Source organism: Chenopodium quinoa, unplaced genomic scaffold (assembly GCF_001683475.1).
Source record: "Chenopodium quinoa cultivar QQ74 unplaced genomic scaffold, ASM168347v1, whole genome shotgun sequence".
Lineage (NCBI taxonomy): Eukaryota > Viridiplantae > Streptophyta > Magnoliopsida > Caryophyllales > Amaranthaceae > Chenopodium > Chenopodium quinoa.
Window position 1 is genome coordinate 1,670,427 of NW_018744702.1, and position 72,089 is coordinate 1,742,515.

Below are 72,089 nucleotides of genomic sequence, written 5' to 3' on the forward strand. Positions count from 1 at the left end.
TTGCAACTGTTAAGCTTAGAGGGAAATTTGGTCTTGCTGTAGCTAGCTCAGGTATTGCTGCCACGTTATTACATCGAGGTAAAACAACTCATAAAACTTTGGGGATTCCTGTAACATTACATGCTTCATCAATGTGGATATTTAGCAAACAAGATGTTGAAGCACAATTGGTAAAGCATGCAGCTGTATTATATGGGATGAAGCTACTATGACTCACCGACATGCATATGAGGCTGTAGATCGCAGCTTGAGAGATCTAATGGAGGTTGACTTTCCGTTTGGTGGCAAGGTTGTAGTATTTGGTGGAAATTTTAGGCAAATTCTTCCAGTTGTGACTAAAGGAACAAAAGCTCAAACCATTGATGCATGTTTAGTTAAATCAACACTTTGGAGGCATGTTCAGCAACTTCACCTCACTCAAAATATGGGATCCAGACATGATGAAGAATTTGCAGCATTTCTTTTAAGAGTTGGTGACAAATGGGAGCCTGTATTTAATGAAGACATGATTAAATTACTGTATTCATTATGCATCCCAAATGGCAACCAGAGAACTCGATTGATAACTTAATCCATCAGGTATTCCCAAACTTACCTAAACATGAAGGGGATGTGACATATATGGTAGAGAGGGCTATAATAACTCTGACAAATGATGAGGTTGATATGCTAAATGAGAAGATACTAAATGATTTTGCCGGAGATGAAAAAATATATTATTCCTTTGACTCCGTGCCAGAAGACCGTCAAAATCTTTACCAACAAGAGTTCTTAAATTCATTGTCATTTACTGGTTTGCCACCACATCTTTTGAGGTTGAAAGTTGGATCACCCATAATGCTTTTGCGAAATATTGATACAAGTAGCGGCCTATGCAACGGGACAAGGTTAATATGTTGTCAATTAATGAATCATGTTATAGAGGCTGAAATCATGACTGGACATTGCAAAGGTACACGGGTATTCATTCCACCATTCCTTTAAAAAAAGCTGAAGATGCAAAGTTACCATTTGAAATGATTCGAAAACAATTTCTAGTGAAATTGTGCTTTGCCTTGACCATTAACAAATCTCAAGGTCAAACCATTCCTCATGTTGGTATTTATCTTCCCAAACATGTTTTTAGTCATGGCCAGTTTTATGTTGCACTATCAAGAGGGACTTCCCAACAAACGACCAAGATCTTGGTTACTAATGGCAGCATTCAAGGAAAAGATGGTGTGTTCACTAAAAACGTTGTTTATAAAGAAGTTCTCCTGCCTCATTTTACTTAGCAGTTTAGAAACACGGTAATTAATATTATGCTTCACACTATTTTTTTTCCAAGTATTATCTTTTGCAATTGTTATATACATCTTATAACTAGATTCTAATATATTTTTTTTTTAACATGGTGCAGGATAGACAAATTGTGACGAGCATAATGTATGAACAAAATTATTGCGCCCGGTGTTTCTAATGACTAATGTTTGTAAAGTTAATTTCATGTAGTAATTTCTGTTTTTCCAATCATGTATTTATTGCAACTACTAATTGTAATAATTTCAACCTTTTATTTTATAACTTTCACTACTATAATATTACATACATATTTCTTATATTGTGCACGCATGGCGTGCACTATCTTAGCTTGTGCATTTAAATTTAAAAGGTTAATACATTCATGTGTCTGCCTAAAGTATATTTTTAAGAATGATTTATTTCTTAAAGTGAGCTTAAAGACCTAATGAATTAAGAATTTATGTAAAGGATGTTCAAGAGTAAAGAATTACTTACTACGTCCCAAAGATGGCCTATGAAACAACCCTTACGACCAGAAGCAGTTCCATTTCTTTAGCTCAAGTGATAAAACTTTTCCTCTTCAAAAAAAAAAAAGTGACAGAACTTTTCAAGAGCTTTCCAACCGTATCTCACAATAAATTTTTTCGATTTATGATTTTTAATGATTTTTTTTTTTATTTCAAGCTATCAAAGAGATGAAATATGCACGTTTTTCTCTTAATTGCTTTTTAAAATTGTATTAATTTATTTTTAAGAAACTAATGGTGGTATGAAACCTATATTGCACTATATTTTACATATACTTCCTAACTTATGGAGTTTTAATTAAGATGTCTTAATTTTATCTAGAGATGACTTTAGAAATAAGAGTTTTTAACAAACTTTAATTCTAAATGTTGTTATTTTAAAATCTTTAATCTTATTTTAAATATGACTTTAGAAATAAGAGTTTCTAACAAGTTTTAATTCTAAGTGTTATTTTAAGAAACTTTAATCTTATTTTAAAGATGACTTTAGAAATAAGAGTCTTTAATTCTAAATGTCGTTGTTTTAAAAATCTTTAATCTTATATTAAGATGACTTTTGAAATAAATGATCATGTCTTAAGGACTTTAATTTTATTTTAATATGACTTCAGAAATAAAAGTTTTAACAAACTTTATTTTCTTTTATAATTTTGTGAACCTTCTTATTTTAAACCCTTTTGTAACACAAGAATGAATTATAACTTTGCTTGTTTGTTTTTAATAATTAATGATAGTTGATATGAGGTTATGGCCTCATTTCCAAACATGAGGCTAAGATTAATTATTTAGTTGTATAAGGTTGTAACAATTGTCCATCTCCATAAAAATAAGCTTATATCCCGTTATAATTACCCGATGGATTAATTGACAATCGTATATGATTAAATAGTTTATTGTTCCCATTTATTTGGAAGTAAGGCCTTGACAAGTGTCGTTTTTTACTTGGTCAATTCTATTAAGCCTAAACACATAACCCTTAAAACCTTACAAAAATTACTCTTGAATGATTTTAAACTGAAAGTGAGATTATATAGTGAACCCTTACATTTTCACTCCAAAAAATACCTTGATCCACTAAAAGTCGTCAATTGGGACGCATTTGTTGAATTGTCTTGTTCAAAAGACATTTTGGGTAATCACTAATCGGGGTGATTTTCCTCAACCAAGGTGGTTCATTTTACTTTTATGAGTGAATCCATCAAAGATCACTAAAATCCACTTACAAAAAATGAAGTTTATGTCAACTACCCAAATTAAAACCCAATGGAATTGGTTATTTAAAACATGGCATCAGTCCGAACTACGAAGGTTTTTGATCCGTGAGTGAATTTAAAATCTCACTATGATCGGTACATAGTGCAACTTTGGTGCTCAAACCTACCTTATATAAATTATTATATCATTTTTTTTGTGACTATCATGTCTTAAAACTTGAATTTTAACAACGCAATAGTAAGAGCTCTTTCCTTAGAACGGAAGGGAAGACGAGTTCCAGACGTTCGATTCTCTTAACTTAAACCCTGAACCCTGTGCCTTATTTATCTTTATGCAGTTAAAAATTGATTTTTTTTTTTTAGTTTTATTTCTTAAAATTGATTTTTTTTTTAAAATCCGTCCTTATTCGTATAAAAATAAGGTGGCGACTCTAAATTTTGTTTATAAGTCTTATTAGACACTTAAGTGGAATCTTTATAGACTAATCTTTGTCCACTAAAAATCAGGTACCACAATTTGAAGCTGGAGCAACCTGTTTACAAAAATTACTAGCGAAAAAGCTACTTAAAGAAAATAATTTATATAAAAATTGATTATCACTACTGTCATAACCATATAAAAAGATAAAATTTATATGATAAAGTTTAGTGGCACGACCATGTATAGCGTCATCTACTCAAAATTTTGGGTTAATTACAAATACTATCAACAACTAGATTTAAAATTAAAAAAAATGGAAAAAACTCTCTTTGCAAAAAACCCTTCAGGTATGAAAAATGGTGCTCATTCCATTGAGGAAAGAGACCAATTGGATCGATCTAACAAGAAACCTAAAAGAAAAATTACACAATTCATATTTGGTTCACCCTCACATAATGATGAGGATATGCTCGAGGCTGATGCATAGGTGCAAAGGGATTCTAGGGATAACAATTTGGTAGAACAACCAGTTGTTAATCAAAATGGTGGGACAGTTTCATTCCGAGATCTGCTAAGGGGTGAACCAGTCAAATCCATAGTCAATCATGTGGATGAACCAGCTAAATCCATAGTCAATTCTATGGAGGATATGAATATGGATGATGAAATTGACAAAGACTCTGATGAGGAAGAGGTTCCTAATGAGATTCTGAAGGATGGAAGATGTCCTGTCATTAGGCTGACCAAGGAGTAAAAATCCAGGCTTCGACAACCATGGAAAACATCCTTGATTATCAAGCTATTTAGTGGCAAGATTGGCTATATGGGACTAATGAGGCGCTTAAAGAAAAAAGGAACATTAAGGGAGAATTGGCTTTAACTGATATAGGATGCAATTACTATATTGCAAGCTTCTCAAACAAGGCTGATTACAACTATGTTCTAACTTAGGGTCCATGGTTGTTAGATGACAACTGCCTTACAATTCGTAAGTGGATTCCTAATTTCATCCCCGATGAGGTTCTAGTAAGGTACCTTACGGCTTGGGTGCGCATTCCTAATATCTCTGTTAAGTATTTTGACATCAACTTCCTCAACAAAATTGGTTCCAAGATTGGGAAAGTTCTAAGAGTAGACAAGACTACTGCTCAAGTAGAGAGGGTACAATTCACTAGAATCAGTGTGGAGATAGACCTTTCGAAGCCATTATTGTCAAAGTTTTGGTTGAAAGGTAGAATTTGAAGGGTGCAATATGAAGGTGTCTGCATGATTTGCTTCAAGTGTGGGAAGTTACGGCATGTTGAGGATGCCTGCCCATCTATTCAGCCTGATGAGATTGATAGTGATATGGTTGTCCATGAAAATCCTTTGCACAAGCACGATCCTAAACCAAAAGAAGCTAAAGACTTTGGTTCTTGGATGATGGTGAAGAAACCGACCCAAAAGAAAAATCCAAGATCGGGAAAAAAAAAACCCGAATGGAGGAGGTCAAACTAATCCGGGTGGAGGGCAGAATATGGAAAGAAATAAAAATTCTATTCTGGAAAAGGGCAAGATGAATGCTGGAGTAGCTGGAAATCAGAGATTGGGGTCTAGATTTTATACACTGATGAACCAAGAGGGAGTAGTAGTTGAGAATATAGAGGGGGAAAATATTGAAGATAATGATTTGAATGATATTTCTCAAGATAAAGATGGAAACATTTTTTAGACTATCAATCTTAGTGATAAGTCTCAAAATAAGTTGGTTGGGGAAGATTATATTCCTACTTTTAAGCATAATAATATTTCCTCAAATTCGGCTCAGTCAAAGGCAAAGAAAAATCCCACCAAAGTCTATCAAGAGAAAGAGAAAAGTCTATCTTCCGAGAATATTAGTTATCCACTTAAGGAAATTAATGATAATTCAGAATATCAACAAGACCCAAAGTGCTAGGACAATCCTTGAAGGAAAAGAGAATGCAGCTAAAGTTCTTGAAGTTAGGACAGTGGATTTAAATTGTGCAAATACCCAGGAAACAATAAGCAACACCACAGCTAACCAAAAGCAATCTGAAGCAGTAATTGAACCAGAGCAAGTTATCACTCATGTCTCAAGTACTTTCCCCGATAATCCTCATGATACCCACAGACAAGATTATGTGTGTAGGGCATCAGATGAAAGTGCCTTACATGGTAATCTTAAACCCTCTAATGCATGTGTTAGAGGTGAACTTGAATTCGATATTCCCACCAATAACGACCCCTCAGGAGTTGGTGGCAACAATGCAAATTCCCAATGAATTTAAGCGGTTGCTTACATTCATTAATCAAGCCTATATGTCTTCATTAACCTCGACTCTAGTTTCTATGGAAGATACAATCCCGAATTTAGCTCCGGACTCTCTACCTATTACTTGTATGATTTAGATTGTACAAGGTGCGGGTAGCAGACACTTCATATCAAATTTGAAGGATTTGGTTAGAGTTGTTAATAAACCTAATGTTCTTGCCCCTGTTGAAACACATGGGATGAGAACAAGCTGTGAAGATTGGGACGATTCTTGGATATGATGGCCATGTTCGAACTGATGCAGTTGGTTTTAGAGGAGGGATATGGGTTTATTGGAAGACAGATATTGTTACAGTGAGTCGTATCATTCAACATAACCAACACATTTAATTTCCATGGAAATAACTCGAGTTAGAGCTATTCCTTGGTACTTTTCTGTAGTTTACGCAAGTCCGAACCCCTCAAAGAGAATAGAATTATGGAGGGAATTAGAACAATTTGCTCAATCTCATGGGAAACCGTTGCTTTTGGCAGGGGACTTTAATGATACTCGATTTCCATCAGAGAGGAATTCTTCTTGCAGTGAAACTAATAGAAGATCTGCAATGTGTAGACACCAAATTTTGATCCTACCTTTGTAATTGTCACTATTAATTATCTTTTATTATTATAGTTATCGTTTTTTGTGAATAATTATTATTATTTTGCTAAATATTTTTATAAACTTAATGACGTTTGCTTTATTATTTAAAACGAAGAAAACAAGTAATAATGATTTTTATTTATAATTTTCAAAATACATGTTACAATTTGTACTTCTAAACTACTAAATTACAAAATATTGAAGTACAACTAACACTACATGTATTTTTACCCTGCTTTACCGAAGTTATTTTCGGGCTTTACTTGTGGATTAACAAAAAAATTAATACGGCCATTAGGAGGACCACTAGCCCCACAATGTACATGAAGTACACCCTTATCATCTTCATGTCTTCCTCAAAGATGAAGACAGGCCGATCATCCTGGTTTTCTTGAAACATGGTGGCCGAGTTTAATGGTGGTTTTTTTCGTTTGGTTTTTTCGGGTAAGGAGGAAGATGGAAGAAGATAAGAATTAAGTGGTGAGTGGAGATTTTGGATAAGGGTAATTTCTTTTTATAGTAAAAAGTGAGTATTTTAGACCATATTTTTATACGTATATGTATAATAATCGTATAGTTTAAAGTACAATATTTTTTGTCTCGCCAGGGGAATATGTCATTTTCTTTATAAACAAGCGTTGTTTACTCCTTTAGAATATAATAAGTATATTCGTATGTTCACTTAGACTGCTAGAGTAAGTTTTATTCTTTTTAATTTATCTAGTGATTTTTGCGATTTGTGCACTACTCTATGACCAGTTTACCTAAGGTATAAAGTCCACTACTCTAAAGACTCATGCCCAACCAGTATAGGAAAATGACAAATATCCCCACACCTAAATGGGTACTATATGTTGTAGTGCTAAATGGACCTCCTTTTATGTACGCTTGTTATAATGTCTTTGTCTTTTTGTCCCGCAGTTAATAGTTGATCCGATAAATATAAGTTCGGATCAAACCCATCGATATTTATCTAAGGATAATTGAGTATTGTATGGATGTGAGTAAACGGAAAATACTTGTGAATACAATGCGTAGAAATGAAGTATGTATGAATAGTAAAGACAGCTGAAAATTCGGATCGTGTATTGAGTTTCTGTGAATGATGTTGCATGATTTTCTTCACTTTTGTTATCTTACTTCTGTTCGTTCTCCACAATTTAATGGGTTCTTACATTCCTTTCACCAAAACTAAATGAGTTTTGAGCTTCTGAGATTCACATTTTGATAAATGAGTTTTGAGCTTCTGACATTCACTTTTTGTTTTGTTTTCTTTTCGTTTTTTTTTTCTTTTTCTCTTTTTTTTTTCCTTTCCTTTTCTTTTTGTTTTGTTCTTTATCTTTTTTTTTACTCAGTCTAGTGTGTGTATTCTTTCGTTAGTTTTGATAAGAAATTGTCAATAGTGAAATAACGTCACCTTTTTTCCCCCGCGATTAATATTGTATCCAATAAATTTCAATTTGGACCAATTGCATTAATATTTATCTAATGCTAATTGGGACAGCTGGATTTCATACGTGTCATATATTGCATTTCACTATTCAAAATACTATTTGACACTATTCAAACACTATTTGACACTATTCCAAATAGTAATTTCCGTTACATTGATTTGCTTCGCCGACGTGAATTTGGTCTTCTGTTTTATTTGTTTTCCTGTTGTTTTGATCTGGTTTTGTATCTTTTATTTTTTTTTACGACTATGATAAGTATAAATTTGTGTTTTGGTAGAGTGAGGCAAGATAAGAGTTCACCTTTTTCTTAAGGTCATTCGGTCAAGGGAATTATTTTATTTTTGACCACCTTAAATTTATGTCGTATGACTTAACATTGTATGGTGTATTTTCACTTTGACCAAGTCAATCTTATATGATTTACCTTACTTTATACTTTTCGTAAGGGTTATTATTTGTAATGCTCGTATTTATAAGGTTTTGTCGTATGTTTAGATGTTCTTGGATAAATTTATATGTACTGTCTAATAAAGGCAGATTTTTTTTTTACTTTTAATATAAATTCTGAAATATTTTGTCCAACCCTATTAGTATTATAATCTTATGACTTTGTGTAACTTTCGGAGCTGACATCTCAGAGCTGATATTTATTTTATAAGTTTTGTTTTAGTACCATGGTAAGTATAATAGTCACTAAATAAATTTAGGCACTCTGTTATTATATACCATGCGAGTTTTTTTTTTTTTTTTTTTTTTTTTTTTTTTTTTTTTGTGATATAACTTGCTCATATATTTTTTTTTTGTAGTACTATGGCATTTTAGAACCTTTTTATTATATGAGTTTTAGAGCTGATTTTATTACGGTTTTCTTGATTTTTATCAATTTAAGTATTACAAAACAGATTAAGCAAGTTTGTTACATATAAAATGAAAGAATTTAATATCAAGATTCTCATTATTACCAAAATCTTGATATTTACCAAAATAATCCTTGATTTTAATTTATTTACTTTTTTATTTACAAATTAATCCCTTTATTTTTCTATATATACCCTCTTAATTCTCAAGTTTTAAACACACCAAAAATTCCTACAAATTCTCTCTCTAAAATTCTCTCTAAAAAATTTTCTCCTCTAATCTTTGCTTTAGCTAAAATCTCTCTAATTTAGCTTTATTCTTAAATTATTAGCTTATTAAAAGCATCTTATAATTAAGTTGATATTGTTATCATCTTTAATTCCTATTAAAAAAAAACACACAAAAATATTTCAAGTTCAAGCATTATTTTTCTTTATTATCCTTGTTAAAAAATATTAGTTTAATTGCTTAAGTATTCCTAGTCTATATTAAAAAAAAGGGTTTGTTCCTAAAGATTTAGCTTTATTTTTCAAGTTTATTTCCTCTAATAAAAAATCAAAAAAAAAAAAGTTCTTTAACTTTATTTTTGCATTAATTTCCTTTAATATCTCAAAACTCCAACAAAAAATCACTTAGTCTCTTTTATTGCACTTTAATTAAGGAGTGATCATCTTTTCATCCTTGATAAGTAATAAGGATTATCCAAAAAATTGCTACATCTAGTTCGAGGTATTATCTTTATTCCTTTCTTAATTTTCTTAATTATTAATATTATGCTAACTAATGTGTTTGTTTTCATGTGATGTTACCAATAGGAGTAATGACAATATTAGGTGCTAAATTAGCCCTAAATCTTTCATTACTCCACATTAGAAAGCCAAGCCTATTGGTGAGGTGATGGGTTACAAAGAGGGGGGTTAATTGTATTTTGCATTGCATCTCTTTATAATGCATTTTAAATAGAAAGGTTAATACATTCTTGTGAATGCCTAATATATATTTCAAAGAATGATTTATTTCTTAAAGTGAGCTTAAAGACCTAAGGAATTAAGAGTTTAAGCAAAGGTTGTTCAAGAGTAAAGAATTACTTACCACGACCCAAAGATGGCCTGTGAAACAACCCTTACAACCAGAATCCGTTCCATTTCTTTAGCTCAAGTGCTAGAAATTTTCAAGAGTTTTCCAACCATATCTCACAATAATTTTTTCGATTTTTCTATGATTTTTAATGATTTTTTTAGTTCAAGCTATCAAAGAGATTAAATGTGCACGTTTTTCTCTTAATTGCTTTTTTAAAAATTATATTAATGGTGGTATGAAACCTATATTACACTATATTATATATATATATATATACTTCTTAACTTATGGAGTTTTAATTAAAATGTCTTTAATCTTATCTTAAAAAAATGACTTTAGAAATAAGAGTTTTAACTAGGCTTAGTTCTAAGTGTTATTTTAAGAATCTTTTTTCATTTTAAGATGACTTCAAAAATAAAGTTTTAACAAACATTATTTTCTTTTATAATTTCGTGAACCTTTTTATTTCAAACCCTTTTGTGACACAAGGATGAATCATAACCTTGCTTGTTTATTTCTAATAATTAATGATAGCTAAAATAAGGTTATGACCTCTTTCCAAACATGAGGTTAAGGTTAATTATTTAGTTTTATAAGGTTGTAACAATTATCCATCATCCATAAAAATAAGCTTGTATCCCATCATAATTACCCAATGGATTAATTGACAATCAGATATGATTAAATAGTTTATTGTTCCCTTTTATTTGGAAGTAAGGCCTTGACAGGTGTCGTGTTTTATTTGGTCGATCAATTCCAGTAAGCCTAAACACATAACCCTTAAAACCTTACAAAAATTAACCTTGGGTGATTTTAAACCCAAAGTGAGATTATATAGTTAACCCTTACGGTTTCACTCCAAAAAATACCTTGACCCACTTAAAATTCGTCAATCGGGACGCATTTATTGAATTGTCTTGTTCAAAAGACATTTTTGGTAATCACTAATCGGGGTGATTTTCCCCAACCAAGGTGGTTCATTTTACTTTTATAAGTGAATTTGTCAAAGATCACTAAAATCCCACTTACAAAATGACATTTATGTCAACAACCCAAATTAAAAACCCAATGGAATTGGTTATTTTAAACATGGCATCTGTCCGAACTACGAAGGTTTTGATCCGTGAGTGAATTCAAAATCTCACTATGATTGGTACGTAGTGCAACTTTGGTGCTCAAGCCTACCTTATATTAATTTTTTTTAATGTGGTTTACATGTCTTTAAACTTGATTATTAACAACGCAATAGTAAGAGCCCGTTCCTTAGAACGGAAGGGAAAGCGAGTTCCAGACGTTTGATTCTCTTAACCTAAACCCCGAACCCTGTGCCTCATTTCTTTTTATGGAGTTAGCAGATGATTATTTTTTTTACTGTTTTAAAATCTGTCCTTATTCGGATAAAAATAAGGTGGCGACTCTAAGTCTTTAATTATAAGTCTTATTAGACACTTAAGTGGAACCTTTAGTAGACTAATCTTTGTCCACTAAAAACCAGGTGCCACACAATGTTTAATGACTAGATTAAAGGAATAAAATTGCTTGAGGTTGAGTTCTCGGATGCTGCTTATACATGGGCCAGAGGGAAAACTCCAGAAACTAGACAAAGTGGGCGTCTAGACAGAGCATTGTGCAATGATCAATGGGCTATGCGATTTGACAAAGACTCGATGAGACACCTTGCGGTAGCAACTTCAGATCATTGCCCTCTTTTTATATCTGCGAATGGCTTTATTCCTATGGAAGTTATTCACAAACCCTTTCATTTCCAGGCAGCCTGGGTACAACATGAAAACTTCACTGAATTTTTCGAGTAACACTGGTGCAAATATAGTCCCTTTGTTCTTGCTCTTGCAAAGCCGTCAATTGAGCTACAACAATGGAATCGTGACACTTCTTCAAGCAAAAACGCATTCTGCTAGCGCGGCTTGGAGGTATCCAAAAATCTTTGCAAAAAGGGTAGATAGAGGTCTCCTAAAACTGGAAGCCAAACTAAGAAAGGAACTAGAATAAATATTTGATAGAGAGGAGACTTTGTGGTATCAAAAGTCCCGTGTTACTTGGTTGCAAGATGGAGATAAAAACACAACCTTTTTCCACTTAAGCACGATTGTGAGACGGTGGAAGAATAAGGTTACGACTTTGAAAAATAAGGAATGGAATTGGACTCAAGACAAAGTCGAAATTCAAAACACTATTGTGGAATATTTTTCCACTTTGTTTACAGAGGAAGGCGAACAGAGTTTAAGGGACGTACCACAGGATATATTTTCCTGAGCTATCAAACTCGGACTGGGGTCTATTAACTACATACTACTCAAGACATGATATTGATGAAGCAATAAAGGATATGGTAGCTCTCAAAGCGCCAGGGCCAGATGGCTTTTAAGTCTTGTTTTATCAAAAAATATTGGGAATTGGTTTCACGAAATGTGTATGAAATAATTTTTCCAATTTTAGAAGGAAAGAAATCTGCCAAATAACTTAATAATACATACATTGCGTTAATCCCAAAGGTTGAGCATCCTGAATTGGCTTCTCAGTTCCGTCCAATAGCCTTATGCAACGTTGCATACAAAATTATCACAAAAGTCATCATCAACCGAATTAAGATAGTGCTTCCTCACCTCATCTCAAATACTCAATTGAGTTTTGTTCCCGGAAGGCAAATCACAGACAACATAGTGATTATGCAAGAAGTTTTGCACACTATGAGAATGAAACAAGGAGGGATACATGGTGATTAAAATTGATTTCAAGAAAGCCTATGATAGGCTTAGATGGGAATTTATTCGTGACACATTGTTACAAATTGTAGACACCCATTTGTGTCTCCCCAAAATCAAACCCGGTGATGAGTACCTTTCGCGTCGAATCATAATCGAATGAAGTGAAAGTGTGGAAAGTCTAGTGTTGCGGATAGTTTTAATTTCTTTTCTCTTCTCTCTGTTTTTGAAAACTTATTTTAATAAAACAGACAATACAGTTTGGTTGGTCCATGATATGGGTCCAATAGTAGTGTAGTTGGATGGGGCTTGACAAGAGCTTTCCAACGATATATTATAAGCCTAATTCCGATGAATATTGAGGAAGTTATGGCCAATTTACTAAACTGGGCCCGGTTTGAGCCTTATATGCGGCCCAATGATCTAGGGGAGGGCCTAATATGATTTATCATTCCTAATGTAATTAAGAATGGTTTTAGTCTTCTAGATTCTTCTAGAAGGTTCTTTTCATTCCTAATTCAATTAGCATTGATAAATTGACTTTTGTTGACTTTTTAGAGTTTTAATTAAAATCAAAAAGCATTTTGAGGAAAATATACGATTTTATCCTCCTGTACGGAAAAACTTATCTGATTTTCAAAAATGCGTCAAAAACAGGCCTGTCGCCTGACTCCAGGCATTGGCGCCTGGAGCTAGGCTTGGCGCCAGCCATTGGCGCCTGGCGTTAGTGTTAGCGCCTGACGCCAGTTAGCCACGGTTGGCGCCAGCTCTGTTTTAGGTGCGCCAGATGCTCTGTTTTGATATTTTATCTTTTTGGCTGATTTCTCTATAAATAACGTATTAAAAACTGCGTTTTCATTCACCAATTCTCATCAACAATCAGTTTTCAATTATATTCACCTACAATCAGTTAATCATTCATCTCTCTTTCTCTTTCTCTTTAAACTTGCTTTTACATACAAAACTCCGCATTCACAAGATCTAGAAACACCTAGCCATATTCGAAGTTGCCTTCGCCCTAGCCGTGAAAGTTTTAATTTCTGAGGGTTTGGTCCCAAATCTCTATTTCAATTATTTAATTTGATTGTTAATTATTATTTTCCTTGAAGTTACTAACGTGTGTATTTTGTTATTAGAAAGAGGTACGAGGCATCAAAGTAAGTACTTTAATGGTTTTTATTGATGTTATGATGTAGACATCATGTTTGCATTGTTATTATGATATTCCTAGTATCATGTCTAGGGTAAATTTAATTTTAAATATGATTGTTACGATGCTTCCTATGTTCATCCTAATATTTATGATTGTTAGTATCATGTTAGGGTTAAAGATTTGATTTTTATTGCTTAGTGACATGCTAGGGTTTGTTATTAATCTTGTTAGTATCATGCCTAGGATCTTGCTATTTTTATTATGCTTTAACATGATTTATGATTATTTTTATAATTGTTTTGATTATGATTATAATTTTATAATTATTATTATTATGATTAACATGATTATTATTATGGTTATTATGATTATTATTATTATTATGTTGCTTGATGATATTTATTGTTATTGCTTGATCACGCCTTTATGCATGTTTAAAGGGAATTGGTATTTGTAATCACGTTTAATAAGATAATTAATAATCTTGTTAGGGTTAATTTGATTTCAAGTGATCTCCAATAATAGTTTATTTGTGCATTAGATTCAACCAACATAGATAAACAGGTTTAGGGTAAATCTATTGATTGCATGTTAATTAGAAAGCGCACATGAATACGATCAGAATAAAGTAGAGGCCTATTATTAGGGCGGGTTCAATCTTTTTTAGGTTAAATTTGTACCTTCATCCCCGAACCCTTATTTGGTTCTAGACCTTATGGAGTTGACGATCTCATGGATCGTTAAGGGGTGTAACCTTTTCCCTGTGAACGGTTTACAAGTTCCTAAAACTTGTTGACTACTCTTTTGCTCTATCTTCTTCCTTTTTGGACGCCACCGTACTTAAGTGTATGATCACAGTGGGGTTCAAGCATGGGGTTAACGCTTGAAATTTATTCCCTACACAAATGAATATCCCAATTATTATGGTAGAGGTTATCATGGATTGCATTACTACTGCCTCTTTGCAAGTCCTTTGGAAGGGTGAAGCTTCCAAGCCTTTTACTCCAAGCCGTGGGATTCGCAAGGGGACCCGCTCTCTCCTTACTTGTTCGTGATGTGCATGGAACATTTCTACCTAGTGATTGAAGAAGCAATTATTAATGGAAGTTGGAAAGCAATTCGTGCAAGTAAAAGCTGGTCCAGAGCTCTCAAACCTTTTCTTTGCGGATGATATTGTTCTTTTCGCAGAAGTAAGTGTTAAACAAGCTTCTGTAACTTGATTATGCTTAAACCGCTTCTGCAATGCCTTGGGTCAGAAGGTTGGCCTTCCAAAATCTAGAGTTTATTTCTCGAATAATGTTGAGTTGGATAAACAAGTGGATATGAGTGTAGAACTTGGCATGGAGAGTACCTCAGATTTGGTATGTACTTGGGGATGCATACCTTAACAAGCAGAATCACCAAGGAGACCTTTAGCCACTTGTGTGAAAAAATAGATAGGCGGCTAGCAGGGTGGAAAACGAAATATCTTTCGTTAGCAGGGCGCATCACATTAGCAAGGGAAACACTGTCAACTATGTCATATTACTTGATGTAGACCGCCAAAATTCCAAGGTCAATTTGTGATGATATTGACCAAAAAACAAGGAGGTTTTTTTGGGGACGCAGTGAAGATAAAAAGAAAATACATTTGCTCTCCTGGGAATGCTTGCAACGGCCTGAAGAATTAGGTGGGATTGGAATTACCTCGGCTAGACAATCTAACTCAGTTTTTCTTACCAAATTGGGGTGGAGAATGCTTAGAAAACCTAACTCTCTTGGGCTAGAGTTTTGCGTGCAAAATATTGCAAAAGGCATTGCAATGTGGATATGTTCACTCCAAAACTTGGTATGTCTAACATTTGGAGTGACATTACTTAAAATGCCAAGGTAATTGGAGAAGGAGTACGAGTTGCAATTGGCAATGATAATCGAACTCTTTTCTGGTATCACAAATGGGTGACTGACAAGCCTTTGAGTGATTTAGCAACTCAGCCAATCCCGATGGAAATAGAAGGTGCTACGGTTAAGGAGATGTGGGAAGATGGTCAAGGGTGGAGGTGGAATATATTTTCTCCTTATCTGCCACAAGATATCCTTAAGCTCATTCAAAACCATGAAGTTTGTGCTGACCTATAACACCCCAATAATTCTCCCTTTTCCAAACAACTTAATTTAAATAACATAGAGGAGAACCATTGGCATGTTACCTCCACGTGTTAAAACGTTAAGGCTTTATCAAAGTATTGCAACAGAAATCCAACTTAAATCTTAAAATAATATAATTTAGAAAACTAGAAAGGAAATTCATAGGGGAAATTTACTATGTGATTACATGACCCATCACTATGTAATTTAGATAATATGGGGGATTACATTACCCATCACTATGTGATCTTGTTTACTGGAAAGGAAATTCACAAGGGAAATTTATTAATAAAGTCTGTGATGAGCATTATGCGACATGAAACAAATGTGCTTGATGAAACAATGCTGGAAATTGGTTTGGAAAGCTCCCACACGGAGAGAATAAGAGCATTTCTCTGGCTTGACTGTCATGACCGAATCTTAGGCAACTTGAACATGTTTAAGCGAAAGCTAACTCACAACCCATCTTGCCATATATGTGGTAATGGGGATGAGAATGCCTTGCACATACTCAGGGACTGTCCCAATGCAAGATTAGTCTAGAATAAAATCCTGCATCCAAGATTTCATAATCAACTTTTTCACTTACCATTGAAAGATTGGTTTAGCTACAACCCGGGAGAAGCAAGCAGCATTAATATTGAAGGGTGGGACACCATGTTCTGCATCTCAGTATGATGGATATGGAGATGGAGAAACTATTGAGTATTCAATATAAGGGATGAGATTCCAATTGATCTTGGAGCATTCTTAAGGTTTCGTTTTAGAGAAGCAAGAGATAGCATGAAAAAACCAATTGCTGGAACTGAGAACATTTGCATTCATAAGGTGGAAAAGAACATCCCTTAGCATTCTCCTTCAATTGGATGGTTCGTCCTTAATTGTGATGGTGTAGCCAAAGGTTGGGAGGAGGAGCTCTTATTCGTGATTATACAGGGCAATTTATTACTGGGTTTTCAGCTAATTTTAGCTACTGCACCACTTTTAGAGCTAAGGTAATGTCTCTTTTGAGGGGTCTTAAACTTGCTCAGAACTTGCGTATCAAAAAACTGGAAGTGCACTTGGACAATCAAGCTTGTGTAAAGATAATGCAAAACAAGACAAGAGGAAGTGGAGAATGTGTCAATGACATTAACCATTGTCATAAGCTACTGTGTGACAGTCAATGGGAAGTTAGAGTAGTGCACATCGATAGGGAAGGAAACCAAGCGGCTGATTGGTTGGCCAACTACGACGTCTCTCAAGACTCACAACTTAACATGATAAATTCTATTCCGGAAGAGCTTGGGAGGATATAGCAGGAGAATGCTAGAGGGGTTTAAGTTCTTCGTTTAGTTCCTCCTTAGTAGTACTGGTAGTTTCTTTAGGAATGCTACTATAGTTGTTTGTTTTTTGTTCTGTTTTCTTTTTACTTTTGCTTGTTATTCTTGTTTACTTTGGAATTATCTTCGTCCTTTGAATAAAAAAAAAACTAAATTTAAAATAAAAGGTTTCCCTTGACGTAGCTAAATATGGCGCGCATCGCAAGCGTTAACCTCGCTAAATTAATTTACGCGTTTTTATTTGACAATTCTCACCCAACCCATGACCCAAAAATACTAACCCAAAATTGACCCAAACACAAAACTGACTAGACTTGGCCCATACTCGACCTGGAGTGGAGTTGATCTGAACTTGACCCAATACTTGAATTAACCCCATCCAAAGTTGACTCTGAAGGAGTTATGTCTTCGTCGTGTGCAATTACTAGATATATAAATGGTTCAAATTATGGAGATAATTAAGTTCGTACTTTTGGGTCGTCGTTTTTCCATAGCTAGAGGTACTAACGATCTTTGGACTAGTAAAATAGGCCAAAGACCAATTGGATGGATCCTATAAGGTCACACAAAGGGGCTAGATCGAGCATTAGAGGACGAGGTTCATCATGGGCCTCATCACTCTAGGTGGCCGGGCATATGGGGATTAGATGTGGTTTTGGGCTTCGTGCCCTAGTCTAATTATAATGAGATTATAAATAGACTAGGTGCCTAGGTTTGCAATGAGTGGAAGCAATTAACTGATAAGTGTGATCAAACCCTAATTAGTAAACACGAAACCCAACCCCTCTCAAAGTCCTCTCTCTCACGGCTCTCTCCTCCTCCTCACGCCAGTGGTGGTTCGTGGTGGTGGTGGTGGATCGTGCGGTGGCCGGTTGTCCATAAAGGTGGTGATCGCGGTTTTCCTCAATCACTCGACCAATCTAGTATTGGTGGACGGCTCGTTCGAATCTCGTGGACTAAGTAGAGGAGCAACGCTTGGGGCTCTATTCTCTCCCTGATTTGCCTATCGAATAGCTACGTGTAATTCACGCGTCAAAGGTATGATTATGTGTCTTGTGTATTATGCATGCGATTCTGGATTGATACTTGATTGAATATGATTCATGTTTTTCCGCTGCGTAGTACCTATAAACTCCTACAGTGGTATCAATTAGCCTCTTGCATAAACGCGCTAGATCATAATAATACGATTATTTGATGTCCATGTTAGTTTTATAATCAATTAGGAGGGAGAAATTAATTTAATTATGGTTCAATTATTATATTTAATGTGATTAAACTTTTTGAATCGATTAAATGTGATTTAATTATGCTAAAAATAGCCATGAAGAGACCGAATTTTAGCCCTAATATGTTCGAAAATTTTGAACCCCATAACCCCATTTTTCGAATTTTTTCGAAAATACTAGCCCTAAAATATGATTTTTATGCTTGATTTTTATTTAATTCGATTTATTTTACTATTCATAATTTTTCGGATTGATTTATGCATAAAAGTATTTTTGTATGATCATCAATTTAATTTTAAAAGTTAGAATTAAATTGAGATTAATTTTATGATAAACCCTAATTTTAAAGTTGAATGTGATTTAATTTTAATCTTATGGACTGATTTAATTTAATTATGATAAGTGTATTTTAATTAAATTAAAACACACACAAAAAAAGGGAAATTAGAGGCGGCAACCACGGCTGGTTGGCGTAGCCACAGTGGCTGCCGCCGCTGCTGGTCCAAGAGGGAGGGAAGGGGAGGGCGGAGGTCGGGGGTGGCTGTGGGCAGCAGCGTGCAAGCGTTGCACGACTGCTGCCACGACCGCCAAAGCTGCTGCCACGCTGCTGCCCTTGCGGCAGTGGTTGTCGTCAAGGCAGCCAGCCACCGTGGCTAGCTTTGGCTAGCCAACCATGGTGGCCGGCGGTGGTAGCTTGCGGTTTTTTTTTAAAAAAAATTTGTTTTGAAAAATTATTTCAAGATAATTATAAATTATTTTGGGATAAAATCAGTTTCATTTTGGATAAGTTAAAATATGATCTTTTATTTTAAAAGATAAAATTGGTTTTATTTGGATAAAATCTTTTATTTTTGGATAAAATCAAATATTCAAAAGTTGTTATATTTGATATTATCCATATTTAAAATGTTTAAATTGGTAATTATCCTAATTAAAGTGGTTAATTTTGGATAAGATTGATTAGGATATTCTGAGCATATTCCAAAAGGATAATAATTGATTTAAATAATGTGATTGTCCCATAATTAGATTAGGATATAATTGATTTTAAAATTATTTGATTAACTAGTAATTAGGATAGAATCTCCTAAATTTGTTAGGATAATCATGGAAGATTAAATATGATTTATCTTTCTAGATTAAAATATGATTTGATTCTATCTCATGACTAAATTAAATATATGATATTTTATAAACGGTCATGAATAATATATGATATTATCTAATTATGATTAAAATATAAGATATTTTAGGAAATGCGTTGACTTTATTATGAACATTCGATGTTGTAGTTTAGACAAGCATGTTGAGTGATTTATTATATGGCACTTTTATAATATATGATATTATGTTGCTATATATAGACTAGTATGACCCATAGATTCTTAAATACGATCTGCGCATCGTGACGTATTTTTTTAATCTAAATACGGTCTGCATACCGTTGAGTATTTTTGTAACTTTTATTTAAAGTAAATAGAATAGTTATTTAAATAGTGTTAGTCCAAAGAAGCCCATGAAGTGAAGGCCCAAAGGAGCAAGGTGGATGGAGATCCATGATGATTCAAGTGGGAGCTTTTTCATTTCTAGTTTTCTTAGGACTAAGGGGCCATACTATGTCATGCTTTATTTTATTGCATTAGTAGATTATGTATGTTTGATTTTATCTATGTTGATTGATGATGCGCTAGAGTTTACTAAATAATCACAACATAATAAATCTAGGTCCCGGTAATATTGAGGTAGCTTTTCCAATTAAAAACCCGATGAAACCTTTGATATTTTATGATGGGTCATGCCTCAGCTGGGTGTCATATTATATCTTAGGGGAGTGGGGGTAAATCACGTTTTACACTTTTAATTGGTTATACTCAACAAGGTTACCTAAAGGGGGGTTTAGAACCTAAAGCTAAGGGTAATAATTAAGCATGTGATGATTAATTATTCAACCAAGAGTTACAAGAGTTGTAATCAGTAAAGTGTTTACTCACGTTGAAAATGTAATGGTTGATGGTAAGGCCTCAGTTCGGTCAATTATTGCACAAATAAAGGATCTTGGAATCACTTAAATTCAATTGGGATCAATTAATTATTGAATAAAGTGTTTTAAAGTTACAAAATGAATGCGTTTATGTTACTTTAATTTAAATTAAACATAACTATTAGACTTTGCCTTATTTGACTTCTCAAGGAATGGAGCATCAACCTCAGGTATTATGTTATAAACATTTTAACTTTCACTTAGGTATGTGATATCAAGTTGCAGTGCTTAACATAGTGATGTTGCGCAAGAACTGCAAACAAGTGAAACTAGCAAGGAAATGGAGCTTGAAGGTGCACTAGAAGTATTTGAGTGGCCAGAGATAGCTTCATAGTTTTAAATTTTGATTAGTTTATCATGATTTTAGAACAATTTCCAGTTTTGATGAGACAATATTTCGGTTTTCTTGTTTTGAATACTGAATTTGGTTTACTTGGCTTGGACAAGTGTTGATCCATGACCTAGGTAATAATTTTTTTTTTTTCATTTTGCTAGATATGAGTTAATTTTGTTTTATGACATTGATATAAGTAGATCACAAAAGTAAATTTTAGATGATTCAAAGTACACTTACTTATAACAAGTAAGGTTAGGTCACATTAACCATTTGCACATCCAAAGTAGTGGATGGACTCTTATTCTTATATGATTATGAATCATTTGAGAATTAGAAGTCATGCTTAATAAGTTGGGATGACCAAGTTGCCTTTTAGTAGAAAGGGTAAAAGAAGCTAAAATGACCTTTTGGAACTTATACATATGATGTATGTGAACCAATAAGTTCAAAATTAGCAAAGAGATTTAACTACTTCATTGCTTTTACTAACGATTTAAGTAAATATATCGATAATTACTTAATGAAGTAAAGCTTGGAAACATTTAAATGTTCAAAGTTCCAAAAAGAAATGTAAATTCAGTTTGAGATAAATAATTAACACCACAATATGATTGTTGTGATAAATATTTAACTCAAAAAGGAATGATCATCTAAATGGAATTGTTGAATTAAATTCGCAATCCAGAAACATTACAATTAAAGTGTATGTTTATGAATAAGGAATCAAACTTTGCTTGCCATTGTTCGATCCAAGATTTCATGATTTATAAATATCGTTTTGAGGATATACATTACAACAACAATTGCGAATATACTAAACAGGAAACTTAACCAAAGCAATAGAAAAAGATGTCATAAGAGTTATGATTTGGAAATGTTCCAAAAGTTATCTTTTCTAAACAAGATTAAGGGTTATGAAATCAATGTAAAATGTTTACAAAGATGACATAATGCACCCTAAATCAGAAAAATAGTTCTTCATGGATTTTCTCATGGAAACTAAGAGGTATTATTCCTTCACTCACGTAGAAACAAAGTGTTTGATGCTCGCGATAATGTCTTTATAGAAAGAATGTCTTCCTACAAAGCCAAGTGGGAGTAAAGTTAGATCTCAATGAGATTTGAGACGAGCAACAAATGGATGTGGATAACACTACATCAGAGACGAATGCACATGAAATCAGCTAATTTGATAAAACATGTGTCGAAGCAAGCTAATTCAAATAGCGAGGCTTCTATCATCCCACTAGAATGAAAGGCTTCAAAGAGTTGAAGAGAATAATTCTATTGTCGCTCATACCTATCGTAGGTTACTTAGGATCAAAACAAACAATTTGTTGAAATTCTGAGAAAAGGTGGATTCTAGAATCCATGGCCTACAAGCAAGCTTTGGATAAGTACCAACTCAGGAAATGGCTTAAAGCCATGAAATCCAGTATGGACTCCATGTTTATAAAAATGTGTTAGTCCATAATAGTCTTACAAATAGGGTCAAACCTATTAGTTGGGTAAGCCTATTCGGATTATTCTAGTTATGGATATCAAAATCACCTTCATGAAATGTTCTTGATGGTGAATATGTATATGATACAACCTAAGAGTTTTGAAATCCAGAAATCTTAAAAAGTTTTGCAAACTTCAGAAATTCATTTACTGGATTGAAGTAAGCATCAGGGAGTTGGAACATTTGTTTCGATTAGGCGATCAAACAGTTTGATTTCCTTAAAGAGCGAAAAGGGAATCTTGTAGAGACAAGAAGTTTAGTGGGAGCAATTGACCTTCTTAGTCTAGTATGTAGTTGACATACAGTTCATATGAAATGATATATCAATGCTTGAATAAGTCAAGCAGTGGTTAGAAAGATTGTTTCAATATGATAGACTTAAGAGATGTTGAGTACATATTGGGAATTAAGATCCATGAAGTGAATCTTGAAGAATTATTAGAATGAATTGAGAGACTTATGCTGATAAAGATCTTGACAAGTTCATGAAGCAAGACTCTAAGAGAGGATATCTTTCCATGTTTCATGGTATTACACTCAGTAAAAACTCAGTGCCTTCAAAAGCTAATAGAGTTGAGTTGTATGGATAATGTACCTCATGCTTCTGCAAAAGGGTCCATTACTTGTGCCATGAAATATACAAAACAAGATGTTGCATATGACTTGTGCGTGTGTAGCAAGTTTCAAGCAAATTCAGAATAAGCATACGGAGAATTACCAAGAACAGATCCTTGAGTACTTGAGAAGCACTAAAAGGAATTCTTCTAGCTATTATGTTAAATGGTAGTTTAAGCAAGTTGTCAAAAGGTTACACGAATGCAAGTTTTCCAAATAGGCAAGGTGATTCTAGATGGTGATCTAAATGCATATTTGTGTTTGGATGGAAAAGGACAGTGAGCTTGAAGAGTTCAAAGCAGAGCACTGTTGCATACTCAATGTCAGAATATGTGTTTTAAACTATAGTCAGATAGTTATAGAGGAAGTTTGGATTAAAATGTCATGTGACTAGCAGGTCACCTTTTCCCAAAAACAAAGGAGCCAAAGTCACATCACAAATCCAAACAAAAAGATATGAGATATCACCTCAATTATGAGATCATTGACCAACGGAAGGTCAAGTTCTACAAAGTTTTATTATGAGTGAGAAATCACTAAACCCCTTCCATGGACTAAGTTATGAGAGTCATATTAAAGTCTTAGGATTGAAGCAAGTTATGTAATTTAAGTTGTATATGTTTTGAGAAAACATATTACATGAGAAATGCATCAATTTGCAGAATTATGTTTAAAATAGAAATTATTATTTCTTTTATTTAATTATGGTTTTGGAAATTAAATAAAATGTCCAAAATAATTATGAATTGATGGGCTCATCAGGTTGATGACCTGGTGAATTGAAACCCCACAGGTGAACAAAATTCATATATTATTTAAGTTCCTAGTTCGAGATCATTAAAGTGGACATAAATGATTTCAATAAATGAACTAGCATGTAAGATTGATTGGATAGCGCAGTTTCATAGGCTATAGGGGCATGGTGATTGTAGACACCCATTTGTGTCTTCCCAAAACCAAACCCGGTGATGAGTACCTTTTGCGTTGAATCATAATCGAATGAAGCGAAAGTGTGGAAAGTCTAGTGTTGAGGATAGTTTTAATTTTTTTTCTCTTCTTTTTGTTTTTGAAAACTTATTTTAAGAAAACAGCCAATCCAGTTTGGTTGGTCCATGATATGGGTCCAATAGTAGTGTAGTTGGATGGGGCTTGACAAGAGTTTTCCAACGATATATTATAAGCCCAATTCCGATGAATATTGAGGAAGTTATGGCCAATTTACTAAACTAGGCCTGGTTTGAGCCTTATGTACGACCCAATGATCTAGGGGAGGGCCTAATATGATTTATCATTCCTAATGAAATTAGGATTGGTTTTAGTATTCTAGAAGGTTCTTTTCATTCCTAATTCAATTAGCATTAATAAATTGACTTTTGTTGACTTTTTAGAGTTTTAATTAAAATCAAATAGCATTTTCAAGGAAATATACGGTTTTATCCTCCTGTACGGGAAACTTATCTGATTTTCGAAAACGCGTTAAAAACAGGCTTGGCGCCTGGAACCAGGCCTGGCGCCAGCCATTGGCGCTTGGTGCTAGCCATTGGTGCCTAACGCCAATCTGGTGCTGGCGCCAGCTCTGTTTTGCGTACGCCAATGCTCTGTTTTGTTAATTTATCTTTTTAGCTGATTTTCTCTATAAATAACGTATTAAAAACTCCGTTTTCATTCACCAATTCTCATCAACAATCAACTTTCATTCGCAATCTTTAATTATCTAATTCTCTCTTGATTCATTCATCTCTCTCTTTCTTTCTCAAACCTTGTTTTTACAAACAAAATTCCGCATTCGCAAGATCTAGAAACACCTAGCCATATTCGAAGTTGCCTTCGCCCTAGACGTGAAAGGTTTTAATTTCTGAGGGTTTGGTCCCAAATCTCTCTTTCAATTATTTAATTTAATTGTTTTGTTTTATTATTTTCCTTGAAGTTACTAACGTATGTATTTTGTTATTAGAAAGAGGTACGAGGCATCAAAGTAAGTACTTTAATGGTTTTAATTGATGTTATGATGTAGAAATCATGTTTAAATTGTTATTATGATATTCCTAGTATCATGTCTAGGGTAATTTTAATATTAAATATGATTGTTACGATGCTTCCTATGTTCTTCCTAATATTTATGATTGTTAGAACCATGTTAGGGTTAAAGATTTGATTTTTATTGCTTAGTGACATGCTAGGGTTTGTTATTAATCTTGTTAGTATCATGCCTAGGATCTTGCTATTATTATGCTTTAATATTAACATGAACATGATTATGATTATAATTGTTATAATTGGTGATGATTATGAATATTATTATTTTGATGATGATTATTTTATTTATGACAATTATTTTATTATTATAATTATTATTCATGATATTGATTATTATTATGTTGCTTGATATACATTATTTATTGTTATTGCTTGATCACACCTTTTACGCATGTTTAAAGGGAATTTGGTACTTGTAATCACGCTTAATAAGATAATTAATAATCTTGTTAGGGTTAGCTCGATTATAATTTCAAGTGATCGCCAATAATAGTTTTATTTGTGCATTATATTCAACCAACATAGATAAACAGGTTTAGGGTAATCCTATTGATTGCATGTTAATAAAAAAGCGCACATGAATACGATCAGAATAAAGTAGAGGCCTATTATTAGGGCAGGTTCAATCTCTTTTAGGTTGGATTTGTACCTTCATCCCCGAACCCTTTTTTGATTCTAGACCTTATGGAGTTGACGATCTCTTGGATCGTTAAGGGGTGTAACCTTCACCCTGTGAACGGTTTACAAGTTCCTAAAACTTGTTGGCGACTCTTTTGCTCTATCTTCTTCCCTTTTGGACGCCACCGTACTTTAGTGTATGATCACAGTGGGGTTCAATATAGGGGATTAACGCTTGTAATTTATTCCCTACAGTTTTTGGCGATTCCACTGGGGAGGATTTCTATTTTATTTCCTTAATTTGTTTCGACAATGATTTAGAATGAGTGGATGAGACTCGAAACGTTCTAAGTATTTCATGTGCGTAATTTTGATTAACATTATTGTCATATGCATAAAAAAGATCTCATTGGAAAGACCATCCGTAATGAGTGAAAAACATAGGATTTTACATGTAGGAAATTTGAGAAATATCTTTCACAACTAGGACCGAAATAACACCGCGCGAAACTGGAAAATTTTATCGAGCACAGAAAGCTGCTGAGGCATGTGGGAAGTAGCGTCAGGGGCCAGAGCTTGGCGCCAGCATTTTAGTCGTAGCGCCAGGCCAGTATTGGCGCCAGGCGCTACAATTAAAAGCTGGCGCCAGTCTCTGATTGCTGGCGCCAATCTCCCCAATACCGAGCCAGAAATATACGTTCTAATTTCGACCAATTTTTCGTATTGTTTGCTCGATTCTACTTCCTGATTGAATTTTTTCTCACTTTTCTGAAACCCATATGTGTTCTACATATGGACATAACCCTCTGGGAATTCATGCTCCATCTACCCGAGTGAACGCTCTGTGCAACAAAGGGTACATCCGAGATTGTTGAATTCACCAAACCATGGAAGCGAGTTTTTTCTAAAAGCTCGCGGTGTCCCATCCACTCGCGCCAACCCTTCACGGTTAGGCTTTCGCGCGGTGCATCCGGAAAATTAACCATGGACCCTCTATTTACTAAACCATATCCCGAACTTTAGAGAACTAGAGCCATGGTTAGGTTGCAAACTCATTGCATCATAATTGTGCATTATTTGTTGTGCATACTCTATGTGATTTTTCCTAACCGTTTGTTTGACTTGTGTTAAAACTAAATAAACTAATTAATGACTAAAGGACTTTGTTTAATTAATTAATTAATTAATTTGAGCTAATAAATATACCTAAAATCGAGTCATAGTTCCTTTAAGTCAACCCGGATTTTTATTCCCGTATACTGCACAAACGTCAACTTGTTTTGGTCATATCTGGAGTTCTATAAAGTACTATGAATTGTACAGTCTATGGATCTGTAGCCCCGAGTTTTATCTTTAATTTGGAGTTGGTTTCATCTAAATCAGAGTCACAGATCAAAAGTTATGACTAAAATACCACAGTCTGTCCAGTTTAATGCATATACGTGAAGTCTTAACTTAGTCTTTGCTTGAGTCTAGTCACATAGTCTAGCCACATGGTCATGATAAGAGTCTTAACATGTCACCTACACTCACTAGTCTTAGAACACACTTTGATTACACATCACCATGACCATGTCTTAGGTTCATGCATGAGTCGGTCTTTTTCGTCACTTGAGTTGGGGGGTACATTCCATTCTTAATTCTTCATATCCCTCCATCTAAATCTTCTTTCACATTCTATTCCAATCTTCCTTCACTTCTTCCATCCATGCATGTTGAATCGATTTTGAGTCATGTGATTGACAAAAAAAAAATGAGGGTAATGATGAAATAAATGCACAAGGCAAGTTTCTCACCAAGATTTCATGCCTTCTTCTTCTATTTTTTATTCACCTTTTCCCCAATAAGTCTAGCATAGGAAGTTTTCTATTCTCTTTAGATTTATTTTGTAGGATCATTATTTATTTTCCTTAAATAAAATGAGCATTTATTTCCTTATATAAGATCATTTCATTATATTGCATTAAAAAAAAAATCATGTCGAACTAAGCATGAGGTATACCAATGATTTAAGGAACCCCTTTGTAGCCACATCATATCCTCCTTTCACCCTTCAATTATACATCTTTTCTTCATAAACCACTTTGAGCCTCGTCTGACGATAGACCTTTTATTTTTTTAACCTACATCTACCTAACCTTGGGATGGGATGGTGTGCAACTTATGGAATTTAAAAAGGCTTGAGTGACTTCAAAAATAGCAAAAATAAGCAAAAATAAATAAATAAATAAAAGTGTAAAAAAGGGCAAGTGTTCCAATGTCTTTGATATGAAAATATCTTCGATAAGAACACGTCTCAAATTCCTTCTCTTATCGAGTGCTCGGTACCGTGCCTGAGAAACACGAATACTAAGTGAGTGATAGACCGCATGATCGGGATTGCCCACGCTTATAAAAATAAAATAGATGCTAAAGCAAAAGAAAAAAGAGCTAAAAAAGAGTAGAAACTCAAGCATAAAATTATAAAGACTTAAAAGCAAGGTTGCACACCTTGGGGGCTTATCGAGGGTCTTGAGCCTTTATCCCTTTCTTCTTAAAACCTTTAGCCTAACCACGTTACAACCCTTAAAAGACCTTTTTGAGGTATACACACTTGTGCGAGGTTCGGATAGAGCTACGTTCGGCCTGATTCCTAACGGATACGTAGGCAACCTCACATCGAGGTGCAACCGTAATAAGCATGCATTCATATTCAAATTCACACACTTACACCATGATCATATCAAGGGATCTCCTATGCTCATCCCTATTCATTTAGAGCTAGACTTGGGGGCTTGATCCCTACATCATTAGCTTACCTAGCCTAAGAGTCACCATCATTTGACTCTTCTTGAAATTATATTTTTCCACACACTTAGCTCTTGCGGCCTAGCTTTAGTGTCACTATCACACACATCACAGATACATGACCAAATATACTTCCCTTAGGAACCCTTTGTCATGAAATCTTAACGCTGAAGCATGCTTCGTCAAAATCACTCATCAATCATCATTGCATCACGAAGTATGAAGTGCTTAGCCTCCATGCCTAAGTTACCGAAATACTTTCGTCATTGAGTCAACCATTGAGATAGCCTAGGATGGATTAATCCTTGCACCTTGAGAGATAGTATCAAATGACATTTGACTAAGCTCATTCAACATGCATATTCAAACTTTCGCTTCTTTCTTGTCCGCGTCTTTCTTTTTCTGGAGAAAGTCGGTACCCTCCACAAAAATGACGGAAAATTTTTGTTTTTTTTGCATTTTCGAGTCGCGCGACCACATTATAATGCACACACGGGTCATGAGTCACACGTGTCATTTCACTTCGAGTCGAGTCAACCTTGAGTCAGTCGATCACATCGAGTCAAGTTTATACCTTGAGTCGTGTCAAGTTATTGAGTCAAGCAACATCAAACCTTAGGTCAACCCTAAGATGGTTAAAGATATTGGCAAAGTTCGATAGTAAAAAATAAATACAGGTGCAGCAGAATAGGGAAGACCCTATCACAGCGTTCGGCGACAGAGTCAATTCTTGGCGCCAGAGATATTTCAACAGCAACAGAGCTCGAAGCCTCTCAGAAATATGATTTCGACCTCATATAGCAATTTCGGGTTCCTTGGTACGCTAGTTAGCCCCTACAAGCAATTTGACATGATTAAGTAGTCAGTTTGATTACAATCACAATAAGTGGTCGACCTGATGAAAGATCGTCTCACTTAGCTTAAAGCGCCTAAGAATAGGCTCATCACGGAAACACAGACATACTGGTTTTAGCGGAAGCAAAGTTCAAGCGAGCTTTAGAGATCGACAATTGTTGGTCTTCGGAAATTTTTCTTCAGAATATTATCGCAGCAAACAATCAAATACCAAGCTCTTTTTTTCAGAGACGCGTGAACATTTCCATCAAACTCTTTTGTTCAGAGACGCGTGAGCATCTCCTACAAGCTCTTTTGCTCAGAGATACATGGGCATCCTATTATCAAGCTCTTTGTTCAGAGACGCGTGGACACATCATTCAAAAGAACATATCAAAAAGAAGCTCTTTGTTCAGAGACGAGTGAACATCGAAACAGCGAGTTAGCGTTCCCTAGATTGTGGAGAGTTGTCACAAACAACTAAGGATTGTTCCAAGAGAAACAATCTTCGATAGTATTCCCTTGGATGTGGAATATTATCAAAGCGGAGGAGGATCGTTTCAGGCGAAGCAATCTTCTAATTTGGAAGCAGTTATAGGCGTAGCGGTTTTCAAGCGAGATGGCATTCTCTAGCTTGTAGGAGGTCATCAAAACAACATGAAAACAACAATCGGTTACTTCCAGAGACGTGTGCTCGACGGTGCAAGATACGCGTTTCTTAACTCTTTTATCTATTTAACTAATGTTAGTTTTGCAGGTATCGGCGTTGCAAGAGTGATTTAGGATCGCAGAACGTTCTGAGTCATTTTCCGTCCCTATCGATACTTTGACTTTTGTTTTCGAAACTTGCGTTTCTCCAAATTCAGTCAAAGTGGGGGCTTCTGTAGACACCCATTTGTGTCTCCCCAAAACCAAACCCGGTGATGAGTACCTTTTGCGTTGAATCATAATCGAATGAAGCGAAAGTGTGGAAAGTCTAGTGTTGTGGATAGTTTTAATTTCTTTTCTCTTCTTTCTGTTTTTGAAAACTTATTTTAAGAAAACAGCCAATCCAGTTTGGTTGGTCCATGATATGGGTCCAATAGTAGTGTAGTTGGATGGGGCTTGACAAGAGCTTTCCAACGATATATTATAAGCCCAATTCCGATGAATATTGAGGAAGTTATGGCCAATTTATTAAACTGGGCCCGGTTTGAGCCTTATGTACGGCCCAATGATCTAGGGGAGGGCCTAATATGATTTATCATTCCTAATGCAATTAGGAACGGTTTTAGTCTTCTAGATTCTCCTAGAAGGTTCTTTTCATTCCTAATTCAATTAGCATTGATAAATTGACTTTTGTTGACTTTTTAGAGTTTTAATTAAAATCATATAGCATTTTCAAGGAAATATACGGTTTTATCCTCCTGTACGGCAAACTTATCTGGTTTTCAAAAACGCGTTAAAAACAGGCTTGGCGCCTGACTCCAGACATTGGCGCCTGGAACCAGGCCTGGGGCCTGGCGCCAATCAGCTGGTGCTGGCGCCAGCTCTGTTTTGCGTACGCAAATGCTCTTTTTTGTTAATTTATCTTTTTGGCTGATTTTCTCTATAAATAACGTATTAAAAACTCCATTTTTATTCACCAATTCTCATCAACAATCAGCTTTCATTCGCAATCTTTAATTCTCTAATTCTCTCCTGATTCATTCATCTCTCTCTTTCTTTCTCAAACCTTGTTTTTACATACAAAATTCCGCATTCGCAAGATCTAGAAACACCTAGCCATATTCGAAGTTGCCTTCGCCCTAGACGTGAAAGGTTTTAATTTCTGAGGGTTTGGTCCCAAATATCTCTTTCAATTATTTAATTTAATTGTTTTGTTTTATTATTTTCCTTGAAGTTACTAACGTGTGTATTTTGTTATTAGAAAGAGATACGAGGCATCAAAGTAAGTACTTTAATGGTTTTAATTGATGTTATGATGTAGAAATCATGTTTAAATTGTTATTATGATATTCCTAGTATCATGTCTAGGGTAATTTTAATATTAAATATGATTGTTACGATGCTTCCTATGTTCTTCCTAATATTTATGATTGTTAGTACCATGTTAGGGTTAAAGATTTTAATTTTTATTGCTTAGTGACATGCTAGGGTTTTTTTATTAATCTTGTTAGCATCATGCCTAGGATCTTGCTATTATTATGCTTTAATATTAACATGAACATGATTATGATTATAATTGTTATAATTGGTGATGATTATGAATATTATTATTTTGATGATGATTATTTTATTTATGATAATTATTTTATTATTATAATTATTACAATTATTATTCATGATATTGATTATTATTATGTTGCTTGATATACATTATTTATTGTTATTGCTTGATCACACTTTTTACGCATGTTTAAAGGGAATTTGGTACTTGTAATCACGCTTAATAAGATAATTAATAATTTTGTTAGGGTTAACTCGATTATAATTTCAAGTGATCGCCAATAATAGTTTTATTTGTGCATTATATTCAACCAACATAGATAAACAGGTTTAGGGTAATCCTATTGATTGCATGTTAATAAAAAAGCGCACATGAATACGATCAGAATAAAGTAGAGGCCTATTATTAGGGCAGGTTCAATCTCTTTTAGGTTGGATTTGTACCTTCATCCCCGAACCCTTATTTGGTTCTAGACCTTATGGAGTTGACGATCTCTTGGATCGTTAAGGGGTGTAACCTTCACCCTGTGAACGGTTTACAAGTTCCTAAAACTTGTTGGCGACTCTTTTGCTCTATCTTCTTCCCTTTTGGACGCCACCGTACTTTAGTGTATGATCACAGTGGGGTTCATTCTAGGGTATTAACACTTGAAATTTATTCCCTACAGTAATGCTCGGTCAATCACTTGGATATGCATGAATGATGCATGATCGAACTATTGACCTACTTTGAAGTTCAAGTATAGAGCTTCCGTATATATTAGTGGATTCCTTTGACATGAGTGGAACATTGATTTCATTCAATGGATGTTGTGATTGTGGTATTGTAGGGAATAGATTTCAAGCATTAATCCCCTAGCTTGAACCCCACTGCGATCATACACTAAAGTACGGTGGCGCCCATAGGGAAAGAAGTTAGAGCAAAAGAGTCGCCAACAAGTGTTAAGAACTTGTAAACCGTTCACAGGTTGAAGGTTACACCCCTTAACGATCCAAGAGATCGTCAAATCCATAAGGTCTAGAACCAAATAATGGTTCGCGGATGAAGGTACAAATCCAACCTAAAAGAGATTGAACCTGTCCTAATAATAATAATCATGAATAATAATTATAATAATCATAATCATCACAAATTATAACAATTATAATCATAATCATGTTCATGTTAATATTAAAGCATAATAATAGCAAGATCCTAGGCATGATACTAACAAGATTAATAACAAACCCTAGCATGTCACTAAGCAATAAAAATCAAATCTTTAACCCTTACATGATACTAACAATCATAAATATTAGGAAGAACATAGGAAGCATCATAACAATCATATTTAATATTAAAGTTACCCTAGACATGATACTAGGAATATCATAATAACAATGTAAACATGATTTCTACATCATAATATCAATTAATCAATTAAAGTACTTACTTTGATGCCTCGTATCTCTTTCTAATAACAAAATACACACGTTAGTAACTTCAAGGAAAATAAATAATCAAACAATTAAATTAAATAATTGAAAGAGAGATTTGGGACCAAACCCTCAGAAATTAAACCTTTCACGTCTACGGCGAAGGCAACTTCGAATATGGTTAGGTATTTCTAGATCTTGTGAATGCGGAATTTTGTATGTGAAAAGCAAGTTTTAAAAGAGAAAGAGAAAGATGATTGAAATAATCAAGAAAACTTGATGAGAATTGGTGAATGATTAAGAGAGAATTAGAGAATTAATGATTGCGAATCAAAACTGAATGTAGGTGTATCAAAACGGAGTTTTTAATACGTTATTTATAGAGAAAATCAGCCAAAAAGATAAAATATCAAAACAGAGCATTTGGCGCACGAAAAACAGAGCTGGCGCAAACCCTGGCTAACTGGCACCAGGCACCAACACCAGCGCCAGGCGCCAATGGCTAGCACCAGGCGCCAGGCCTAGTTCCAGGCGCCAATGCCTGGAGTCAGGCGCCAAGCCTGGTTTTAACACGTTTTCGAAAATCAGATAAGTTTTCCGTACTGGAGGATAAAATCATATAATTTCCTCGAAAATGCTATTTGATTTTAATTAAAACTCTAAAAAGTCAACAAAAGTCAATTTATCAATGCTAACTGAATTAGGAATGAAAAGAACCTTCTAGAAAAATCTATAAGACTAAAACCATTCCTAATTGCATTAGGAATGATAAATCATGTTAGGCCCTCCCCTAGATCATTGGGCCGCACATAAGGCTCAAACCGGGCCCAGTTTAGTAAATTGGTCATAACTTCCTCAATATTCATCGGAATTGGGCTTATAATATATCGTTGGAAAGCTCTTTACAAGCCCCATCCAACTACACTACTATTGGACCCATATCATGGACCAACCAAACTTGATTGGATATTTTCTTAAAAATAAGTTTTAAAAAACAGAGAGAAGAGAAAAGAAATTAAAACTATCCGCAACACTAGACTTTCCATACTTTCACTTCATTCGATTATGATTCGACGTGAAAGGTACTCATCACTGGGTTTGGTTTTGGGGAGACACAAATGGGTGTCTACAGAAGCCCCCACTTTGACTGATTTTGGAGAAACGCGAGTTTCGAAAACAAAAGTCAAAGTATCGATAGGGACGGAGAATGATTCAAAACGTTCTGCGATCCTAAATCACTCTTGTAACGCCGATACCTGCAAACTAGCGTTAGTTAAACTGATAAAAGAGTTAAGAAACGCGTATCTTGCACCGTCGAGCACACGTCTCTGAAAGTAACCGATTGTTGTTGTATCCTTGTTGTTTTGATGACCTCCTGCAAGCTAGAGAATGCCATCCCGCTTGAAAACTGCTACGCCCGTAACTGCTTCCAAATTAGAAGATTGCTTCGCCTGAAACGATCCTCCTCTTCTATGATAAAATTCCACGTCCTAGGGAATATTATCGAAGATTATTTCTCTCGAAACAACCCTCATCCGCATTGATAATACTCCACGTCCAAGGGAATACTATCGAAGACAACTTCGCCTAAAATTACCTTCAGCTGTTTGTGACAACTCTCCGCAAGCTAGGGAATGCCGTCAAAATATCCTCGCTTGAAGTCATCCTCATTTGATGCGATAATTTTCCTAAGGAAATTACCGAAGACCTCCATCTGTCGATCTTTAAAAGTTAGCCTGAACTTTGCTTCCGCTATGCCTGAACGTCGGTGCTTTTGCTGCTCTGAACTTGTATGTCGTTGCTTTTTGCGAATGAACCATTATGTCGGTGCTTCTTGCTTTTGAACCTATATGTCTAATGAGCCAATGCTTAGGCGCTTTAAACTAAGCGAGACGATCTTTCATCAGGTCGATCACTTTACGTAATCAAGACGATTACTAAATCATGTCAAATTGCTTAGAGAGGCTAACTGGCGTACCAAGGAACCCAAAAATATGTTGCAAAAAGGTAGAACAACCTCACCAGGTGGCTGGGCGTTCTAGCGTCGCTGAAAAACGATCAGCACCACATAATTAGCTGTAGCGCCAGGCGCTGAGATTGGCGCCAGGTGCCAAGCCTAATTTTTGACGCCAATGCTTAGGGCTTGGCGCCAGCACGGGGATTTCCTTAAATACCCCTCTCCTCTTCATTTTGCTGCTTGCTCGTCGCGAAACTGCTCGAAAAATTGCAGAACTTCAATTGCTCGGTTCTTGCTCGTTTCTCAACCGAATTCACTCAAATTCATTGCAAATCAAAGCTCTTTTTATCTACTTTCCCGATCTACGTAAGTTTTCTTCAAACTCACATCAGGTTTTATGAATTTTTTGCATGTTCATTCACGAATTTCATGTAGATTCGAAATTAAAAATGCTCAATTTGTTTTGTTTGTCACGTTTTATGCCATGAAATCGCTTGATTATGTTTATATATTGCCTTGGGAGTAATTTGAGACTTGTTTGACTCAATTTGGTGAAGAAATGAGCAATTTGCCATTGTTGGACCTCCTAAGGTCGTGAAGAACAATGTGACTTGTTCTTGATGTTTTTGCTAGCAATTCTTGTCCAATTTGTCACAATAATCACTATAGTGTTGCAAGAAATTGTGTGATTGCTTGAAAAATGCTGTTATGCTTAATTTGAATTTGTGCTCTGTTTTAGTACTACGTACTCTCTTTTTTTTTTGCGAACATAGTATCATGCGGCTTTGCGAACCTTAGATACCATAGAACCTTTAATTTATGATGATTTTTCACAATGTAGTATGGCTAGACAGCGAGGTTCGGGTTCACGGTCCCGAAATATCCGACGGGAGCATGAGCCCGTAGAGGATGACGTCACACCCTTTACTTCACTTGGTCGACTTCCCGAGTGGGATGAGCGGACCTTGTTCTTCGCCCCCTTCCACCACATTTCCGAGAGGGTGAGACGGGGTATCACGGTCGGGAGGACGCGCTATCATGGTTCCGGCTGTGATGGTTTGGGCGATTTGTACAAGATGTACATCACCAGGGATCGGGAGACGAGACTCCTATGGGAGTCTTGTGGACTGTCTATCCTGTTCGAGACCTCCGAGGCTATGGTTGCCTCTAGTGGTGGTCACCATATAGTGCGTGCTTTGGTGGAATTCTTCTGGGACACCACCAACACTTTCCACTTCCCTTGGGGTGAGATGATGGTCACCCCTACGGACTTCAGTCTCATTACAGGACTGGAGTTCAACTCTGTGCCACTATCGTTCGATAGTGGGATCGACGTCTTTTCTGCGGAGGTCGATGAGTTGTTGGGGCCGATCGCTATTCGGGCCCGAGCTAAGGTCGAGATGACTCAGTTTAGTGCTAGGGGGAATTCGCCGCTCGACGCTGTCAGCGGCTTTTGATGATGATGTGACCACCCGAGAGCAGTGGGTGCGCATTTTTGTACTGATGTTGTTGTCAAGGACATTTCCCCTGACAAAGGTAGTAGGGTGTTGCTTTATTACCTTCCTGCTGTCCGCGATCTTCACCGGATCAAGACTTATGATTGGGCCAGCTTAACCTACGCTGACTTCGTTTGTGCACTGAGGGACTCGTGTCGGCACCGGTCCTTTGGGACGAATGTTGCTTTGTCTGCCTTTTGGAAGGTGGTAGAGGTAAACATTATTCCCTATAAAGTTTAGCTCTACATGTTAGCCAGCATTTACTTACACTCTTTACTCCTTGCAGATCTGGTTCTATGAGCACTTCCCCTTTGCTGCGCCGGCGAGACCATCGCCACGCGGATTTCCAGTGAGCGCTTCTTGGGGCGGCCGCCATGTGGATATGTCTACTACACATGTCCGGAGCTGGATCATCGCGGTACGGCTTTTATTTTTTATTTGCTTTTTCACGATGCTTTAAGTGCACTCTCGCCTGATTGATGTTCTTTATAGAGACCTGAGGTGGTGTACCGGCCATGGGGCGGCTGGACAGTCCCTGGGTTAGCCGCACAGTATTCTGCTGAGCGTCGTTATTTCCTGGGGACTTATGGAACGATCGCGTACTTTGGAGAGAGGGTTGCTAGACAGCATTTCTCTGATGTCTTCATCGTTCTTGCTGCTCCACCACGTCACATGTTCGACGATGCGCGATTATTGAGCATGTTCGAGGAAGCTGGTACCCCTTGGCGATCCTATGTGATCCCTGGGTAGTGCTATGCTGAGGAGCTATTGCCGTTGTTAGCTCCAGCCCCCATAGTGGCTGAAGATGTGAGGGTAAGATTTTTCAGCTTTTACTTTCCATTAAGTAGCCCCCAAGTAATGTTTTACTGACTGTTTGCTTTATCAGGACGGTGCTGCTGAGTTCTTGCCACCCCGTATGTCCATCCATTACCAGGGGACATATGGGCCGACTGAGGAGATGATTCCTCCGGCTCCCGAGGGCGAGCACTTCGTAGAGCGGTCGATTCCTCGCCACCAGACTCGAGTAAGCTTGGTTGTTCATCATTTCTTTTGTCCATATATCATGCATATTTACTGACTTATTTCTCTGACAGTTTTCGCGCGAGGTGGTTTTGGCGATGGCACGATGTATAGATGCCTTCCGGAGCCAGCTCGTCCGGATGAGGAATGCGGCCACCTGTCGTCGGGATGACATTATCCGAGAGGTAGTCTTCCTTTATATATTTTTTGCATTACCGCTTCAATTTTGCCTTATTTCTGATTTCATTCTTTTTGCAGGGCTAGCTTATTGCTTCTCACACCCGCACGAGACCTGAGGTGCGGAGGGATCCGACGAGGTCTAGCTCGAGACGTCGTCGTACTACGTCAGGGGGTAGAGGCGGTCGCTCTGAGGCTGCTTGTGCTAACGTTGTAGAGGGATCGGGATCTTCTTCTGAGGGTGCTCATGTTGTACCGGTAGGAGAGGCTACCTCGGATTTCAGAGGTGGTGAGATGTACAAGGTAGGCTCGTCATCGCAGCAGCCTCCGCGGCCTCAGCCTCAGGTCGATCCTAGGTGGAGTGGACCTACATTGAGTTTTCCTCCTCCTGCGGAGACTGGAGCTGGGACTGGAGCTGGAGCTGGTGGAGAGGTGACTCCTCGTACAGCGCAATTTTACGATATGATGGTTATACGTGCTCCGGCGCCGTAGTTTGTTCCTGTGTATATTTTATTTTGACTTTTTATAGAACTTTGCCTTAGACTCACTATTTTTAGACATATTTTGTATATTTATGCTATTATGAATTTATCTTATTTGCTATTATTATGTGCATGTTTGTGTGTGCAAGAGAAATGTGACAAATAATTTTGCGCAAAAAATTCCGTCATTTTTATTATTGATGGAGGGTATCCAACTCTCTCCCCCAAAAAGAAAAAATAAAAATAAAATCTTGTGTGTATAAAAAAAACTTGGAAATTATTCTAAATAAAATCCAAAAAACAGAAAAATATAATTAACATAATAGCTATATTAACTTAAAAAACAAAAAAGATGTTTAGAAAAGATAAACGGAGCCGTAAAGTCATTAGTTGACTCAAGTTTATGATAAGAACGCAATCCAAGCAAGCGCGCCTGATGTGGCAACTTGGCGCCAGCTGGCGCCATGCAATGGCGCGTAGCGCCAGGCGCTACACTTGGCGAGTGGCGCCAAGTGCTGGCGGCTGGCGCCAATTGGCGCTGATTCTGTATTTCACTCTGATTAAAACTTCTCTTGATTTGTGTATAAATAGCATCCTACCCAACCGATTCTTTTCATAATTCCAGCAAGTAAAATAATTCTTTTCCTTAGAAAAAATAGTATCATGTCTTTAATCACCAAAACTTTCACCCAATACTCTCATGAATGGTGTCGATCTCTTAATGCTAGAGAAAGAAAGGAATTAGATTTTTTCCACTTGGGGGGAATTTATGGCATCAAAGGGGTAGATCTTGACTTAGAGTTCATACATACCGCTCTAGAATTTTGGAATGTTGATACTCATTGATTTAGAATAGGGCATGATGAGATTAGCCCTTTGCCAGAAGAATTTGGTGCTATTTTAGGCTTCCCTGCAATAGACCTCATAGTAATCCCTAGAGTAGATGCATATTATTATAAGTATTTTGAGCGCTTCTTTAATTTAAGAGAAAGGGATTTATCAAAAATAGTAGATGGCAACATAGTTAATTTAAAAGAATTTTCACGCCATTATTTTGATAAACCTCTTTCTGAATCTTTTCATATATATAGAAGAAGAGCGTTCTTATTTTGCATGCTTAATCAATTTTTTCTTAGTAGTGGTAAAAATAATGAAGGTCAATCAATTATAACCACCGTACTAGAACAAATTGAATCAAGGAGAAATCCAATGCCATTGATAGTTGGAGAGACTATGATTAGTCTTGATGAATTGAAAAGGGCCCAAAAGCACCTTTTCGCGGTTCTCCAATTTTATTATAGGTAGAAAAATAATATTTTTAATTGCAGAAATCAAAAAATATATTTTTGTATTGTAATAATAATATATTTGCATTGCAAATTTTTTTACAGATGTGGCTAATGGAAAGGCTAGGATTAGTTAGCCCTCTGGACGATATTGAGAAGTATACCCCCAATTGCTTCGTGAGAAGGAAGAAGCATTTTCCTAAAATTGGGCGCCATGGGTGGAGAAAGGTCTTCGAATCTCGTTATTTTTCTATCAAGTGGGTCGTCCCATGGTGGAAAATAGAAAGGATGGTTGGTGTCAACAAGCAACCTTTATGCCGTCTTCCAAGTTTGTCTCGTGTGACTTATTATTACCCCTGCAAGGTGAAAAGACAATACGGCTTACTTCATAATATTCCTTCCGGGGATCTTCGTCCTCCTTATGAGTACCCCGTTTCTCAAGAAGTAGACAGATTTGATGCTTACTGGAGTGCAAGACCTTTATGGGAAGTGATTACCCAAAAGGTTCCTCCTTCTTTGCCCAATGATGTGAAGAAGTGGTTGCTGAAGAAGCCTTCGAAGGATTCGAAGAAAGGTCAGGGAAAATCTGATGTGAAGAGTCGTCTAGGTGACAAGGTGATTCCTGCCAAGGAACTCTTAGGTGCAAGAGTTGAATTCAAAACACCTGCAATGCCTAGGAAGAAAGGTGTCACCAAAGATAAAGGGAAAAGGAAAGCTGACACCACAGATAAAAAGACTTGGGTGGAAAAGAAACATGGAGTACTAGCTGAAGGGGAGACTATCTATTCTAAGATCAAATGTAGGTCCTCTAAAGGATGCCTACTAGCTAAAGTTATGGATAAGGAGGAGGAGGCAGACAAAAATTGGAAAAGGGCTAGAAAAGAAAAGAAAGATTAGGAGCATTGCTTAACTTTCAAATTATTTTATTTACTTTAAATTTATTAAAGCAATGAAAACCGAAAAATTAATTTTCCAGAAATTCTTCGAGTACGGAAGTCGAAAATTCTCCGAAAAAACACCGAAATTCGCCCAGAATTTATTTTGAAATTGGCGCCACTTATTTTCGATTGGCGCCTGCCATTGAAGTCTGGCGCCAGGCGCCAATTCCATCGGCTGGCGCTGATGGTTGTTGGCTGGCGCCAGGTTCTACCCTGCGACGCCGGTCTTTCGCCGATCTTCTGTTGAATTTTTAATTAATTCCGGGATACGGGGATGTTGAAAAATAAGGTGGCCGCACCCGTAAAGGGTTGCCTACGTATCTTTTCTTAAGGAATCAGGTCGAACGTTGCTCTCTTGAGTATCCTACTCAAGTAATTATGGGTTGTATTTCTTAAGTTGGTCAAGATTTGTCATGTTCGAGAATTTATTGCCATCCATATCAGTTAGTTTTGCTGCACCTCCTGACAGGATTTTTTTTGACAATGTAGGGTCCAGACCAATTAGGTCTAAATTTACCCATTGGATCTAAAACATTTTTCCTTAGTGCTTTCAACACCAAGTCTCCTACTTTGATATTTCTTGTCTTGACCTTCTTATTAAAATGCCTAGCCATGCGAGTCTGGTAACACTAAGTGTGATGTAGAGCTTCTAGTCATTTCTAATCGAGTAGAACTAATTCTTCATATCTTGCCCTAGTCCATTCAACTTCATCGAGTTTGCTCTCTAATGCAATGCGTAGAGACGGTATTTCTAGTTCGACAGGTTGTACGACATCCATTCCATATACCAAGGAAAATGGCATATTTCCTGTTGATGTACGGATTGACGTGCGGTAACCCCACAATGCGAAGTGAAGTTTGTCAGGACAATCTTTATAATTTTCTGTCATTTTCTCGATGATAGTTTTTAAATTTTTATTAGCTGCCTCGACTGCTCCATTTGCTTGAGGTCTATAAGGGGAAGAATGATGATGTTGAATGTTGTATTTTTGTAGCAATTCTTCACATTCGGCTTGAAAGTGAGTTCCATTGTCACTTATCATTTCATGTGGGACTCCGTATCGACAAATAATATTTCTCTCGATAAAGAGTGCTACCTGTTTTGCAGTGAGTTTAGCATATGATTGCACTTCAACCCACTTTGTGAAGTAATCAATTGCTACTAGGATATATTCGTGGCCTCCTGCTCCTGGGGGAGTGATTTTGCCTATGATGTCAATTCCCCATGTAGAGAATGGCCATAGAGATGTGTAGGTGTAGAGCAAAGATGGAGGAACATGTTGTAAATTGGCATAAATTTGGCACTTAGGGCATCTTTTTACGTATTGATGGCAATCCCTATTCATCGTAGCCCAATAATTTCCTTCTTGCATTATCTTTTGGACTAACATTTTGCCATTTATATGAGTTCCGCAGATTCCTTCGTGGACTATTCTCATTGCTCTTTGTGCATCCTTCTTTCCTACACATAAGAGAGCTCGACCCTTAGGTACCCTTTTATGTAGCTCGTTGTCTATGATTACATATTGGGAAGCCAAAATCCTTAATGCTCGTTTTTCTCTTTTGTCAGCTTGAGGAGGGTATTCTCCTCTGGTGACATAATTGAGTATGTCCGTGTACCACGATTCATCTTTTTCTTCTTCTTCTTCGCCTTGGACTACTTCGTCGTCTTCTATAGCCTGGATGTATGCCGGTTTGTGTCTTTTTTCTATAGTTAGAGGCATTTGCTCGATTTTCGTGGGAATCCTAACCATTGAGGCTAGTCTTGCCAAGGCATCAGCAAATTGATTTCCCTCTCTGGGTAGATAGGTATATTCTACCTTGTCTAACTGATCGGTGAGAGTTTCCAGATAAGTTTGGTAAGGGGCTAGGCTTTTTCTCCTTACTTTCCACCTTTTAGATATCTGATTGATAATCAAAGAAGAGTCTCCGAATATCCTTAACTTTTTTACTCCCAATGCCAAAGTTGTTGGTGACGTCGAAATCAAGCTTTATGGAGATTGGAACATGCTCTTCTTTAGGTGATACTAGTAGTACTCCAACGCCACATCCTTTTTGGTTTGAGGCTCCGTCGAAGTACAAGGTCCAAGTATCATCTTCAGTAACCATTAGGTCTTCATCTGGAAATTCATTGTCTTGTATTGGCGTCGAGTCTTCTATTAGAAAATCTGCTAGGAAGTCTGACACCACGGATCCTTTGATAGCTTTTTATGGCATGAACCTTACATAACACTAGGCTAGATTGACTATTCATCTCGATATGCGTCCATTGAGTGTAGATTTCTCGAATAGATACTTGAGTGGATCTAATTGGGAGACTACGAAGACGGTATGCACTAGCATGTAATGTCTTAATTTGGTTGTGGCCCACACCAAGGCAAGGCAAAACTTCTCGAGCGGTGTATAGCGTTTTTCGTATTCGAGCATCTTCTTGCTTAGGTAGTAGATTGCGTTCTCTTTGCCTTCTACTTCCTGTGCTAGCATAGCTCCTATTGTCTCTTTGGTGACCGTCAAATATAACCTAAGAGGTATTCCGGGGAGTGCTGGTGCTAATACAGGAGGATTTGCGAGATAGGCTTTGATCTTTTCAAAGGCTTTTTGACACTCGTCATCCCATATTACTGGTACATTCTTCTTGAGTTTTTTGAAGATTGGTTCACATATTGTCGTCAATTTTGATATGAACCTATCTGTTTCTCAGTCTTGGGCGGTGGCATTGATATGATTGCTTTGATCTTGGTTGGGTCTACCTCTATTCCTCTAGAGCTTATGACGTAACCCAAAAGCTTGCCTGAGGTGACTCCGAAAGCGCACTTAGATGGATTCAACTTCATATTATATTTTCTTAGCCTTTCGAAAAATTTCTTTAAGGCTACTTGATGGCCTGGACGGTCTTTTGATTTTACAATCATGTCGTCGACATATACTTCGACTTCTTTATGCATCATGTCATGGAGTAAAGCAGCTGCTGCACATTGGTAAGTAGCACTCGCGTTTTTCAACCCGAATGGCATTACCGTGTAGCAGTAAGTGCCCCATGGTGTTATAAAAGTTATTTTCTCCATGTCTCCTTTTGCCATGAGAATCTGGTTGTAACATGCGTATCCATCCATGAATGAGAGAAGCGCGTGATCTGCCGTGTTATCTACCAGAATATCGATGTGTGGCAAAGGGAAGTCGTCCTTTGGACTTTCCTTATTTAGATCTCGATAGTCGACACACATTCTTACTCTTCCGTCTTTTTTTGGAACTGGGACGACGTTGGCGACCCATTCGGGGTATTTGGATACCTTGATGAAACCTGCAGTTATTTGTTTTTGAACTTCTTCTTTTATTTTAAGAGCTACGTCAGGTTTCATTCGACGTAACTTTTGTTTTACAGGTTTCATTCCTGGAATTAGTGGTATAGTGTGTTGAGCTATTTCTCTATGAATTCCTGGCATATCTTCATTTGACCAAGCAAATACATCGATAAATTCTTTAAGTAAGTTAACTAAATCGGTTCTTTCTTGTTTATTAAGTGTTAATCCAATTTTAACTTCTCTTTTATGAGTTGAATCATTTGAGATATCACTGTTTCAGTTTCTTCAATTATCGGAGTTTTCTTTTCGAGTGTTTCCATTGCTTTATTAATTTATTTGTCTTTTCCATTGTTAGTTAAGCAATTCTCGTCATCTTGGGTTAGAGAAGAACACGAGAAGTAAGGAGAATGAGAAGTATTATTATACTCTGAGATCATTACATCAAAGAGTGAAATGTCCTCAGGGACTGGATCACTAACTATCCTAGGAGAAGAAATAGGAGGGGGAAGTGTTACTACTAAAGACTTAGAGGACTCTAGGGGGAAAGACTCAGACTCAGACTCAGACGACTCTTCAAACATCGGTCCTTGCCTTGTCGTGATAGATATCTTCCTTCCACTTGGAGTAGTCACCTTGATAGTCTTGCGCCATCCTTGTAGGGATCCTTCAGCTGGAGTGATTAACTTCGAGGGATCGAAGCTTTCGCTTTGTAGGATTGTTTGGATGAGCGAGGAGTTATCCTCTTTATAAGTTGGCTCATTCTTTTCTCGTCCAAACAGTAATCCCATGACATTGAAGTCAAAGAATGGGGGTGTTTTCTCCTTGCAGACGGGAGTTGGGATTTCATCAGTGAAGTAGCAATCCAAGAAAATCTTGAATCCTGGTTGTCTTATGCCGTTTACAACAAATGGCTCGGGAAATTCATGGCATGTATAGTCCTTTCCTTCTTTTATAAACTGGCCATTAAGCGTAAGAGGGTACTAATCCATTGGGATTGCTTTCTTTTGAATGCGAGCATCCCTACGTGCTTTTGAATTTTCCTAGGCTCGCTTGAGATCTTTCCGAGTCGACTCGAAACAAAGTTCGAATTGAAAGTGTCTAACTTAGGGAGGCCAGGTGACTCCAGAGGTATTTCCATTCCTTTATTCTTTCCTAGGGTCATCCCAGGAAAATATCCTTGTTTCTTCAGCATGACATTGACAATCATGTTGGAATGGGGGTCATGACAAAGAGGGGTCTTTTCATCCTCCTGGATTAAGGAGATTTCTTTGTTAAAGCCCCATAAATCTTCATCGTCTTCATCGTGCTCCACATTAATGATTGGATTCTCTATAGATTTGATCCTCATAAGCGAAGCATTGATTGTGATTGGAATTCCCCCAAATATAGCTTTTACTTGTTGGTGGAGTGATGAAGGGATGACCTTTAGATCATGAAGCCAAGGGCGTCCCAACAACAAGTTGAATGAAGCTTTAATATACTACTTGAAAAGTAGTAGCATGTTCTATTACTTCTGCTGTTACATTTAGGGTAATCTTTCCAAGAGCTTGACGACGGATGTTGTCGTAGGCCCTTATTCCTTGTGTAGACGGAGTTAAATCTTCGTCCCTTATGCCGAGCATCCTCGCAGTTCTAAGTGGACAGACATTGATAGTCGATCCATTGTCTACAAGAGTCATAGGAACATTCATCCTCTTGCAAACTACTGTGAGGTTTAATGCCTTGTAATGTTTGTCACCTTCTGGGGGTAAATCTTTGTCAGAAAAAGTGATCAAATTAATCGGACTAGGAAGATCACTTGTGAGGAAGTTGGCTAATCCCTCAGGAGTAGTGTCAGAATCTATCCCTATTTTGTCCAAGGCATTCATTACAGCCATCCTATGTTCTCGAGATGTTGCCAGAAGTTTCCATACATTCATCTCAACCTTTGTCTTCTTAAACTGCTTAACAATATCATTGTCTTCAATGATAGGTATGGGAACTTGTTGTGTGGTCGGCATAGGTTGTGTTGAAACGGGAGGTTACATTCTCCCGGATCTTGTGAGGACGTCTATCGATGAGTCTTCTTCATCCCAAATGTCATCTGTGGTATATGACACAAAAGGTGGAGGTCCTACTATTTCCTTTAGATAGACATCTTCTTCATCAATGTCCCAAACTCCATTAATGGTCGCATCCTCTTCTTGTTGAACTTGAACTAGTCTCTTTTCATCAATCATTTTCTGAACCAAATCCTTGAATTTGAAACAGTTTTCCATAGTATGACCCCCTGATTGATGATACTGACAGTAACATCTATCTGTCCTTTTCAATGATTCAAATGGTCACGGTTCGAGAGGTTTGATCTCGCCACTCTTGGAGAGCATTCCGAACATTTGTGCATATGGGATCCCAATTGGAGTGTAGATTCTATTGCTCTTCTTGGGTTTTTCAGTGACTTGTGACGGAAAATTCTTTGCCTCATAAGTCGTTCTCACTGGTGTGAATTCCCTTTTAGGTTCATCTTTCGGAAGTGGAACCTCATCATATTTCTTTTGGGATTCCTTTATAGCCTTGAGAGCTTCACGTAGTAAATGTGATACCTCCATCATAGACAGTGTGAGCAATTGTATATCTTCCTTACTTGCCAGTTCTGGAAGGTTATCCTTGACATCGAAAAAGATTTCTTCTTCCTTTTCTATGGCACGGATTTCTTTGACAGGTTTTAATGAGAGATGAGGGGTCGACCTCGTTTTCCTCATCAGAGATAGCCAGGGTATGAGCGAGTGGTGCATTGTCAATGCTTGGCTTCTTACTGGCAGGGGGAAATGGCAACTTGTTGTTATCGATTAAGTCTTGGATAGCTTCCTTAAGCTTCCAAAAGTTTTCGGTGAGATGGCCCCTACCTTGGTGATACTTACAGTGTGCATTGGGATTCCAATTAGCTGACCTCTTCTCGACTGGTGGGTCCCCGAATGGTCCAATAGGAGTTATAAGACCTTTTGTATTTAATCGATCAAATGCGGTGTCATAACTCATGCCAATAGGAGTAAAGTTCCTCCTAAATGGTTTCTTCTGTCCTTGATTGTTCATAACAAGGACTTCTCCTAAATTAAAGGTGCTAACGTTGTTTGAGTGGGCGGTTTTGGAAGAAGAAGGATTGTCGTTCTTCTTTCCTTTCCAGCCACTATTGGAGTTATTATTGGCAGCTTTTAACTTAGCCAAGTCGTCTTCAATATTGATCCCAATATCATAAACAGCCTTGAAGGTATGGAGATTATTTTTGATACTTGAGATGCTTGGAATATTTTTCTTGAAGATTTTTGATGAACAGCCTCACAGATTCTTTTTCACTTGGCACCTCGATCATCTTAGCTAAGGTTTCTCTCCATTTGTTAAAGAAAGAGATGAATCCTTCATTTTCTTTCTTCTTGAGGATTTCAAGTTCCCTATGGTCAGTCTCGACTTGAATGTTGCACTTGTATCTATCAAAGAAAGCGTTTTCTATGGACTCCCAGGTAGAGGTCTTTTCTTTCTCGAGAGAAAAGAACCATTGTTGGCAAACAGTCTCGAGAGATAGTGAGAATAGAGAAGGGAAAACCTTCTTATCAATACCCTTAATACTCATTACTGTTTCGAATGCTCTTAAATGAAAGTAAGGGTTGTCAGTCGCTCTGAATTTTGGGATATCGTTGGCATTGAACTTCTACGGAAGAAGTTCTTTGTCCACCGAGACCCCCTATGATGTAAGCTCTTGAAATTTGTAGTCACTAGACAACTTGCTTAGACTCTCTTGCATGAGGTCCATCTGTTGTTGCTTCACGGGATCATCAATCTTGAGTGCGAGAAGCTTTAGTGTCTCAGTCACGGTAGCCAGTTGGTTCTTAAGATCATTTACTTCTTCTTGTGTTGCCATTATAGTCTTAGCTTTTCTCTTACGAGCTATGGGTTTGTCGAAAAGTTGGACTTGTACGAAGAGGTTGTCTCTGATTAACCGTCCTTCCTTTCTTGACCACACGCTGTAAGTTAAACCATTTTGCATTTAATTACTTGAATCGAATCAACTTGACTTTACGGTTTATTTTAAGGAGGAAAAGAAGAAAAAGGGTGCATATTTTTTGCAAAAATAATGTGCATATTTTTAGGGAACTAAGTATATATTTTTTATTGGAGGATTAATATCCGACTTACCCCCTTAAAAAAATGACGAAAAAAACACGCACACAAGACTCTCTTAAACATGGTCAAAGTTTGTGTATTGGTGTGTGCGTTGAGTGTAAGTGACATGCTTGAACTCTTGTGTAAGACCATGGGACTTAGTGCCTAAACTCGATCATCGACTCAAAAACAGTATAATTGACAACAAAAATTAACCGAATTAGTTAGCAAACTGATTAATTAGACCCTAGGTGATGACTCGACCAATAATCCGAACTGACGGCCAAACGACAGGACTGGCGTCGCACTGTGGAGCTTGGTGCCATACGACAGAGCTGCCGTCAGGCGCTACACTTCATATAGTGGCGCTACAGCTTAGATCTTGGCGCCAATATTGGAGCTTCGATCTAGGACTGTTTTCGGTGTTACTAGTCAATTGGGGTATGCCTAAAGTCGTACTAGGTCAATTCCGATTAAAACATTAGACTTTATTGACTCAAATTAATTAATTAATTAGGCAAAGTTCTTTAAGTCATTAATTTATTTAATCTCAACACAAGTCAAACAAACGGTTAAGAGAAACATAGAATATATATGCGCAACAAATAACGCACAATTAGTCAAGTAGGCACAATATGATGCAATGTGTTTGCCCACCTAACCATGGCTCTAGTTCTCTAAAGTTCGGGATATGGTTTATTCAATAGAGGGTCCATGGTTAATTGTCCAGATGCACCGCGCGGAAGCCTAACCGTGAAGGGTTGGCGTGAGTGGATGGGACACCGCGAATTTAGAAAAACTCGCTTCCATGGTTTGGTGAATTCAACATCTCGGATGTACCCTTTGTTGCACGGAGCGTTCAATCGGGTAGATGGAGCATGAATTCCCAGAGGGTTATGTCCATATGTAGAACACATATGGGTTTCAGAAAAGTGAGAAAAAATTCAATCACGAAGTAGGATCGAGCAAACAATACGAAAAACTGGTCGAAATTAGAACGCACATTTCTGGCTCGGTATTGGGGGAAATTGGCGCCAGCAATCAGAGACTGGCGCCAGCTTTTAACTGTAGCGCCTGGCGCCAATACTGGCGTCTGGCGCTATGGCTAAAATGTTGGCGCCAAGCTCTGGCCCCTGACGCTACTTCCCACATGCCTCAGCTGCTTTCTGTGCTCGATAAAATTTTCCAGTTTCGCGCGGTGTTATTTCAGTCCTAGTTGTGAAAGACGTCTCTCAAATTTCCTACGTGTAAAATGCTATGTTTTTAACTCATTACGGATGGTCTTTCCAATGAGATCTTTTTTATGCATATGACAATAATGTTAATTAAAATTACACACATGAAATACTTAGAACATTTCGAGTCTCATCCACTCATTCTAAATCATTGTCGAAACCAATTCAGGAATTAAAATAGAAATCCTCCCTAGTGGAGTCGCCAACAACTGTAGGGAATAGATTTCAAGCGTTAATCCCTAGCTTGAACCCCACTGTGATCATACACTAAAGTACGGTGGCGTCCAAAAGTGAAAGAAGATAGAGCAAAAGAGTCGCCAACAAGTTTTTAGGAACTTGTAAACCGTTCACAGGGTGAAGGTTACACCCCTTAACGTCCAAGAGATCATCAACTCCATAAGGTCTAGAACCAAATAAGGGTTCGGGGATGAAGGTACAAATCCAACCTAAAAGAGATTGAACCTGCCTAATAATAGGCCTCTACTTTATTCGGATCGTATTCATGTGCGCTTTCTAATTAACATACAATCAATAGGATTAACCCTAAACCTGTTTATCTATGTTGGTTGAATATTAATGCACAATAAATCTATTATTGGCAATCACTTGATATCATAATCAAATTAACCCTAACAAGATTATTAATTATCTTGTTAAACGTGATTACAAATACAAATTCCCTTTAAACATGCATAAAAGGCGTGATCAAGTAATAACAATAAAATCAAGCAACATAATAAATAATCATCATAATAATAATCATGAATGATAATTATAATAATCATAATCATCACAAATTATAACAATTATAATCATAATCATTGTTCATATTAATATTAAAGCATAATAATAGCAAGATCCTAGGCATGATACTAACAAGATAATAACAAACCCTAGCATGTCACTAAGCAATAAAAATCAAATCTTTAACCCTAACATGGTTCTAACAATCATAAATATTAGGAAGAACATAGGAAGCATCATAACAATCATATTTAATATTAAAGTTACCCTAGACATGATACTAGGAATATCATAATAACAATGTAAACATGATTTCTACATCATAATATCAATTAATCAATTAAAGTACTTACTTTGATGCCTCGTATCTCTTTCTAATAACAAAATACACACGTTAGTAACTTCAAGGAAAATAAATAATCAAACAATTAAATTAAATAATTGAAAGAGAGATTTGGGACCAAACCCTCAGAAATTAAACCTTTCACGTCTAGGCGAAGGCAACTTCGAATATGGTTAGGTATTTCTAGATCTTGTGAATGCGGAATTTTGTATGTGAAAAGCAAGTTTAAAAGAGAAAGAGAAAGATGATTGAAATAATCAAGAAAACTTGATGAGAATTGGTGAATGATTAAGAGAGAATTAGAGAATTAATGATTGCGAATCAAAACTGAATGTAGGTGAAAACGGAGTTTTTAATACGTTATTTATAGAGAAAATCAGCCAAAAAGATAAAATATCAAAACAGAGTTTGACGCACAAAAAACAGAGCTGGCGCAAACCCTGGCTAACTGGCGCCAGGCACCAACACCAGCGCCAGGCGCCAATGGCTAGCACCAGGCGCCAGGGTTCCAGGCGCCAATGCCTGGAGTCAGGCGCCAAGCCTGGTTTTTAAACGTTTTCGAAAATCAGATAAGTTTTTCCGTACTGGAGGATAAAATCATATAATTTCCTCGAAAATGCTATTTGATTTTAATTAAAACTCTAAAAAGTCAACAAAAGTCAATTTATCAATGCTAATTGAATTAGGAATGAAAAGAACCTTCTAGAAGAATCTAGAAGACTAAAACCATTCCTAATTGCATTAGGAATGATAAATCATATTAGGCCCTCCCTAGATCATTGGGCCGCACATAAGGCTCAAACCGGGCCCAGTTTAGTAAATTGGCCATAACTTCCTCAATATTCATCGGAATTGGGCTTATAATATATCGTTGGAAAGCTCTTTACAAGCCCCATCCAACTACACTACTATTGGACCCATATCATGGACCAACCAAACTGGATTGGTTTTCTTAAAAATAAGTTTTTAAAAAACAGAGAGAAGAGAAAAGAAATTAAAACTATCCGCAACACTAGACTTTCCACACTTTCACTTCATTCGATTATGATTCGACGTGAAAGGTACTCATCACTGGGTTTGGTTTTGGGGAGACACAAATGGGTGTCTACAGAAGCCCCCACTTTGACTGATTTTGGGAGAAACGCGAGTTTCGAAAACAAAAGTCAAAGTATCGATAGGGACGGAGAATGATTCAGAACGTTCTGCGATCCTAAATCACTCTTGTAACGCCGATACCTGCAAAACTAGCGTTAGTTAAACAGATAAAAGAGTTAAGAAACGCGTATCTTGCACCGTCGAGCACACGTCTCTGAAAGTAACGATTTGTTGTATTGTTTTGATGACCTCCTGCAAGCTAGAGAATGCCATCCCGCTTGAAAACTGCTACGCCCGTAACTGCTTCCAATTAGAAGATTGCTTCGCCTGAAACGATCCTCCTCGCTATGATAAAATTCCACGTCCAAGGGAATATTATCGAAGATTATTTCTCTCGAAACAACCCTCATCCGCATTGATAATACTCCACGTCCAAGGGAATACTATCGAAGACAACTTCGCCTGAAATTACCTTCAGCTGTTTGTGACAACTCTCCGCAAGCTAGGGAATGCCGTCAAAGATATCCTCGCTTGAAGTCATCCTCATTTGATGCGATAATTTTCCTAAGGAAATTACCGAAGACCTCCATCTGTCGATCTTTAAAAGTTGCCTGAACTTTGCTTCCGCTATGCCTGTACGTCGGTGCTTTTGCTGCTTTGAACTGTATGTCGTGCTTTTTGCGAATGAACCATTATGTCGGTGTTGCTTTTGTGTTAATGAGCCAATGCTTAGGCGCTTTAAGCTAAGTGAGACGATCTTTCATCAGGTCGATCACTTTACGTAATCAAGACGATTACTAAATCATGTCAAATTGCTTAGAGGGCTAACTGGCGTACCAAGGAACCCAAAAATATGTTGCAAAAAGGTAGAACAACCTCACCAAGTGGCTGGGTGTTCTGGCGCCGCTGAAAAACATCAGCGCCACACAATTAGCTTAGCGCCAGGCGCTGAGATTGGCGCCAGGCGCCAAGCCTAATTTTTGACGCCAATGCTTAGGGCTTGGCGCCAGCACGGGGATTTCCTTAAATACCCCTTTCCTCTTCATTTTGCTGCTTGCTCGTCGCGAAACTGCTCGAAAAATGCAGAACTTCAATTGCTCGGTTCTTGCTCGTTTCTCAACCGAATTCACTCAAATTCGTTGCAAATCAAAGCTCTTTTCATCTACTTTCCCGATCTATGTAAGTTTTCTTCAAACTCACATCAGGTTTTATGAATTTTTGGCATGTTATTCACGAATTTCATGTAATTCGAAATTAAAAATGCTCAATTTGTTTTGTTTGTCAAGTTTTATGCCATGAAATGCTTGATTATGTTTATATATTGCCTTGGGAGTAATTTGAGACTTGTTTGACTCAATTTGGTGAAGAAATGAGCAATTTGCCATTGTTGACCTCCTAAGGTCGTGAAGAACAATGTGACTTGTTCTTGATGTTTTTGCTAGCAATTCTTGTCCAATTTGTCACAATAATCACTATAGTGTTGCAAGAAATTGTGTGATTGCTTGAAAAATGCGTTATGCTCAATTTGAATTTGTGCTCTGTTTTAGTACTACGTACTCTCTTTTTTTTTGCGAACATAGTATCATGCGGCTAGGCGAACCTTAGATACTATAGAACCTTAATTTATGATGATTTTCACAATGTAGTATGGCTAGACAGCGAGGTTCGGGTTCACGGTCCCGAAATACCCGACGGGAGCATGAGCCCGTAGAGGATGACGTCACACCTTTACTTCGCTTGGTCGACTTCCCGAGTGGGATGAGCGGACCTGTTCTTCGCCCCCGTCCACCACATTTCCGAGAGGGTGAGACGGGGCATCACGGTCGGGAGGACGCGCTATCACGGTTCCGGCTGTGATGGTTTGGGCGATTTGTACAAGATGTACATCGCCAGGGATCGGGAGACGAGACTCCTATGGGAGTCTTGTGGACTGCTACCTGTTCGAGACCTCCGAGGCTATGGTTGCCTCCAGTGGGGTCACCATATAGTGCGTGCTTTGGTGGAGTTCTTCTGGGACACCACCAACACTTTCCACTTCCCTTGGGGCGAGATGATGGTCACCCCTACGGACTTCAGTCTCATTACAGGACTGGAGTTCAACTCTGTGCCACTGCCGTTCGACAGTGGGATCGACGTCTTTTCTGCGGAGGTCGAGGAGTTGTTGGGGCCGATCGCTATTCGGGCCCGAGCTGAGGTCGAGACGACTCAGTTTAGTGCTAGGGGAATTCGCCGCTCGACGCTGCAGCGGCTTTTGATGATGATGCGACCACCGAGAGCAGCGGGTGCGCATCTTTGCTGATGTTGTTGTCAGGACATTTCCCCTGACAAAGGTAGTAGGGTGTTGCTTTACTACCTTCCTGCTGTCCGCGATCTTCACCGGATCGGGACTTATGATTGGGCCAGCTTGGCCTACGCTGACTTCGTTCGTGCACTGAGGGACTCGTGTCGGCACCGGTCCTTTGGGACGAATGCTTTGTCTGCCTTTTGGAAGGTCGTAGAGGTAAACATTATTCCCTATAAAGTTTAGCTCTACATTTTAGCTAGCATTTACTTACACTTTTACTCCTTGTAGATCTGGTTCTACGAGCACTTCCCCTCTGCTGCGCCGGCGAGACCATCGCCGCGCGGATTTCCAGTGAGCGCTTCTTGGGGCGGCCGCCATGTGGATATGTCTACTACACATGTCCGGACTGGATCATCGCGGTACGACTTTTTATTTTTTATTTGCTTTTTCACGATGCTTTAAGTATACTCTCGCCTGATTGATGTTCTTTTATAGGCCTGAGGTGGTGTACCGGCCGTGGGGCGGCTGGACAGTCCCTGGGTTAGCCGCACAGTATTCTGCTGAGCGTCGCTATTTCCTGGGGACTTATGGAGCGATCGCGTACTTAGGAGAGAGGGTTGCTAGACAGCATTCCTCTGATGTCTTCGTCGTTCTGCTGCTCCACCACGTCACATGTTCGACGATGCGCGATTGAGCATGTTCGAGGGAGCTGGTACCCCTTGGCGTCCTATGTGATCCCTGGGAGTGCTATGCTGAGGAGCTATTGCCGTTGTTAGCTCCAGCCCCCGTACCGGCTGAGGATGTGAGGGTAAGATTTTTCAGCTTTTACTTTCCATTAAGTAGCCCCCAAGTAATGTTTTACTGACTTTTGCTTTATCAGGACGGTGCTGCTGAGTTCGTGCCACCCCGTATGTCCATCCATTACCAGGGGACATATGGGCCGACTGAGGAGATGATTCCTCCGGCTCCCGAGGGCGAGCGCTTCGTAGAGCGGTCGATTCCTCGCCACCAGACTCGAGTAAGCTTGGTTTTCACAATTTTTTTGTCCATATATCATGCATATTTACTGACTTATTTCTCTGACAGTTTTCGCGCGAGGTGGTTTTCGGCGATGGCACGATGTATAGATGCCTTCCGGAGCCAGCTCGTCCGGATGAGGAATGCGGCCACCTGCCGTCGGGACGACATTATCGAGAGGTAGTCTTTCTTTATATATTTTTTGCATTACCGCTTCGATTTTGCCTTATTTCTGATTTCATTCTTTTTGCAGGGCAGCTATTGCTTCTCACACCCGCACGAGACCTGAGGTGCGGAGGGATCCGCGAGGTCTAGCTCGAGACGTCGTCGTACTACGTCAGGGGGTAGAGGCGGTCGCTCTGAGGCTGCTCGTGCTGACGTTGCAGAGGGATCGGGATCTTCTTCTGAGGGTGCTCATGCTGCACCGGTAGGAGAGGCTACCTCGCTTTCAGAGGTGGTGGATGTACGAGGTAGGCTCGTCATCGCAGCAGCCTCCGCAGCCTCAGCCTCAGGTTGATCCTGGGTGGAGTGGACCTACATTGAGTTTTCCTCCTCCTGCGGAGACTGAGCTGGGACTGGAGCTGGAGCTGGTGGAGAGGTGACTCCTCGTACGGCGCAATTTTACGATATGATGGTATACGTCCTCCGGCGCCGTAGTTTGTTCCTGTGTATATTTTATTTTGACTTTTTATAGAACTTTGCCTTAGACTCACTATTTTTAGACATATTTTGTATATTTATGCTATTATGAATTTATTTATTTGCTATTATTATGTGCATGTTTGTGTGTGCAAGAGAAGTGTGACAAACAATTTTGCGCAAAAATTCCGTCATTTTTATTATTGATGGAGGGTATCCGACTCTCTCCCCCAAAAAGAAAAAATAAAAAAAAAATCTTGTGTGTATAAAAAAACTTGGAAATTATTCTAAATAAAATCCAAAAAAGAAAAATATAATTAACATAATAGCTATTTAACTTAAAAAAAAAAAAGATGTTTAGAAAAGATAAACGGAGCCGTAAAGTCATTAGCCGACTCGAGTTTAGATAAAACGCAATTAAGCAAGCGCGCCTGATGTGGCAACTTGGCGCCAGCTGGCGCCACGCAATGGCGCGTAGCGCCAGGCGCTACACTTGGCGTGTGGCGCCAAGTGCTGGCGGCTGGCGCCAATTGGCGCTGATTCTGTATTTCACTCTGATTAAAACTTCTCGATTTGTGTATAAATAGCCCCTGCCCAGCCGATTCTTTTCATAATTCCAGCAAGTAAAATAATTCTTTGCCTTAGAAAAAAAATATATCATGTCTTTAGTCACCAAAACTTTCACCCAATACACTCATGAATGGTGTCGATCTCTTAATGCTAGAGAAAGAAAGAATTAGATTTTTTTCCACTTTGGGGGAATTTATGGCATCAAAGGGGTAGATCTTGACTTAGATTTCATACATACCGCTCTAGAATTTTGGAATGTTGATACTCATTGCTTTAGAATAGGGTATGATGAGATTAGCCCTTTGCCAGAAGAATTTGGTGCTATTTTAGGCTTCCCTGCAATAGACCTCATAGTAATCCCTAGAGTAGATGCATATTATTATAAGGATTTTGAGCGCTTCTTTAATTTAAAAGAAAGGGATTTATCAAAAATAGTAGATGGCAACATAGTTAATTTTAAAAGAATTTTGCACGCCATTATTTTGATAAACCTCTTTCTGAATTTTCATATATATAGAAGAAGAGCGTTCTTATTTTGCATGCTTAATCAATTTTTTCTTAGTAGTGGTAAAAATAATGAAGGTCAATCAATTATAACCACCTACTAGAACAAATTGAATCAAGGAGAAATCCAATGCCATTGATAGTTGGAGAGACTATGATTAGTCTTGATGAATTGAAAAAGGCCCAAAAGCACCTTTTCGCGGTTCTCCAATTTTATTATAGGTAGAAAAAATAATATTTTTAATTGCAGAAATCAAAAAATATATTTTTGTATTGTAATAATAATATATTTGCATTGCAAATTTTTTACAGATGTGGCTAATGAAAGGCTAGATTAGTTAGCCCTCTGGACGATATTGAGAAGTATACCCCCAATTGCTTCGTGAGAAGGAAGAAGCATTTTCCTAAAATTGGGCGCCATGGTGGAGAAAGGTCTTCGAATCTCGTTATTTTTTCTATCAAGTGGGTCGTCCCATGGTGGAAAATAGAAAGGATGGTTGGTGTCAACAAGCAACCTTTATGCCGTCTTCCAAGTTTGTCTCGTTGACTTATTATTACCCCTGCAAGTTGAAAAGACAATACGGCTTACTTCATAATATTCCTTCCGGGGATCTCGTCCTCCTTATGAGTACCCCGTTTCTCAAGAAGTAGACAGATTTGATGCTTACTGGAGTGCAAGACCTTTATGGGAAGTGATTACCCAAAAGGTTCCTCCTTCTTTGCCCAATGATGTGAAGAAGTGTTGCTGAAGAAGCCTTCGAAGGATTCGAAGAAAGTCAGGAAAATTCTGATGTGAAGAGTCGTCTAGGTGACAAGTGATTCCTGCCAAGGAACTCTTAGGTGCAAGAGTTGAATTCAAAACACCTGCAATGCCTAGAAGAAAGGTGTCACCAAAGATAAAGGGAAAAGGAAAGCTGACACCACAGATAAAAAGACTTGGGTGGAAAAGAAACATGGAGTACTAGCTGAAGGGGAGACTATCTATTCTAAGATCAAATGTAGGTCCTCTAAAGGATGCCTACTAGCTAAAGTTATGGATAAGGAGGAGGAGGCAGACAAAAATTGGAAAAGGGCTAGAAAAGAAAAGAAAGATTAGGAGCATTGCTTAACTTTCAAATTATTTTATTTACTTTAAATTTATTAAAGCAATGAAAACCGAAAAATTAATTTTCCAGAAATTCTTCGAGTACGGAAGTCGAAAATTCTCCGAAAAAACACCGAAATTCGCCCAGAATTTATTTTGAAATTGGCGCCACTTATTTTCGATTGGCGCCTGCCATTGAAGTCTGGCGCCAGGCGCCAATTCCATCGGCTGGCGCTGATGGTTGTTGGCTGGCGCCAGGTTCTACCCTGCGACGCCGGTCTTTCGCCGATCTTCTGTTGAATTTTTAATTAATTCCGGGATACGGGGATGTTGAAAAATAAGGTGGCCGCACCCGTAAAGGGTTGCCTACGTATCTTTTCTTAAGGAATCAGGTCGAACGTTGCTCTCTTGAGTATCCTACTCAAGTAATTATGGGTTGTATTTCTTAAGTTGGTCAAGATTTGTCATGTTCGAGAATTTATTGCCATCCATATCAGTTAGTTTTGCTGCACCTCCTGACAGGATTTTTTTGACAATGTAGGGTCCAGACCAATTAGGTCTAAATTTACCCATTGGATCTAAAACATTTTTCCTTAGTGCTTTCAACACCAAGTCTCCTACTTTGATATTTCTTGTCTTGACCTTCTTATTAAAATGCCTAGCCATGCGAGTCTGGTAACACTAAGTGTGATGTAGAGCTTCTAGTCATTTCTAATCGAGTAGAACTAATTCTTCATATCTTGCCCTAGTCCATTCAACTTCATCGAGTTTGCTCTCTAATGCAATGCGTAGAGACGGTATTTCTAGTTCGACAGGTTGTACGACATCCATTCCATATACCAAGGAAAATGGCATATTTCCTGTTGATGTACGGATTGACGTGCGGTAACCCCACAATGCGAAGTGAAGTTTGTCAGGACAATCTTTATAATTTTCTGTCATTTTCTCGATGATAGTTTTTAAATTTTTATTAGCTGCCTCGACTGCTCCATTTGCTTGAGGTCTATAAGGGGAAGAATGATGATGTTGAATGTTGTATTTTTGTAGCAATTCTTCACATTCGGCTTGAAAGTGAGTTCCATTGTCACTTATCATTTCATGTGGGACTCCGTATCGACAAATAATATTTCTCTCGATAAAGAGTGCTACCTGTTTTGCAGTGAGTTTAGCATATGATTGCACTTCAACCCACTTTGTGAAGTAATCAATTGCTACTAGGATATATTCGTGGCCTCCTGCTCCTGGGGGAGTGATTTTGCCTATGATGTCAATTCCCCATGTAGAGAATGGCCATAGAGATGTGTAGGTGTAGAGCAAAGATGGAGGAACATGTTGTAAATTGGCATAAATTTGGCACTTAGGGCATCTTTTACGTATTGATGGCAATCCCTATTCATCGTAGCCCAATAATTTCCTTCTTGCATTATCTTTTGGACTAACATTTTGCCATTTATATGAGTTCCGCAGATTCCTTCGTGGACTATTCTCATTGCTCTTTGTGCATCCTTCTTTCCTACACATAAGAGAGCTCGACCCTTAGGTACCCTTTTATGTAGCTCGTTGTCTATGATTACATATTGGGAAGCCAAAATCCTTAATGCTCGTTTTTCTCTTTTGTCAGCTTGAGGAGGTATTCTCCTCTGGTGACATAATTGAGTATGTCCGTGTACCACGATTCATCTTTTTCTTCTTCTTCTTCGCCTTGGACTACTTCGTCGTCTTCTATAGCCTGGATGTATGCCGGTTTGTGTCTTTTTTCTATAGTTAGAGGCATTTGCTCGATTTTCGTGGAATCCTAACCATTGAGGCTAGTCTTGCCAAGGCATCAGCAAATTGATTTCCCTCTCTGGGTAGATAGGTATATTCTACCTTGTCTAACTGATCGGTGAGAGTTTCCAGATAAGTTTGGTAAGGGCTAGGCTTTTTCTCCTTACTTTCCACCTTTTAGATATCTGATTGATAATCAAAGAAGAGTCTCCGAATATCCTTAACTTTTTTACTCCCAATGCCAAAGTTGTTGGTGACGTCGAAATCAAGCTTTATGGAGATTGGAACATGCTCTTCTTTAGGTGATACTAGTAGTACTCCAACGCCACATCCTTTTGGTTTGAGGCTCCGTCGAAGTACAAGGTCCAAGTATCATCTTCAGTAACCATTAGGTCTTCATCTGGAAAATTCATTGTCTTGTATTGGCGTCGAGTCTTCTATTAGAAAATCTGCTAGGAAGTCTGACACCACGGATCCTTTGATAGCTTTTTATGGCATGAACCTTACATAACACTAGGCTAGATTGACTATTCATCTCGATATGCGTCCATTGAGTGTAGATTTCTCGAATAGATACTTGAGTGGATCTAATTGGGAGACTACGAAGACGGTATGCACTAGCATGTAATGTCTTAATTTGGTTGTGGCCCACACCAAGGCAAGGCAAAACTTCTCGAGCGGTGTATAGCGTTTTTCGTATTCGAGCATCTTCTTGCTTAGGTAGTAGATTGCGTTCTCTTTGCCTTCTACTTCCTGTGCTAGCATAGCTCCTATTGTCTCTTTGGTGACCGTCAAATATAACCTAAGAGGTATTCCGGGGAGTGCTGGTGCTAATACAGGAGGATTTGCGAGATAGGCTTTGATCTTTTCAAAGGCTTTTTGACACTCGTCATCCCATATTACTGGTACATTCTTCTTGAGTTTTTTGAAGATTGGTTCACATATTGTCGTCAATTTTGATATGAACCTATCTGTTTCTCAGTCTTGGGCGGTGGCATTGATATGATTGCTTTGATCTTGGTTGGGTCTACCTCTATTCCTCTAGAGCTTATGACGTAACCCAAAAGCTTGCCTGAGGTGACTCCGAAAGCGCACTTAGATGGATTCAACTTCATATTATATTTTCTTAGCCTTTCGAAAAATTTCTTTAAGGCTACTTGATGGCCTGGACGGTCTTTTGATTTTACAATCATGTCGTCGACATATACTTCGACTTCTTTATGCATCATGTCATGGAGTAAAGCAGCTGCTGCACATTGGTAAGTAGCACTCGCGTTTTTCAACCCGAATGGCATTACCGTGTAGCAGTAAGTGCCCCATGGTGTTATAAAAGTTATTTTCTCCATGTCTCCTTTTGCCATGAGAATCTGGTTGTAACATGCGTATCCATCCATGAATGAGAGAAGCGCGTGATCTGCCGTGTTATCTACCAGAATATCGATGTGTGGCAAAGGGAAGTCGTCCTTTGGACTTTCCTTATTTAGATCTCGATAGTCGACACACATTCTTACTCTTCCGTCTTTTTTTGGAACTGGGACGACGTTGGCGACCCATTCGGGGTATTTGGATACCTTGATGAAACCTGCAGTTATTTGTTTTTGAACTTCTTCTTTTATTTTAAGAGCTACGTCAGGTTTCATTCGACGTAACTTTTGTTTTACAGGTTTCATTCCTGGAATTAGTGGTATAGTGTGTTGAGCTATTTCTCTATGAATTCCTGGCATATCTTCATTTGACCAAGCAAATACATCGATAAATTCTTTAAGTAAGTTAACTAAATCGGTTCTTTCTTGTTTATTAAGTGTTAATCCAATTTTAACTTCTCTTTTATGAGTTGAATCATTTGAGATATCACTGTTTCAGTTTCTTCAATTATCGGAGTTTTCTTTTCGAGTGTTTCCATTGCTTTATTAATTTATTTGTCTTTTCCATTGTTAGTTAAGCAATTCTCGTCATCTTGGGTTAGAGAAGAACACGAGAAGTAAGGAGAATGAGAAGTATTATTATACTCTGAGATCATTACATCAAAGAGTGAAATGTCCTCAGGGACTGGATCACTAACTATCCTAGGAGAAGAAATAGGAGGGGGAAGTGTTACTACTAAAGACTTAGAGGACTCTAGGGGGAAAGACTCAGACTCAGACTCAGACGACTCTTCAAACATCGGTCCTTGCCTTGTCGTGATAGATATCTTCCTTCCACTTGGAGTAGTCACCTTGATAGTCTTGCGCCATCCTTGTAGGGATCCTTCAGCTGGAGTGATTAACTTCGAGGGATCGAAGCTTTCGCTTTGTAGGATTGTTTGGATGAGCGAGGAGTTATCCTCTTTATAAGTTGGCTCATTCTTTTCTCGTCCAAACAGTAATCCCATGACATTGAAGTCAAAGAATGGGGGTGTTTTCTCCTTGCAGACGGGAGTTGGGATTTCATCAGTGAAGTAGCAATCCAAGAAAATCTTGAATCCTGGTTGTCTTATGCCGTTTACAACAAATGGCTCGGGAAATTCATGGCATGTATAGTCCTTTCCTTCTTTTATAAACTGGCCATTAAGCGTAAGAGGGTACTAATCCATTGGGATTGCTTTCTTTTGAATGCGAGCATCCCTACGTGCTTTTGAATTTTCCTAGGCTCGCTTGAGATCTTTCCGAGTCGACTCGAAACAAAGTTCGAATTGAAAGTGTCTAACTTAGGGAGGCCAGGTGACTCCAGAGGTATTTCCATTCCTTTATTCTTTCCTAGGGTCATCCCAGGAAAATATCCTTGTTTCTTCAGCATGACATTGACAATCATGTTGGAATGGGGGTCATGACAAAGAGGGGTCTTTTCATCCTCCTGGATTAAGGAGATTTCTTTGTTAAAGCCCCATAAATCTTCATCGTCTTCATCGTGCTCCACATTAATGATTGGATTCTCTATAGATTTGATCCTCATAAGCGAAGCATTGATTGTGATTGGAATTCCCCCAAATATAGCTTTTACTTGTTGGTGGAGTGATGAAGGGATGACCTTTAGATCATGAAGCCAAGGGCGTCCCAACAACAAGTTGAATGAAGCTTTAATATACTACTTGAAAAGTAGTAGCATGTTCTATTACTTCTGCTGTTACATTTAGGGTAATCTTTCCAAGAGCTTGACGACGGATGTTGTCGTAGGCCCTTATTCCTTGTGTAGACGGAGTTAAATCTTCGTCCCTTATGCCGAGCATCCTCGCAGTTCTAAGTGGACAGACATTGATAGTCGATCCATTGTCTACAAGAGTCATAGGAACATTCATCCTCTTGCAAACTACTGTGAGGTTTAATGCCTTGTAATGTTTGTCACCTTCTGGGGGTAAATCTTTGTCAGAAAAAGTGATCAAATTAATCGGACTAGGAAGATCACTTGTGAGGAAGTTGGCTAATCCCTCAGGAGTAGTGTCAGAATCTATCCCTATTTTGTCCAAGGCATTCATTACAGCCATCCTATGTTCTCGAGATGTTGCCAGAAGTTTCCATACATTCATCTCAACCTTTGTCTTCTTAAACTGCTTAACAATATCATTGTCTTCAATGATAGGTATGGGAACTTGTTGTGTGGTCGGCATAGGTTGTGTTGAAACGGGAGGTTACATTCTCCCGGATCTTGTGAGGACGTCTATCGATGAGTCTTCTTCATCCCAAATGTCATCTGTGGTATATGACACAAAAGGTGGAGGTCCTACTATTTCCTTTAGATAGACATCTTCTTCATCAATGTCCCAAACTCCATTAATGGTCGCATCCTCTTCTTGTTGAACTTGAACTAGTCTCTTTTCATCAATCATTTTCTGAACCAAATCCTTGAATTTGAAACAGTTTTCCATAGTATGACCCCCTGATTGATGATACTGACAGTAACATCTATCTGTCCTTTTCAATGATTCAAATGGTCACGGTTCGAGAGGTTTGATCTCGCCACTCTTGGAGAGCATTCCGAACATTTGTGCATATGGGATCCCAATTGGAGTGTAGATTCTATTGCTCTTCTTGGGTTTTTCAGTGACTTGTGACGGAAAATTCTTTGCCTCATAAGTCGTTCTCACTGGTGTGAATTCCCTTTTAGGTTCATCTTTCGGAAGTGGAACCTCATCATATTTCTTTTGGGATTCCTTTATAGCCTTGAGAGCTTCACGTAGTAAATGTGATACCTCCATCATAGACAGTGTGAGCAATTGTATATCTTCCTTACTTGCCAGTTCTGGAAGGTTATCCTTGACATCGAAAAAGATTTCTTCTTCCTTTTCTATGGCACGGATTTCTTTGACAGGTTTAATGAGAGATGAGGGGTCGACCTCGTTTTCCTCATCAGAGATAGCCAGGGTATGAGCGAGTGGTGCATTGTCAATGCTTGGCTTCTTACTGGCAGGGGGAAATGGCAACTTGTTGTTATCGATTAAGTCTTGGATAGCTTCCTTAAGCTTCCAAAAGTTTTCGGTGAGATGGCCCCTACCTTGGTGATACTTACAGTGTGCATTGGGATTCCAATTAGCTGACCTCTTCTCGACTGGTGGGTCCCCGAATGGTCCAATAGGAGTTATAAGACCTTTTGTATTTAATCGATCAAATGCGGTGTCATAACTCATGCCAATAGGAGTAAAGTTCCTCCTAAATGGTTTCTTCTGTCCTTGATTGTTCATAACAAGGACTTCTCCTAAATTAAAGGTGCTAACGTTGTTTGAGTGGGCGGTTTTGGAAGAAGAAGGATTGTCGTTCTTCTTTCCTTTCCAGCCACTATTGGAGTTATTATTGGCAGCTTTTAACTTAGCCAAGTCGTCTTCAATATTGATCCCAATATCATAAACAGCCTTGAAGGTATGGAGATTATTTTGATACTTGAGATGCTTGGAATATTTTTCTTGAAGATTTTTGATGAACAGCCTCACAGATTCTTTTTCACTTGGCACCTCGATCATCTTAGCTAAGGTTTCTCTCCATTTGTTAAAGAAAGAGATGAATCCTTCATTTTCTTTCTTCTTGAGGATTTCAAGTTCCCTATGGTCAGTCTCGACTTGAATGTTGCACTTGTATCTATCAAAGAAAGCGTTTTCTATGGACTCCCAGGTAGAGGTCTTTTCTTTCTCGAGAGAAAAGAACCATTGTTGGCAAACAGTCTCGAGAGATAGTGAGAATAGAGAAGGGAAAACCTTCTTATCAATACCCTTAATACTCATTACTGTTTCGAATGCTCTTAAATGAAAGTAAGGGTTGTCAGTCGCTCTGAATTTTGGGATATCGTTGGCATTGAACTTCTACGGAAGAAGTTCTTTGTCCACCGAGACCCCCTATGATGTAAGCTCTTGAAATTTGTAGTCACTAGACAACTTGCTTAGACTCTCTTGCATGAGGTCCATCTGTTGTTGCTTCACGGGATCATCAATCTTGAGTGCGAGAAGCTTTAGTGTCTCAGTCACGGTAGCCAGTTGGTTCTTAAGATCATTTACTTCTTCTTGTGTTGCCATTATAGTCTTAGCTTTTCTCTTACGAGCTATGGGTTTGTCGAAAAGTTGGACTTGTACGAAGAGGTTGTCTCTGATTAACCGTCCTTCCTTTCTTGACCACACGCTGTAAGTTAAACCATTTTGCATTTTAATTACTTGAATCGAATCAACTTGACTTTACGGTTTATTTTAAGGAGGAAAAGAAGAAAAAGGGTGCATATTTTTTGCAAAAATAATGTGCATATTTTTAGGGAACTAAGTATATATTTTTTATTGGAGGATTAATATCCGACTTACCCCCTTAAAAAAATGACGAAAAAAACACGCACACAAGACTCTCTTAAACATGGTCAAAGTTTGTGTATTGGTGTGTGCGTTGAGTGTAAGTGACATGCTTGAACTCTTGTGTAAGACCATGGGACTTAGTGCCTAAACTCGATCATCGACTCAAAAACAGTATAATTGACAACAAAAATTAACCGAATTAGTTAGCAAACTGATTAATTAGACCCTAGGTGATGACTCGACCAATAATCCGAACTGACGGCCAAACGACAGGACTGGCGTCGCACTGTGGAGCTTGGTGCCATACGACAGAGCTGCCGTCAGGCGCTACACTTCATATAGTGGCGCTACAGCTTAGATCTTGGCGCCAATATTGGAGCTTCGATCTAGGACTGTTTTCGGTGTTACTAGTCAATTGGGGTATGCCTAAAGTCGTACTAGGTCAATTCCGATTAAAACATTAGACTTTATTGACTCAAATTAATTAATTAATTAGGCAAAGTTCTTTAAGTCATTAATTTATTTAATCTCAACACAAGTCAAACAAACGGTTAAGAGAAACATAGAATATATATGCGCAACAAATAACGCACAATTAGTCAAGTAGGCACAATATGATGCAATGTGTTTGCCACCTAACCATGGCTCTAGTTCTCTAAAGTTCGGGATATGGTTTATTCAATAGAGGGTCCATGGTTAATTGTCCAGATGCACCGCGCGGAAGCCTAACCGTGAAGGGTTGGCGTGAGTGGATGGGACACCGCGAATTTAGAAAAACTCGCTTCCATGGTTTGGTGAATTCAACATCTCGGATGTACCCTTTGTTGCACGGAGCGTTCAATCGGGTAGATGGAGCATGAATTCCCAGAGGGTTATGTCCATATGTAGAACACATATGGGTTTCAGAAAAGTGAGAAAAAATTCAATCACGAAGTAGGATCGAGCAAACAATACGAAAAACTGGTCGAAATTAGAACGCACATTTCTGGCTCGGTATTGGGGGAAATTGGCGCCAGCAATCAGAGACTGGCGCCAGCTTTTAACTGTAGCGCCTGGCGCCAATACTGGCGTCTGGCGCTATGGCTAAAATGTTGGCGCCAAGCTCTGGCCCCTGACGCTACTTCCCACATGCCTCAGCTGCTTTCTGTGCTCGATAAAATTTTCCAGTTTCGCGCGGTGTTATTTCAGTCCTAGTTGTGAAAGACGTCTCTCAAATTTCCTACGTGTAAAATGCTATGTTTTTAACTCATTACGGATGGTCTTTCCAATGAGATCTTTTTTATGCATATGACAATAATGTTAATTAAAATTACACACATGAAATACTTAGAACATTTCGAGTCTCATCCACTCATTCTAAATCATTGTCGAAACCAATTCAGGAATTAAAATAGAAATCCTCCCTAGTGGAGTCGCCAACAACTGTAGGGAATAGATTTCAAGCGTTAATCCCCTAGCTTGAACCCCACTGTGATCATACACTAAAGTACGGTGGCGTCCAAAGTGAAAGAAGATAGAGCAAAAGAGTCGCCAACAAGTTTTAGGAACTTGTAAACCGTTCACAGGGTGAAGGTTACACCCCTTAACGGTCCAAGAGATCATCAACTCCATAAGGTCTAGAACCAAATAAGGGTTCGGGGATGAAGGTACAAATCCAACCTAAAAGAGATTGAACCTGTCCTAATAATAGGCCTCTACTTTATTCGGATCGTATTCATGTGCGCTTTCTAATTAACATACAATCAATAGGATTAACCCTAAACCTGTTTATCTATGTTGGTTGAATATTAATGCACAAATAAATCTATTATTGGCAATCACTTGATATCATAATCAAATTAACCCTAACAAGATTATTAATTATCTTGTTAAACGTGATTACAAATACAAATTCCCTTTAAACATGCATAAAAGGCGTGATCAAGTAATAACAATAAAATCAAGCAACATAATAAATAATCATCATAATAATAATCATGAATGATAATTATAATAATCATAATCATCACAAATTATAACAATTATAATCATAATCATGTTCATATTAATATTAAAGCATAATAATAGCAAGATCCTAGGCATGATACTAACAAGATTAATAACAAACCCTAGCATGTCACTAAGCAATAAAAATCAAATCTTTAACCCTAACATGGTTCTAACAATCATAAATATTAGGAAGAACATAGGAAGCATCATAACAATCATATTTAATATTAAAGTTACCCTAGACATGATACTAGGAATATCATAATAACAATGTAAACATGATTTCTACATCATAATATCAATTAATCAATTAAAGTACTTACTTTGATGCCTCGTATCTCTTTCTAATAACAAAATACACACGTTAGTAACTTCAAGGAAAATAAATAATCAAACAATTAAATTAAATAATTGAAAGAGAGATTTGGGACCAAACCCTCAGAAATTAAACCTTTCACGTCTAGGGCGAAGGCAACTTCGAATATGGTTAGGTATTTCTAGATCTTGTGAATGCGGAATTTTGTATGTGAAAAGCAAGTTTTAAAAGAGAAAGAGAAAGATGATTGAAATAATCAAGAAAAATTGATGAGAATTGGTGAATGATTAAGAGAGAATTAGAGAATTAATGATTGCGAATGAAAACTGAATGTAGGTGTATCAAAACGGAGTTTTTAATACGTTATTTATAGAGAAAATCAGCTAAAAAGATAAAATATCAAAACATAGCATTTGGCGCACGAAAAAATGAGCTGGCGCAAACCCTGGCTAACTGGCGCCAGGCACCAACACCAGCGCCAGGCGCCAATGGCTAGCACCAGGCGCCAGGCCTAGTTCCAGGCGCCAGGCCTAGTTCCAGGCGCCAATGCCTGGTGTCAGGCGCCAAGCCTGGTTTTAACGCGTTTTCGAAAATCAGATAAGTTTTCCGTATTGGAGGATAAAATCATATAATTTCCTCAAAAATGCTATTTGATTTTAATTAAAATTATGAAAAGTCAACAAAAGTCAATTTATCAATGCTAACTGAATTAGGAATGAAAATAACCTTCTAGAAAAATCTAGAAGACTAAAACCATTCCTAATTGCATTAGGAATGATAAATCATATTAGGCCCTCCCCTAGATCATTGGGCCGCACATAAGGCTCAAACCAGGCCCAGTTTAGTAAATTGGCCATAACTTCCTCAATATTCATCGGAATTGGGCTTATAATATATCGTTGGAAAGCTCTTTACAATCCCCATCCAACTACACTACTATTGGACCCATATCATGGACCAACCAAACTGGATTGGCTGTTTTCTTAAAAATAAGTTTTAAAAAAACAGAGAGAAGAGAAAAGAAATTAACACTTTCACTTCATTCGATTATGATTCGACGTGAAAGGTACTCATCACTAGGTTTGGTTTTGGGGAGACACAAATGGGTGTCTACAGGTACACTCAAACGTCTAGCCGTAACTAGAGATTATAAAGGGTGTTTCCCGGTTATTTCAGAAGTTGAGTGGGAGTCATGTTACCACAAGATTGGATAGAGTCTATCTATTAAATTAGGAAATGTGTCATGGCCGCTTGAAGAGGGAGAATTCAGAAAATACGTGGCCGCATTCAAATGCATTACACAGTAATCATTTGGTTTTGTAATTATAACGCATATTTCAAGAAATGATTTGTAGATTAATATGATCTCGACTTGTGATGCAATCATATTATCAAATAGACACATATATTGACTTAAGGAATTTGAATATTGCACCCTTGTCTCAGATAAGTGGGAGATTAAAGGAGTTATGTCTTCGTCTTGTGCAATTACTAGGTATATAAATGGATCAAATTATGGAGATAATTAAGTTCGTACTTTTGGGTCGTCGTTTATCCATAGCTAGAGGTACTAACGATCTTTGGACTAGTAAAATAGGCCAAAGACCAATTGGATGGATCCTATAAGGTCACACAAAGGGGCTAGATCGAGAATTAGAGAAAGAGGTCCATCATGGGCCTCATCAGTCTTGGTGGCCGGCCATATGGGGATTAGATGTGGTTTTGGGCTTCGTGCTCTAGTCTAATTATAATGAGATTATAAATAGACTAGGTGCCTAGGTTTGCAATGAGTGGAAGCAATTAACTAATTAGTGTGATCAAACCCTAATTAGCAAACACGAAACCCAACCCCTATCAAAGTCCTCTCTCTCAGGGCTCTCTCCTCCTCCTCACGTCGGTGGTGGTTCGTGGTGGTGGTGGTGGATCATGCGGTGGTCGGTTGTCCATAAAGGTGGTGATCGCGGTTTTCCTCAATCACTCGACCAATCTAGTATTGGTGGACGGCTCGTTCGAATCTCGTGGACTAAGTAGAGGAGCAACGCTTGGGGCTCTATTCTCTCCCTGATTTAATTTGCCTGTCGAATAGCTACATGGAATTCATGCGTCAAAGGTATGATTATGTGTCTTGTGTGTTATGCATGCGATTCTAGATTAGTACTTGATTGAATATGATTCATGTTTTTCCGCTGCGTAGTACCTATAAACTCCTACAGACTAGTTACCCAAAGCAACCCCGACCCGAAATGACTCGAAACACAAAGTGACCTGACCCGATCTTAACCCAAATTAATTGACCCGAACAGACCCGAAACCCGAAGCGACTCGAGCTATACCCGAACCTGACCCAAAATTAACTGATATTCAAAATGACCTAACTGATTGAGGGCTTAATTACTTTACCCAAATAAACACTTTATCGAAAATAACCTAAACAATACACTCTTGTGTGTATAGTATTGTTGGAATGTGCTTGTAATCTTTAATATTATTAAAACCCATGGGATTAACATGTTGACGACATGTGTCATACTTTGTTATCACAAAATTTACTTCCTCTGTTTTTTTATAGTTGCAACGCTTTCCTAAAATAGAAATGTCATAATAGTTGCAACACACTATAAAAGGAAGGTGAATATTATACTACCTCCGGTCCAAATTACTCGCAACTTTGGAATATTTTATATCTCACAAATAATACCCTAAAGTTGCGAGTAATTTGGACCAGAGGTAGTACTTTGGTGTTGTTTGGTTGATATGGGATTTTATTTCCCATAGGCAATTGCATTTCATTGGAATTAAATTTCCACATTCAATTTCCGAGGAATTGCATAAATTTGTTTGGTTGTTATAAAGGAAAATGTAATTCATGGGATTTTGAGTTACCAAGGGGGGTCTTGGTAATTTATTTCCCATATTTTGTAGGAATTGGAAATTCCCATGAATTAGAAATTCCTACATATTTCACTTTTTATAGCCAACCAAACAAACCCCCAATTTCTAAATTCCCATGAATTTTCAATTCCCCCAATTTTTTTTTGTTCAACCAAACAAGGCCTTTATCTTTATTTTAAGCACATGACCCACTTGATTATCCTCCTACCAACTTTTTAACCCCATTTAAAGTGTATTATATCATGTAAAGTTCACTTTTATTAAATACCGTGATAAAGTGTATGTTGCAACTTGTAGACACCCATTTGTGTCTCCCCAAAACCAAACCCAGTGATGAGTACCTTTCGTGTCGAATCATAATCGAATGAAACGAAAGTGTGGAAAGTCTAGTGTTGTGGAAAGTTTTAATTTCTTTTCTCTTCTTTCTATTTTTGAAAACTTATTTTAAGAAAACAGCCAATCCGGTTTGGTAGGTCCATGATATGGGTCCAATAGTAGTGTAGTTGGATGGGGCTTGCAAAGACCTTTCCAACGATATATTATAAGCCCAATTCCGATGAATATTGAGGAAGTTATGGCCAATTTACTGAACTGGACCCGATTTGAGCTTTAAGTACGGCCCAATGATCTAGAGGAGGGCCTAATATGATTTATCATTCCTAATGCAATTAGGAATGGTTCTAGTCTTCTAGATTCTTCTAGAAGGTTCTTTTCATTCCTAATTCAATTAGCTTTGATAAATTGACTTTTGTTGACTTTTTAGTGTTTTAATCAAAATCAAATAGCATTTTTGAGGAAATTATATAATTTTATCCTCCAGTACGGTAAACTTATCGGATTTTCCGAAAACGCGTTGGAATCAGGCTTGGCGCCTAACCCCAGGCCTTGGCGCCTGGAACTAGGCCTGGCGCCTAGCGCTAGCCATTGGCGCCTGGCGCTAGTAGTGGTACCTGGCACCAGTTAGCCAAGGGTGGCGCCAGCTTTGTTTTCTGAGCGTCAGACTGTAGACACCCATTTGTGTCTCCCTAAAACCAAACCCAGTGATGAGTACCTTTCACGTCGAATCATAATTGAATGAAACGAAAGTGTGGAAAAGGTCTAGTGTTGCGGAAAGTTTTAATTTCTTTTCTCTTCTCTCTGTTTTTGAAAACTTTATTTTAAGAAAACAGTCAATCTAGTTTGGTTGGTCCATGATATGGGTCCAATAGTAGTGTATTGGATGGGGCTTGCAAAGACCTTTCCAATGATATATTATAAGCCCAATTCCGATGAATATTGAGGAAGTTATGGCCAATTTACCAAACTGGGCCCGGTTTGAGCTTTATGTGCGGCCCAATGATCTAGGGGAGGGCCTAATATGATTTATCATTCCTAATGCAATTAGGAATGGTTTTAGTCTTCTAGAATCTTCTAGAAGGTTCTTTTCATTCCTAATTCAATTAGCATTGATAAGTTGACTTTGTTGACTTTTTAGAGTTTTAATCAAAATCAAATAGCATTTTCGAAGGAATTATATTATTTTATCCTCCAGTACGGTAAACTTATCGGATTTTCGAAAACGCGTTAAAATCAAGACTGGCGTCCAACACCAGGCCTTGGCGCCTGGAACCAGGCTTGGCGCCAGACGCTAGCCATTGGTGCCTGGCGTCAGCTAGCCAGGGTTGGCGCCAACCTTGTTTTTGCGTGCGTCAGACTCTGTTTTGTTAAATTATCTTTTTTGGCAGATTTTCTCTATAAATATCGTATGAAAAACTCCGTTTTCATTCACCAATTCATCATCTACATTCACCTACAACCAATTCTCCTCATTCACAAGTTTTCATTAGCATTCTCTTTTTCAATTCTTTCTTACCTTGTTTTCATACAAAATTCCACATTCACAAGATCAAGAAACACCTAGCCATATTCGAAGTTGCCTTCGCCCTAGACGTGAAAGGTTTTAATTTCTGAGGGTTTGGTCCCAAATCTCTATTTCAATTATTTAATTTAATTGTTTTGATTATTATTTTCCTTGAAGTTACTAACATGTGTATTTTGTTATTAGAAAGAGGTACGAGGCATCAAAGTAAGTACTTTAATGGTTTTTATAGATATTATGATGTAGAAATCATGTTTATATTATTATTATGATATTCCTAGTATCATGTCTAGGGTAATTTTAATGTTAAATATGATTGTTACGATGCTTCATATATTCTTCCTAATATTTATGATTGTTAGTATCATGTTAGGGTTAAAGATTTGATTTTTTATGCTTAGTGACATGCTAGGGTTTGTTATTAATCTTGTTAGTATCATGCCTAGGATCTTGCTATGTTTATTATGCTTTAATATTAACATGAACATGATTATGATTATAATTATTGTTATGATT